Source organism: Salvia splendens, chromosome 3, assembly GCF_004379255.2.
Source record: "Salvia splendens isolate huo1 chromosome 3, SspV2, whole genome shotgun sequence".
In the NCBI taxonomy this organism is placed as follows: Eukaryota; Viridiplantae; Streptophyta; class Magnoliopsida; order Lamiales; family Lamiaceae; genus Salvia; species Salvia splendens.
In genome coordinates this window covers 39,100,540-39,172,041 of record NC_056034.1, presented here as the reverse complement: position 1 = coordinate 39,172,041, position 71,502 = coordinate 39,100,540, and the positions used below count along the sequence as shown (strand labels likewise).

The 71,502-nt window shown below is 39.7% G+C and overlaps 6 protein-coding genes across 6 annotated transcripts; 4 read left to right on the top strand and 2 right to left on the bottom strand.

Annotated features, from left to right (window-relative positions):
* Positions 1–15,194: 15,194 nt before the first annotated feature.
* Positions 15,195–17,294, top strand: LOC121797438 (60S ribosomal protein L13a-4-like). The gene is made up of 4 exons (XM_042196195.1): positions 15,195–15,529; positions 16,447–16,563; positions 16,646–16,733; positions 16,993–17,294. Exons 1-4 carry the CDS (start codon positions 15,258–15,260, stop codon positions 17,134–17,136), a joined length of 621 nt encoding a protein of 206 aa, XP_042052129.1. The 5' UTR covers positions 15,195–15,257; the 3' UTR covers positions 17,137–17,294.
* Positions 17,295–29,110: 11,816 nt separating this feature from the next.
* Positions 29,111–30,627, top strand: LOC121796997 (probable pectinesterase 29). The gene is made up of 5 exons (XM_042195743.1): positions 29,111–29,301; positions 29,406–29,568; positions 29,794–30,006; positions 30,132–30,379; positions 30,462–30,627. Exons 1-5 carry the CDS (start codon positions 29,111–29,113, stop codon positions 30,625–30,627), a joined length of 981 nt encoding a protein of 326 aa, XP_042051677.1.
* A 2,631-nt stretch (positions 30,628–33,258) lies between these two features.
* Positions 33,259–35,221, top strand: LOC121796996 (probable pectinesterase 29). Its single transcript, XM_042195742.1, has 5 exons — positions 33,259–33,449; positions 33,556–33,718; positions 34,166–34,375; positions 34,721–34,968; positions 35,056–35,221. The coding sequence occupies exons 1-5, from the start codon at positions 33,259–33,261 to the stop codon at positions 35,219–35,221; spliced, it is 978 nt and encodes a 325-aa protein (XP_042051676.1).
* A 4,019-nt stretch (positions 35,222–39,240) lies between these two features.
* On the bottom strand, positions 39,241–39,621 carry LOC121796995 (uncharacterized mitochondrial protein AtMg00860-like). Its single transcript, XM_042195741.1, has one exon. It carries the CDS (start codon positions 39,619–39,621, stop codon positions 39,241–39,243), a length of 381 nt encoding a protein of 126 aa, XP_042051675.1.
* A 10,507-nt stretch (positions 39,622–50,128) lies between these two features.
* On the top strand, positions 50,129–53,971 carry LOC121795984 (protein PHR1-LIKE 3-like). Its single transcript, XM_042194668.1, has 6 exons — positions 50,129–50,442; positions 51,764–51,840; positions 51,943–51,997; positions 52,968–53,046; positions 53,138–53,207; positions 53,337–53,971. Exons 1-6 carry the CDS (start codon positions 50,247–50,249, stop codon positions 53,769–53,771), a joined length of 912 nt encoding a protein of 303 aa, XP_042050602.1. The 5' UTR covers positions 50,129–50,246; the 3' UTR covers positions 53,772–53,971.
* A 110-nt stretch (positions 53,972–54,081) lies between these two features.
* LOC121795983 (receptor like protein kinase S.2-like) lies at positions 54,082–57,016 on the bottom strand. Its single transcript, XM_042194666.1, has one exon. The coding sequence runs from the start codon at positions 56,697–56,699 to the stop codon at positions 54,219–54,221; it is 2,481 nt and encodes an 826-aa protein (XP_042050600.1). The 5' UTR covers positions 56,700–57,016; the 3' UTR covers positions 54,082–54,218.
* Between the last annotated feature and the right edge of the window lie 14,486 nt (positions 57,017–71,502).

The window sequence follows — 71,502 nt, the reverse complement described above, 5'->3', positions numbered from 1 at the left end:
GCAACTTAAGTAGCTCTATTAACTTGGATTTCTCTTCATTATTCAACTCAGCCGATACCACAACCGGTAAAGTTTCATCATCACCAAGGAAGGCATATTTCAGATTTTTCGGGAGGGGCTTCAATTCTAGCTTTGGTGGTACTTCAACTGAAGGTTTCACATCTGCCACAAAAGTATCCACCACATATTCATTTTCCAGATTTGGTTGATCGACTTGATAATCTTCAGTTTCATCAAAATTTACTTTGATTGTCGAACCAAAATCTCTCTCCAAACTCCCTTTCTCTATACACTTCCTTCAATTTTTGCTTAGCAACACATCTTGTCGAATATGCATTTATTAAGGACATCAACTCTAAAACACGCATTTGCATCACTAGGGTGCTTCATTGCCTTCTCTACATTAATGGTCACTTGTTCACCATTAATTCTTAATGTGACAGAGTTGTCTTTTGCTCCAAGCAACACATCTCCTGTGGCAAGAAATGGTCTACCAAATAGAATTGGTACCACTTTGTCTTCGGGCATATCCAAGACTATGAAGTCAACATGGATGACGAATTTGTCGACTTTGACCAAGATATCCTCTACTATTCCAGTGGGATTCACTATCGAGTGATCGGCCAATTGTAGAGCAATGTCTATAGGCTCTATCCTATCCTCTAGTCCAATGGCACGTGCAGTTTTCAATGCCATAAGTGAGATCCCCTATCCTTGATCCAATAAGCATTTTGTGAGGATTGTATTGCCGATCTCACAAGGAATCACACAACTTCCAGGTCCCTCTTCTTCATTGGCATCATTCCTGAAATCAATTGTGAGCAATTCATGCTCAAAGCAACTATCCCCTCATCTTGTAGTTTCTCCTTGTTGGCCATCATATCCTTGAAAAACTTGGAGAACTTGGGAAAATTAGTAAAGAGGTCCACTAATGAAACATCCACATTCACTTTTCGGATTACACTCATCATCCACTCAAAACTTTTCTCTTTTGGGACTCTTTTATTCCTCTTGGGTGGATATGGAAGAGGAGGAATATGTTCTGGGAAGTTAAACTTGTCTTAGGATCTTGTGTCGGACTTGTCATCATCTTTCCCTTTGATTCCATCTCTACTATCTTCTTTCCTTTCTCTTCTGCTGAAAACTTTCCACTAGAATCGGATTCTTCACTATGTTCCTTGCTGCCGGATGCAGAATGTTCTTGACCATGTTGGGCCCCATGCACCAACTTGGGACTTCTCTTACATGCCTCGTCCGCCCTTGCGTGCGAGGAATGCAAGCCTAATATCTCATCCGCCCCTGCGTGTAAGTTGCCGGAAGTACCTTGGCCATCCATTAATGGTGTCGAATCCAACTCGCGACCACTTCTCAATGTAACTACCTTGCATTGTTCGTTGAAGGAATTCTTGTATGAGATGGTAGCCGTATCACTCGGGATGGTAAAAGTATCACTCGGGATGGTAGCAGGAATTCTTGTATGAGATGTTGTAGCAAGCTGCCCAATTTGAGTCTCAAGAGTCCTCATTGTAGCCTCGAGCTGTCCAAACTTCTCCACAGTTTTATCTCTTAAATTCTCATTCTCCTTTTGACTCTTAGTCATAAAAGAGAAAATTTGTCCCAATTGATCTTCATGTGATAACTTTTTCTCAAAACCCAGAGGTTGAGTGTTGTTCCTCCATTGAGTACTCGAAGTGTTGCTAGGACCAGCTTGATTCCAAGTTCCTTGTTGAGGCCTCCAATTCTGCTGATTGCTATATTGATTACCTTGGTTGAAACCTTGACGGTTGTTACCATTGTAATTCACATCCTCCACTGGCGGTCCTTGAAAACTTGGACATTGATCAGTATGATGTCCACCTTGGCACAACCCACACTTCAACACAGCCACTGCTTGAGGTTGAGGAGTCAATTGAAGAGATTTGACAGCTTTTGTCATTGAAGACATTTGGGTGCTTATATTCGCCAATTGAGCCTCTATTGCTGTCACTCTCTCCGCATCCTTGGTAGCATGACAAACACAGATTTTGCAGGTTTTTAAGGACTAGATTTAACTTGTTTTAAATGTCAATCATGCAAATTATGTTCTTAAATTGCATATGTTATACATTTGGTATTTTTGACGTGTTTGTTGATAAATGATAGAAAAATATAGAAAAAGGTGAAAAAAGGCCAAAGTGCAGCAACCTCTGTTCAAGCCCATTCTGGAAGCGATTTTCAAGTCCAATAAGTGCCTACTAGATACCAGTCTCTTTGTCTTCGAAAGACCTTCGAGTGGATACCTTAAACATCTAAATCGGAGTTCTGTGGAGAAAGTTATAGTCATTTTACAAACATCGCGCAGTGCAGTCAAAATCTGGCGGAAATTAGGCGGAAATTCACGTAAGAAAAGAAATTATTATATTGTGAAGCCAAATCTCTCCTATTTCTTGTAGGGCACGAAATTTATAAAAAATAAACCTTTTTCCAGCCTATAAATACCTCTGAACCTAATTCATAATCTTTATCTCAGAGCCTCCAATCCTTCTCCATCTCTACACCCCTTTCCATTCCATAATACACACATAATTCATCCATCTTCCATTAGAGCGGAGCTCTGCAGATCCAGGCAAGAGAAGACTGAAGATTGAAGATTCAACCTTGGGTTTTATCAATTTCTTTCATGTCTCGTACTTTAATTGTAGCTTTTACTTGTCTATGAGTAGAACATCTTTTGTAGAATTTTTGGTATAGATATTCGATTGATTTTCCTTGTTAGCTCTTGCAGTTATTTGATATATCTGGTGCTTTCTATGTTCAATTGATTAGCTACCTCTAGAATACATGTTAGAGTTGATTAGAGTACTCGGGAGACGAAATAATTGACTTTGAAAAAGGGATAATTCACACATTAATTCAATAGAACTCGGGAGAGTTGAGGTTTTGAGTGAGGTCTTTGATCTTATATGCTTTTAGGAGTTAGGGGTTTAAGGGTTAGAAGGGGACTTCAATCCTATCACCTAATCTACAGGTTTCTCATCTCGGGAGGAGGTTTAATCTATAATTGTGATCGACTTAATAGCTCTGGAGACCGTAATTCAAGGAAGTCGATTGTGTTTTTGATCCTAAAATTCTACATTCTTAAGCCTGCTTTGTATTATTTCTTTTTATGTTTTCCAATTTTATGTTTATTTCTTTCAGTCTAGTTTAATTAATCAACCCAAAAATCACGTGTCTCTAGATAGTATATGACGCTTAGTATATGGTAGTCAGTTGCAATCTTGTTCTCTGTGTTCGATATCCGGTACTGACCTTTAGCTATACTAGATCTACCCTGTATGCTTGCAGGTATTTTTAGTGCTAATAAATAGTGCATCAAGTTTTTGGGGCCGTTGCCGAGGAATATTATTGCTTTAAGCTGATATTGTAGAACGGTTGATAATACTAATTTAGAGTGTAATATTTTGTATAGTTTTGTTTTAATTGTTTTTATTTTATTTGTTTTGCAAGGAGCACGAAGCACAACAGTGGATTTCTCTGCGCTCCTATGGAAGATGCAATTATCTGCTACAACATTTGATATACTCCGTAGAGTGTGAGTGAGATATAAAATATGCTTGCTCTCTTGTTTTTGTTATTTTTTACCGTTGGTTTTCTCCTCCGTAGAGCTTAAGTTAAATAAAATAAAATAAAAATTCTTTTCTTTAATTTTTTTTTCTTTTCCCGTTTGATTTTTTCCTTTTTTTCTTTTTTTTTACTTCTTATTCTCCGTTTTTTTTCTTAAAGAAAATCTTTTAAAAAGAGAAAAACTAGAACCTCCTTCCCTCTATTTTTATTTTATTTTCTCCACGTAAATCACCCACTCACACTTCAAATTCACATCACTTAAGCAAATTCTTTGTACTCTACCAATTATTCATGTGCTTAGCTATCAATCAACACAAGGTACGTTCTCTTTTAATTTCTGAGCTTTGATCTTGAATTCTTTCATTGAATGACTTTGTTGTTGATATATATATTGGGAGTTTGGATAGGAGTTTGATGAGTGATGATTTAATTTGGATTTATTTTTGGTGAATTTGTGAATTTTGGATATTTGCAAGAAATAGTTGTTGGGTGTGCTTGGGTATGTTTGGTCTTTGGTGGATGAAAACTTGATTGTTGATACACATAGTTCATGTTCATAGCATTGCAAGACTATTTTATCTTGCATGAATTGTGTTTTTAGGAGCTTAAATTGTTTTGCGTGATCTTGGTCTATTGTTGAAAATTTTTGCAATTAATTGGGGGATAGAGAATATTACGGGGGATGAAAAATGATCATGTTAAGGTAGATAATTTGATTTGCATATTTTATGCCTTGATATGATTAAAGTTTAGGGGATTGCCACATGTTATGCATTGTACTCTACTATAATTTTCTTCATTCTATGCTCACATTGCGAAATTGTAGGTACATAAGGCATCCCAAAGAAAATCCCGAGAATGGGGGATATTTTATGAGCCTCAAAGAACGTCAAGCTAAAGACGTTAACCAAACGCTTGTTGGGAGGCAACCCAACATTGGTATTTTTTTATTAAGTTTGATTTGTTTTCTTAGTTTATTCACATCTCCACAGACTTTGCAAACTTATTCTTAACGTAGTTTTGAATAAGTTTGGGGGATGAAGTGGTGGACAGTAAGTTTAGTTGTTTTTGCTTATTTTTGTTAGTTTTTTTAATAATCCCGAGGTGAAACTTGTCATGACCATAACATAGAAAATTTAGAAATACTCATGTTTAGGAACATCAGACTGAGTTGCCTATGATTAAAATTTCGTTTATGTGTTGATTGAGTTGACTTGATGCATTGATTTAAAGGTTTAGTGAAAATGTGCATAAATAATGAATTGCTTGTTTGCCTGGAATCTTGCTTGTACCTTGTGAGACTTGAGCCATGAATTTCTTTCTTGTGTGATTTATCTGTATTAATGTATTTGTTTCTAGAACTTGCTCCTAGTCTGCTTAAGTCTGCAAAGTGTTTAAATGATAAAAGAGGACGTTAGGTCATCCTTCTTAGCTACTTTATATATCCAAATTATTGACCTTACTCAAAATATTTTTCCCTAGCTAGCCATTTTGAGCCTTAAAAGCCTTTTTCTTTGGAAGTTAAATAAAGGGGGAATATTCATACACTCTTGGAGAAAGTTAGTTCATATCTTATGAAAAGAGTTGGAGAGATAAGGTAGAAAGAAAAGTAGTGTGCTTACTTGTGAAAAGTGCATAGACATTTGTGGTTTGAATGAGATAATTGGTTGTGCATAGAAAGAAAAAAAATGCATAAAAGAAAAAAAATGAAAAGAAAAAAAAATCAAAGGAATTTGGGAAGTGAGAAGAAATTTAGACAAAGTCTAGAATTTACTGAGATTCGAATTGTTGGTGCGGTGCTATGTTTGATGTATTAGAAATTGATCAATTTTGCTATGTTTGGGATTAGTCACTTTTTAGCCATATTTCCTCACCTTACCAAAGAGCCTACATCATAACCAAAAACAAAGACCTTTCGGATTTTTGATTTTAATCACATAAAGTAGAGGAGGGATTAGACATCGAGCAAGCCTATGGTAAACTTTGCATGTTGCATGATCTGAGAGCATATATTCTTAACCTTATACACTTTGAGAGTGAGTGATAAACACATTCTAAACACTTGTGAGCGCATGTACTTCAAGGTGATCAACGAGATAGTGATGAAAATGCACTAATAAGCTTTGCTTGATTTGATTTGTATTCTTGTCAAACTCTTCATTTCTTGTTACAATTTTTGAGGCAACTATGAAGTCTAGTTCTTAGCATCCGTGTTTCTTTAGTAGTTTTTCTCTTGTTTTGTTTGAGGACAAACAAATAATTAAGTTTGGCGGAGTTGACAAACACAGATTTTGCATGTTTTTAAGGACTAGATTTGACTTGTTTTAAATGTCAATCATGCAAATTATGTTCTTAAATTGCATATGTTATACATTTGGTATTTTTGACGTGTTTGTTGATAAATGATAGAAAAAGATAGAAAAGGGTGAAAAAAGGCCAAAGTGCAGCAGCCTCTGTTCACGCCTATTCTGGAAGCGATTTTGAAGTCCAATCAGTACCTACTAGATACCAGTCTCTTCGTCTTCGAAATACCTTCGCGTGGATACCTTAAACATCTAAATCGGAGTTCTGTGGAGAAAGTTATGGCCATTTTACAAACATCGCGCAGTGCAGTCAAAATCTGGCGGAAATTAGGCGGAAATTCACAGAAGAAAAGAAATTATTATATTGTGAAGCTAAATCTCTCCTATTTCTTGTAGGGCACGAAATTTATCAAAAAAAACCTTTTTCCAGCCTATAAATACCTTTGAACCTAATTCATAATCTTTATCTCAGAGCCTCCAATCCTTATCCATCTCTATACCCCTTTTCATTCCATAATACACACATAATTCATCCATCTTCCATTGAAGCGGAGCTCTGCAGATCCAGGCAAAAGAAGACTGAAGATTGAAGATTCAACCTTGGGTTTTATCAATTTCTTTCATATCTCGTACTTTAATTGTAGTTTTTACTTGTCTATGAGTAGAACATCTTTTGTAGAATTTTTGGTATAGATATTCGATTGATTTTCCTTGTTAGCTCTTGCAGTTATTTGATTTATCTGGTGCTTTCTATGTTCAATTGATTAGCTACCTCTTGAATACATGTTAGAGTTGATTAGAGTACTCGGGAGATGAAATAATTGACTTGGAAAAAGGGATAATTCACACCTTAATTCAATAGAACTCAGGAGAGTTGAGGTTTTGAGTGAGGTCTTTGATCTTATATGCTTTTAGGAGTTAGGGGTTTAAGGGTTAGAAGGGGACTTCAATCCTATAACCTAATCTACAGGTTTCTCACCTCGGGAGGGGGTTTAATCTATAATTGTGATCGACTTAATAGCTCTGGAGACCGTAATTCAAGGAAGTCGATTGTGTTTTTTGATCCTAAAATTCTACATTCTTAAGCCTACTTTGTATTATTTCTTTTTATGTTTTCCATTTTTATGTTTATTTCTTTAAGTCTAGTTTAATTAATCAACCCAAAAATCACGTGTCTCTAGATAGTATATGTCGCTTAGTATATGGTAGTCAGTTGCAATCTTATTCCCTGTGTTCGATATCCGGTACTGACCTTTAGCTATACTAGATCTACCATGTATGCTTGCAGGTATTTTTAGTGCTAATAAATAGTTCATCATAGCACCAAATGTATCTCCTTCCTTATCAGCCGCCCTTCTTGGATTATGTCAATTCCTTTGATTGTTTGTCAATCTCTGAAATAAGACTCTCACTTCATCATGAGTTAAATCATCTAAGTTTCCACTTGAACCTGCGGTAACTAATCATGTGCTTTCATTATTGAGTCCTTTGTAAAATTTCAAGAGATCATGCCCCGGAGCTAGACCATGACTCGGGCATTTCCTTAGCATTTCTGTGAATCTCTTCCAAGCTTCCGCAAAAGACTTATCATATTTTTGCTGGAATGATGTGATTGTTTCTCTCAACTTTTCGATCTTCATTGGAGAGTTATATTTCAAAGAGAACCTCAACTTCAACTCTTCAAATGTTGCTATGTTGTAGCCTGGTAGTGAGTCATACCATTCTCTTGATTTCTCTCTCAATGAGAAAGGAAATAAGGCCCTCTTGATCCGATGATGCTCTACATTTGGAGGTCTATGAGAGTTTGTCAATTCATAAAAGGCATTCAGATGACTCATCGGATCTTCATCATCACGTCCATGGAAAAGATTTCCTCCATTCACCAAACTAATATAGTGAGGTGGGATGTTGACATTGTCATTTGCATAGGCAAACTCCCCCGGGTGATCAACTCCCGATCTAAGGATGTCGCCAAACCTTCCCACGGGTGGTGGAGCATCATTGTTATTGTTGTCAGCCATAGATTCGGTTTCTGACTCTTGATAATCCTAACTTTCTTCACTTGACCCAAAGAGTGGGTTACTTCTAACGAGACTCGGATAGTCCGGATAAATCTCAATCTATGAACCTCTCGGCCCTCTCTTTCTTTGATAACAGAGTAGTCCAAACGGCGGTGTACCCTGTGATCTTGTGTGCATTCACAAATTTCTATTTTTTTATTACTAAAACCTGCACAACAGAAAAGAAACCAAGCACATACACAAAATATATTTCACTACTATCGAAAGCGAGACCTCTCGACAACTTTGGGGTAAGTTCCTATAAAACGTGTGTGCTTTAGTGTAAACTAAAAAAATCCTAATCACTAAACTAAGAATTAGAAAGATATCACCTAATATAAACACTCCTTCGTCTTCAAGTCCAGATATGGTAGATGGCTTTCACCCCCAAGAACACGAAGTAAGTACCTACAAAATAAAAAGAAAGATCAAATAAAATAAAACACAAATAAATAAACTAGAAGTTAAACAACCTATTGCCTTCCCCGGCAACGGCGCCAAAACTTGATGTGTAATTTTAGGTCTATCAAAACAAAATAATTTTGCACTCAAGTTCAATTAATTAACTCAAATATTACCACTTCTGCAAGATTACAACTTTGTGTGTAGTAATTTAAGGTGTCGATCCACATGGAATGTAAGTTTGTTTAACATCACATAAAATAATAAACATTAGAGATGTAGGTTTTTTATTGGAGAAAGATTTTTAAAACAAAAGAAACAGAGTTAAAATTTCTAATTAACACAAGAGAGATAAAAGTTACTCCAAACAATTGTAGACAACAAGAGGATTTTTCTTATATATTCGATTCTATCTCATAATATTCGGGACAATTAAAAGCAAACTAAGGTATATGCACTAAACATGCTAGACACAAATGGTCAAAGAATAGGTATACACATATTCTTAAAACCAAGTTCCACAATTCCAAAAATCATACGGAAGCGCGAGATTCAAAGAACGGTTTCAAATATGCTCAACATCCATTATCAATTTGTCATCTAAAGGAATCCAATTGATAATCCAATACTACTTTGGTCCATCTTATTTCAAGCTAAAGAGGCATCAAAATAAGAAAGTAAAACTATCACAAAAGATGCACCTAGAGAGATAATTTCATTCAACGTACAAGTAGCAAGGACGAACACGAGATAGAAATGAACATAAGATAAATTCATGAAATTAATTTGTCTACAACATGTTTGGAGCAATACAATATTCTTAGCCTAACATGATCAAACTAAGAACAAAGATAACGGAGATGAAATCCTTGAAACCATGGAGCTTGAAGATGATGATTTGACTTTGGAGAATTCTTCTTTTTCTAACTTCTTCACCAACAAAACACGTAGCACTTCCACTCAAAATTCACACCAATTTGTTTTCTCCCAAAATCATACACCACCGAGCTATCCAAACTTAATCTCCCAATTTGATGTATGGAATTCCCTCCAGATTCGTTCCTCCTTTTTTAATTTGCTGCCCAAATCGTTCATTTTCTCCCAAGCAAAACCGCCTAACTGTCAGGAATGAAACTACCCAAGAAATTGCTAATTTGCAATTACAATTGCTCAACCCGGCCAGGTAGATTTTGAAATTAAAAAATCACCCGGTCGGGTGATAGAAATTCTACACATTCTGGACTCCTTACGCATTCAGTAACTGACCCGGACGGGTGTTCAAACTGTGCTGGATTGACTCGGGCGGGTGTAGAGCGCTGGAATCCCTATGCATTCCGAAACTGACCCGTTCGGGTGGTAATTAGTGCAAAATCTCGCCCGGACGGGTATAATACACTGGAATCTCCACGCCTTGAAGAAGTAGCCCGGGCGAGTGGTTGCTGCTGCTGCTGTGCTGAATTTGGAACTCTTACGCAGTGCACGCCAACTGTTTGGTGAAATGCCACAATGAGAAATCAACACTTGTCTTTTACATAGCACACCAAGTGTTTGATGGAATGTTTAAGCGAGTTCCAGTCAGCTTTTTACATCCTAAACTTCGATGAAAACACGATTTTTTTTTTTTTTTTTTTTTTACTCCTATATAAGGAGGAAGGGTGAAATTGTTTGCGTCTACCAGGGGTCGAACACGCGACCACCTGGGAAAGGGACACGGATATCCAGCGCTGGTTGCCACTAGAGCAACTTGGCTTGGATAAAAGGGGTCGAACACGCGACCAACTTGGCTTGCCACCTGGGAAAGGGGTCGAACAGCGCTGGGAAAGGGGTCGAACACGCGACCAACTTGGCTTGCCACCTGGGAAAGGGACTTCGATGAAAACACGATTTGATGAGTCATAATTTACATAAAAATGTGTAGCCTAAGGGGAAAAATATAGAAAATATGCTTCGCATCAGCGTGCATGAACTGGCTCACCACTCCTACTGCGTATGCAATGTCTGGTCTTGTATGGGATAGGTAGATCAGCTTCACAACAAGTCTCTGGTATCTCTCCCTATGGGCTAGTTCTCCCTCTTCCTTAATCTGTAGTCCATGATTTTGCACCATAGGGGTATCTACTGGCTTGCTCTCAAGCATCCCAATTTCTGCCAATAGATCAAGTATATACTTCCTCTGGTCTATGAATATCCCCTTTTTCGATCTTAGTACTTCAATTCCCAAGAAATACTTGAGGAGGCCTAGATCCTTCATCTCAAATTCCTGGAACAAATTCTTTCTTAGTTCAACTATTTCTTCCTCATCATCTCCTATGATGTTCATGTCGTCCACATAAATAATCAGACATGTCTTGCCCTCTTTCTTGAGAAATAGAGTATGATCTAAATTACTCTGTTTATACTCATACTTCTTCATAACCTCTGTGAATCTCTCAAACCATGCCCTTGGGGACTGCTTTAACCTGTATAGTGTCTTCCTGAGTTGACAAATCTCTCCTGCTTGAAACTCCTCGGTGAACCCAGGTGGAGGTTCCACAAACACGGGTTTTGGTAATTCCCCATGTAGGAACGCATTAGTTACATCGAACTGATGAAGTGACCAGTCTTTATTCGCCGCGATCGAGAATAAAACTCTCACAGTGTTGATCTAGGCTACTGGGGAGAATGTCTCGGCATAGTCCACCCGATACGCCTGAGTGTACCCCTTTGCCACAATTCGTTCTTTATACCTCTCAATTGTACCATCTGGCCTTCTCTTTATCGTGAACACCCATCTGCATCCAATTGTCTTTACTCTATCAATCACTTTGCCTTTCACCCATGTATTCTTCTTCATAAGTGCCTTCATCTCAGTAAGCATGGCTTCCCTCCATTTCTTATGTTTCATAGCTTCTTCGGCTGATTGTGTGATTTCTTCTTATTCATATAGTGCAACCTCAAAAGCTCGTGCCATCTTGGTGAGATTTCCTTGCACAAAATTTGCCACTCCATACCAGTTTTCTTTCCGATCCTCTCAGGGGAGTATCTTTTTGGTGGAACTCCCTTGTACTCTGAGGAGGAAGTATAAACCTCCCGGTGTCTCCATCAATAGTGTATCTTCCTCTAGGAGTTCTGTATCAACAGGGTCAGAAATAACTAGACTTTCAAGTGTCGGTTCAAGGATTACCTCGGATATCGTCGGAGGAGAATCACATGGGTTTGGGTGAGATGGCTCTTGTGGAGAGACCTACTCGGCGGCAGTGACAATTGATTTGGGTGGTTCCTCGATTGGAGAGCTTGGCAATGGCACAACCCAACTTAGGTAGTCATCAGAACTATCTGGAATACTCTCCCCCTGACTACTAAGGTGGGTGTGGTAGAAGAATTCGGTCTTCAAAAAATTGTAGTTCATGGTGGTGGTGATCTTTTTGGTGTGGGGGTCAAAGCATCTATATCCCTTCTTGTTCGCCACATACCCCACAAACACACATTTGGTTGCACAGGATGATAGTTAGTTTCTCTCATATTTTGGGATATGAATGTACACGATACAACCGAACACTTTGGGTAAGAGGTCATGTGTTCGGGAATTTTGGCTTGTTTGGATAGTGTATCGAGGGGAGTTTTCACGTGAAGGATTTTGGTAGGTAGGCGGTTGATGAGGTAAATGGACGTAGCAATAGCTTCCGGCCAGAAAAACTTAGGAGCTTTGGATTCAATTATAAGGGCCCGAGTCATTTCTAAAATGGTCCTATTTTTCCTTTCAGCTACCATATTTTGTTCAGGTGTATAAGCACAAGAGGTTTGATGGATCACACCATTTTCTTTGCATAATTGGTTCATATGGTTGTTAACAGATTCCCTCCCATTATCCGACCTAAGAGTTTTGATAGTGGTATGAAATTGTGTTTGTATCAGTTTAAATAAGGTGGCAAATTTGTCAAAAATTTCAGATTTATGTTTCAGAAAATAGATCCAAGTCATTCTAGTGCAGTCATCGACAAAAATCACAAAATATCGAAAGTCATTCCCCCCCAACAATAGGTGCAGGACCACATACATCAGAATGCACTAAAATAAACATGGATTCCATAAGAGTGTTTGTAGGTTTAAACGACTGTCGGTGGCTCTTGGCCAAAATACAAGTTTCACATGAAAAGTCAGAAGAAATTGAAAGGTTCGAATAAAGCAATTTAGAGTAACCAGGGGAGGGGTGTCCTAGTCTTTGGTGCCACAGTCAAGTTTCCTACTTCGTGGATCCATGAGCCAGCATCGCACTACCATGTTGAACTATCTCGTCCACGTAGTAGAGTCCCTACTTCTCAGTTTCATGCCCAAGAATCCTCATCATCTGAATACCCTGCAATATACAAAATTCGGGATGCATTAGAAGTGTACAATTCAATTCCTTAGTCATATGACTAATAGACATCAGCCTCTGAGATAATGTAGGGACATATAAACAATTTGTAAGACGGAGAGTAGGTGATATCTTAATCGTGCCAGATCCCACAACATTAATCAATTCCCCATTCGCAGTCTTAATATATGATTTCGTAACTTCACTAAAGTCAATAAAATCATTTTTATCTGGAGTCATGGTATCGGTCGCCCCACAGTCAAATATCCAGCCCTTCAAATTTTTATCAGTGATATCATAAACATGAAATGCAGCGAAAAAATCTTGTAGTGGTGTAAACTGATTTATTTACTCAAAGTTGGGGTAAATATCAAATTTCAGGAAAGGTTTAGGTTCAATTTTATTTTTCGGAAAATCAGGGAGGTGAAACTTAATGGGATGGGGTCTCTTTTTGTATTCCATATCTTTCTGGGGTAAAAAAATGCAAATTCCCAAAGTGTAAATTAGGGTTTGGATTGAATCCAAACCCTTTATCTCCTTTAGTCGCGCCGCCTCCGTTCTCCGTCCATTATGCAAAATTCCCGGTGCCTCTCAAGCCTCCGCCAACCGGTGGAGCCTCCTGGCGTATCCCCGCTCTAGTTCCGGTCGGTTCCCCATGGTTACCGGCCTCATTCTGCCGTGGTGCTCCATCTCCATTCACCCCGATCGTCATTTTCGCTTGGGCTTATGATGCCCTTGCTTTTTGTCGTTCCTTCCACCTTTCTAGGTATCCAAGTCGTTTGAAGCAAGTCTCCCAAGTGTGTTTCTGTTTCCCGCAATGGGAGCACCATAATTTTGATGTATAAGGCCTGTTTCCCAGTCGATTGGTGGCAACGGGGCGAAGCCTTATCCGATTCCCCCCTCCCCAAGTGATGAATCTGTGCTTCCACCGTAGGATTCTCCGGTGGGTGGAGACGATATCGGTGCCATAATGCGACGTCGAGCTGCCTCCGTCTTCACCCATCCATATGCTGCCTCTACTAATGGGGTCGGCACCCTCACAAACTCATCTCTTTCTCTTTTTCTTTCATGCTTATCTTCTCATATTTAGCCAACTCAATACTTCGGGCCAAGATATATTTTCTCTTCTCGTGTGTAGCTTCGTGTTTGAGACGAGGATCACATCAAGATTGTAGAAAAATGTACAGATGAGTGGAGAAGAAGCTGTAAATCATGGAATGTTGTATTTATGTTTAGTTAAGGTTTTCTTTTATTTACTCTCTGAAATGAACTTTCTAATTTTGAAAAAGTCAAACAACCTATTACCCCTACACATCATTTTATTTACAACTTATACCATTACTATTAACAACTTATACCACTACAATACTGTGAACCTCACTCTCTACTAACATTATTTCCACTACTTTTTTTTCTCTCTCTCTCTCTCTTACTTTTTCCCTTATTTATTAAAATTCGTGTCGAACCTATTGTTCATACTCTTTGGGGACGGATGGAGTATTTCATTTCTAACTGCTTTTAGGATTGAGCTTAGAGTTTTAATTGTTGCGCTTGACCTTGGAAATATTTTTCATGCACAATTATTGCAAGTAATATATATAGCTCACTTGATTTATTTTGTGTTCTTAAAAGACCGTTACTTTCCTCGGAATCATCTAGATTTATGTAATTTATGCATTTTCCGTTTCCCCCTTTCTCATATGTGACAACATTTTTTTTGGGTGGGGAGGCTTGGTTGCTGAGAACTATTTAATCCATCACATCTCTACGAGATTGGTTGATGACACGATAACTGCAACACAGTTTTGCTTGGTTTATTATTAGTACAAATCTATCACAAAATTTTTACTATTTCCTTATAAAAAAGTTCTCCAAAACTTATAAACTAATATGATATGGTCTTCGTGTATAAACTTTTTTATGTCCTGCATACTTATCCACTCTATATCTATATTTTAATTACTCTTTAGTATTTATGATTATTGTTATGTACTAATTTTTTGATGTGAATGGTATCGAAGGTACAATATAGAATTATGATTGTTGTTTTGTGGCAGAAATAATAAAGTGGTTATCGGAAACTTTGAATAATTTCTAAATAATGCAAATTCCATACATTTATCTTAAATATTGGTTTCTAAAGTTGGTTAATTTTATGTTTTTGGACTGTACATTTAAATTGTTTTTTTACTTCTGTGATTTTTAACTTTTAGATAATATAGTTGCATCTGATTTTAAGCAATTCATTATGAATTTAACGGGTGTAATACTAGTTAAAACTAAAAGCAAAGATTTAAAAAAATAAAGAATGATAATTTGCATCACATTTTTATCACCAAATAGTCCGTATAATATTTAGCTCAAAAAAATAAAGAAGAAAAAAGAGACTGCCGCTCGAGCCAATCTAAATGGGCCGAATTGATAGCCCAAGCCAAACCAACTATTAAAGCCCAACAAACTAAACCAAACAACATAAAAATACCACATTCACCTCCATCCTCAAACCCTAATCTCCGCCAACCCCCATTTCGTCCGCCTCAGAGAGAGAGAAAAATGGTGTCGGGTTCGGGGATCTGCGCGAAGAGAGTGGTGGTGGACGCCAGGAACCACATGCTCGGACGCCTGGCCTCCATTTTGGCCAAGGAGCTTTTGAACGGCCAGAGAGTCGTCGTCGTCCGATGCGAGGAAATCTGCCTCTCCGGCGGCCTCGTTCGCCAGAAAATGAAGTACCTTCGCTTCCTCCGTAAGCGTATGAACACCAAGCCCTCACATGGCCCCATCCACTTCCGTGCTCCTTCGAAAATTCTTTGGAGGACTATTCGTGGGTACGATTTTTCGTTTTCGATTGCAGTCTACATTTTGTTTTATGTTTAAACTGTGTCAATTTTAAATTTAGTTTTCTTTTCATTATTTAGATATGTTTTGGATATCGTGTTAAATGCTATGCACTTGTAACTGTAGTTTGACAATCAAATTTAAGATATGATTTACTGCTTCGTTAATTGAGACATCTGTTGGCTTTGGTTAGTTTATGTATTGATTCTATGAATTCTTGTACTCCCTCAGTCCCAAGTGGCTTCTTTTTTGCCCTCTTTTTTGGAAAAATGATACTAGCGTCCATCCTTGAAAGTTTGTCCCATTTTTCTATTTGCATCCTTCTCTCAAAGTTTGTCTCATTTCACTTTTTACCATTTTTGTTAGTTTACCATTTTTGTTAGTGGACCTCATATTCCACCAACTCATTCCTACTCACATTTTATTATAAAACTAATATATAAAAATAGGATCCACTTTCCAATAACTTTTTCAACCCACTTTCCATTGCATTTCTTAAAACCGTGCCGGGTCAAAGTGGGCCAATATTTGGGGGACGGAACTAGTATAAAATAGTTGAAGTGGAGAAAAAGTAAGAGTAAGAATTATATAGAGAAGACTCTCCTCTACATAATTCTCTCTCTTATTTTACTCTCTCTCTACTCTAACTATTTTATATCATTTTTCCAAAACGAGGACAAAAAAAAGCTAGTCGGTTATCTTGAGACGGAGGGAGTATTTGTTTTTCTGCACTTTTGAAATTGATGACATAAATTTCCAACTCTATGCATAGCAATATCATTCCTTTCTTATAGTATTTATGATGCTGGGCTTAATTGTATTTGCAATGACTTATGTTTTAATGTATTTGGATTCCTTTGGACGATAATATTGAGGTTATGCTCATTTTAGTTATGCATTATCACAGAATGATTCCTCACAAGACTAAGAGAGGGGAGGCTGCTCTTGCTCGTCTTAAGGTTTACGAAGGTGTACCCCCACCATATGATAAGACCAAGAGGATGGTCATTCCAGACGCTCTCAAGTGAGCATTTGATTGATCAAATGGCATTATAATTTGTTTGTCTATTTTTGGTAATTAACCTTGTTACATATTTTGACAACAGGGTTTTGAGGCTTCAAGCTGGACACAAGTATTGCCTGTTGGGTAGACTGTCATCTGAAGTCGGATGGAACCATTATGATACCATCAGGGTAAGTTCATCTATCATTTCTATTATCTGTAGAGTTATCGATTATACTACGTTAATTTTATATCAATACCTCATAAGTCTATTTTGCATAGCCATATGTGTCTAACTCTGGGAGATTACTCTGTTAAAGTTGCACCAATTAGGATACAGTTATTGTCATACTTTTATCCTTGCTGAATTTGCTGTTATTATATAAAATTTAGATTGCTGGTATTATAGTATATGTATCCTCATATTTATATTGTGGCGATGTTTTGTAGGAGTTGGAGAAGAAGAGGAAAGACCGAGCTCAGGTAACATATGAGAGGAGGAAGCAGTTGACAAAATTGAGGGTTAAGGCTGAGAAGATTGCCCAAGAGAAGCTTGGTTCCCAACTCGACGTTATTACTCCGATCAAATATTGAATTAAGTGTTATAGTCCTTTGCTGTGACAATTTTGATGGTTACTGGTTTACGGTTTGGATTTGATTTTATTAGTAATTCATGTCCTCGGAATATCTTATTTTCGCATGTCACATTAAATCACAATTTTCTTTTTCTAAGTTAGTTACATTCAGCAGTCCGTCCCCTCTTCAATACGGAGTAATACTTTTTATTTTGTGTATGAGCCTCGTTCATACCATGTTGTTGAGAATGTTTTCAAATGGAATCTTTGATTTAATTCTCCTAAGTTAGTTTAATGCTCCCTCACGAATAGGAGTTCTGTTTTTTTTTATTTTAATCTGTCTGTGAATAGGAGTCCATGTTCACTTTTACCATAGATGATAATAGGGTCTTACATTCTACTAACTTATTTCATTCGCATTTCATTTAAAACTACCCTCAGTCTGCCAATAGGAGTTCCTAATGTGAATCTTAGGGATTCAAGACACATATGATTCCCCCGGACTTGCTCTTGTAAATATTTCAATAAGAAATGACACAATAAAAATGATGGAAAAGGGAGAAGGTGAATGTGTTATGATTTAGATAGATGCTTGGAACCTATGGACCTTCTACAAAATAATTAAGATAACCCAAGACAATTTTCACCAAAGTAAGAATCTAATGGCTCCACAAAACTAGCAACACAAGAACTAGAATTGCATACCTTAACATTCAATCTAAGCCCGATAATAGTTTAAAATGCAACCACAAGGGATTTTGATAAATCTTCAAAGATGAAGAGGAATGCTCACAATGGATTCTTTGGTAGGTTTACAAAATGTTCAAAGCTTCTAGCAAAAACCCTAGACATGGGTATTTATACTAGAGGATAAAAGTGCTAAACAAAAGAGTCAAAAAGAGTTCAAAACGCAGGTCGCGCAAAAAGCCCGGTCGGGCGTTTGTACTCATACAAAAGGCCCGGTCGGGCGAACTCTGTGGAGTTCGCGACCAAAAACTGTCAGAACGCCAGGTCGGGCGTTTCCCCTTGCAAATCGCCCGGTCAGGCGTTTTCTCTGGAATCCTCCAAAAACACTATCTTCGTCTTCGAAAGAGCTTCGCGTGAGTATCTTGCACGCTCCCATCGGAGTCCGGATGAGAGAGTTATGGCCATTACACGAAAGGCGCGTAGTGAGGAGTAAATGACTCCATAAGAAACGCTTAGACGAACATCGCTTCCGTTCCCTCCTCCAACGAGGCCTTGAGCACCATGCTTAGCTTCTGGTTGTTCCCCACTCGAGCATTATCTTCGGAGGAGCTTAATCCACGGATGAATGTGCTTAAGTTGTCTTGTATCTTCTTTGTCATTCCCCTCGTCATTGGTCGATGGATGTCCTTGGTGGGGTTGATCAAATGATGCGTGACTTGTGGATTCGCATCAGTTCCGTTTTTTCATTTTAGTCCGTCTGTGAATAGGAGTCCGGGTTCACTTTTACCATACATGATAATAGGCTCTAGAGGTCCCCAAACCGAACCGAACTGAACCTGCCCGGAACCGTCGGCGGCGGTTCAAACCGTGACCGGAACCGCCAATTCAGGTTTCATTTTTGGACAAACCGTAACCGGCGGTTCGGCGGTTTCCGACAACTTTTCATGCTATTTCCGACCTACCCCTAGCCTTTTCAGAAACCGGTTCAGAAATCGCCGGTTTTCATCAGAAAACCGTTGACGAAAGCCGGATTTTCAAAATTTTGAAATTTTGAAATTTTTTTTTAATCACAATTTTCCCCTATAAATACCCCTCTCCTCTTCATTTCTACTCACCCCATTCTTGTGTTAATAAGAATTTCTCTTCTCAATCTCTCCATCCTTATTCTCTCAAGTTGTTTACGTTATTTGCACTCATAATTTACTCACGTTGTTCACGTTATCATATTCACACAATCACACTACTCTCTATTCTCCACTTTCAATTTCCATAAATATCATGTCTTCATCTCGTCGTCGTGGTGATCGGGGCAAGGGAATTGCCCAAGATCAAAGTGATACTCGTCGTCGACGTGCCCCTACTAGAGCCCAAGTTGTGGAGGAGGTGGGAAGGCGAGCCACTCTTCGAGCGCAAGTAAGTTCTGATATGTTTATGTTTTTTGTTAATTCATTTTTATTAAATTCATAATTTCATTTTTTAACATCTATATGTCTATGTGTTTTATTTTTGTGTTAGTATTTTTACTTAGTTGTATAATTTTCGTAGGATGAAGAAGATTGAAATGCGGCCTTGTTACTTGCCCTCGCCGACGACGACCAACAAACAAGGGGGGCATTCACATTCGGCTTCGCAATTCGAATACGATGTGAATCTATCATCGGACGAAGGCGATGATGGATCGCATCAATTTCCCCCTTCTAGCGCCGGCCAAGTTGGCGAAAATGATGAGGAGGCCGATGCTCCACCTTCTTCAGGACGACAAAAGAAGAAGATGCCTCCAAAGTTGAAATCCGATATTTTCACCAAACATTACAAGAAGGTCCCGGTGGTAATTTCAAATCCTAATGATCCGACCACTGCCGTGGAGACAAATGAGTTCAAAGCATATTGCAACTATTGTGAGAAAGTCAATCCATTTGGAACCGGTGGGGGATATGGTACTCTCCATCGCCATTTGAAGACAAAACACCCCGTGGAATATGGGCATACTAAGTCCCAAAGCCAAATAAACTTCACTGTCGGCTCATCGTCTCAAACAGGTACGCCTCTATTTAAATATGATCCCAAAAATGTTATCGATGCTATGGTAAGATGGGCGTCAATGAAGCATTTTCCATTTAATTTTTTTAATGACAAAAAATATGAAGTTACTATGCAAACCGCATTTAATGTTGCTACAAAAAGAATTTCCCCCTCAACTACTCAAAGATCTAACAACCGGCAGTTTTTTGACAAAAAAAAAGAGACGTTGGAAAATTTCTATCTAACTTGGGGCACAAAGTTAATATTTGATCTGATGTGTGGACGGATTCTTTCAAAGAAATTCTTACATGGGAATTTCATGTCATTTTATAGAAAATAGTTGGTCTTTAAATAAACTTTTAATTGGTTTTAGACAATTTCCTTCACCACACACCGCACAAGCAATTGCATCTTTAATTATTCAAGTTTTGAATGATTATGATTTATGCAACAAAATATTTTCGGTTGGTTTTGATAACGCAACCGCTAACACTGCAAGTATACCCGATTTAATTGCGGCTTGCTCCCCGGTGATAAGTGGTAAGTATTTTCACCAACGATGTATTTGTCATAATTTAAATTTATGTGTACAAGATGTTTTGTCTTTATGGCAAAGACAAAATCAACCTATTACAACAGTTGTATCCTTGATCCACTGGAAGCCTCAAATTGGCAAGGCGTGGAAGAAGTATTGTCATTCGAAGAAAATAAGGTACACAACTTTTACTTACGTGTCTACTAGATGAAACTCTATATTTGATATGTTGCATTCTACATTAGAGCATATAGAATATTTGGTTGATTTTTATAGAACTTTCCCTGTAGATGATTTATATCTAACATCTTCTTGTTGGGATCAAAACATGAGTTTATTTAAATTATTCAAAGGTTTTAGAAATGCCACCGTTGAGTTATCGGGTGTGTATTATTGCACATCCGTTCGTGTTTTAGAACATTGCATGTACATATCACTGGGTTTTAAAACTGCAATGAAAAATTCCGCAAATAATCTTGAATTAATGTGTGTTTTATATTACATGGTTGAAAAATGGCTCAAGTATTTCAATGAGATCCCAACGGTTTTTTTGCTTGCAAAAGTTTTGGATCCAAAATGGAGACTAGTTGGTACTTTAAAAATTTTAGAATTTTATTACAACAATTTGGCTTCTATTGATCTTCAACCACTCCGAGCTTTGCAATCGAATGACGAGGACGACGACAACTACATAAACCTAGCCCAAACATTCCAAATAAACCTCCCTCACCTCCCAACCCTGCAAAGAAGTTTTGAGTTCGACTTGCGGGCTCTCTTTCACGATTACGAAGCCAAGTACAACAGTACCCACCAAGTGAGACGTAGACCTCCCCGTCAAACACATAACTTTGGCTTCTTCCAAGTTGATGACTCCGACGCCCATTCCCAATTGGCGGACCTATACGGCTACAGCAGCGGAGGAAGGACGGCAAATTCGGCAAGTGAGGTAGATTTATATTTTGACTCACACTTTTCATTCAATGATGAAGAAGGAGGTCTCGTTCCCCAACGAATCGACGTCATAGATTGGTGGGGATCACACGAGAAAGATTTTCCCATCCTTGCATCAATGGCCAAGGAGATCTTTTCGGTTCCGGCTTCCACTGTCGCCGTCGAGTCCGCCTTTAGTGTTGGAGGCAACGTCTTGGACGACAGAAGAAGTAGACTCACGGGGCAAAACATGGAAGCCACCATGTTACTTGATGATTGGTGCTTCGCCAAAATTAGAGACCAAGAACCGGATTGGGACAATCAAGTAGTACAACCCGACCAAGACTACTTCCCCGACGAAGAAGAGTAGGCCAATTCCTCCGATCAAGCCAAATAGGTAAGCAAGGTAAGAGAACTACGTGGACTTTGATTCCAAAATGCAATTGAGCGTTAAGGATACGTAGGCATCTCAACTTAAATTTTAAATTTATGTTGAGCTCAAGTCCTTTTCCTTTATTTCTTTTTTCTCCCCTTTGTTTCGAATATGTAATTTGTAAATTGTAATCAAGACTTTAAGTCTTTTGTAATTTATAATTTTTAAGTTGTAATTTGTAAATTTTAAGTTGTAATTTGTAATTTTAAAGTTGTGATTTGTAATTTTAAAGTTGTAATTTGTAATTTTTGAAGTTGTAATTTGTATCAATAAAATTGCATTTGTACATCGCTTTATTCTAATTTTATTTATGCAAGTATATTTACATTTTTTACTTGAATTACAATGTAAAAAAAAATAACATGAACCGCCGAACCGGCCCGGAACCGGATAGGAACCGGCGGTTCCGGCGGTTTAGATGAACCGCCGGTTCACGGTTCAGGAACTGGAACCGTCGAACCTAGGACGGGCCGGTTCAGGTTCATGCTTTTCTTAAACCGGAACCGGCGGTTCCAAACCGTGAACCGCCGGTTCCCGAACCGTGGTGACGTCTAATAGGGTCTCACATTCTACTAACTTATTTCATTCGCATTTCATTTAAAACTACTCTCTCCGTCCCAGTTTAAGAGTCCTGTTTTGTCATTTTCGTTTGTCCCAGTTTAAGAGTCTCATTTAGAATTTACCATATTTGGACATAAAATTTAACCTCATGTTGATGAAATTTACACTCAAATGCCATTACTTTCATAAAAACAAAACAAAATAAAATCTTAAACATACAAAAAGTCAAAAGGGTCTCACTTTCTATTACCCCACTTCAATTATTACACACTACAACAACCATTACCTCACTTCATTTATTACACACTCTGACAATTTCGTAAAACTCGTGCCCTAACTAAATTGCACTCCTAAACTGGGACGGGGGGAGTAATATATAGAAGTGAGATTCATATTCCATTAAATTTTTTCCACCCACGTATCTTATCATTTCTTAAAACTCGTGCCACCAAAGAATGAAACTCCTAATGGTGGACGGGGGGAATATTATCTGTGTCCCTCAATAAGAGTCATATTTTGTCGTGTCAGGCCGGCTCTGTCCCGCTTTGCCCAGCCCATCTGTGAAATGGAATGGGCTGAGCTCATTGGTTTAAGTGGTTCTATTTGGGCTATTTTATAAACCCAGACCTGGCTCGGGCCTAAGACCATCTGAGGCATGGCCTAGATCCAAGACCAGCCCAGCCTATGAACGGTCCATCAGAGGCCAACCTTATATAATTAATATTTTTTAATATAATTAACTATTATTAATAGTATATTTCTCGATTTATGGATGTCATCATTGATGGGGTTTGGAGCTCCTTGCACAGCGGAAGACTTGTACAAAACAAATAAATTAGACGTAGGATCTATTTGACAGGTTATGGGATTAATCTATTTACATGTTAACACAGAATTGCAAGTTAGAACACAAATCATTTATGCTTAAAGAATATAAATCCTAAAACATGAATTCTACGGTTTAGAGTTACCGATTTGATTCTCCAAAGAATCGTCAATTGCTCGCGCCTTCTCCACGGTGATCTTCAATGCTAAACCACGGATCTTCTGACTGGTTCCCGAACTGTATCTCGATATCAAGGTGGGCTGATCTTATCAAAATACTAAGACTCGAATAAAGAGACAGAACTTTCTCACGGAGGAGGAGCTGAAAAACTCACGGAGGAGAAAATTAGAAAATTTCGTCCTCCTTCAAAAAGAGAAGGGACGAAAATTTCATCTTTAAAAATTGTGTTTTCTGTCTCATTTATTCTCCTATTTATATTAAGTTCATATTGGGCCCAGTCAGGGATCTATAGAAGGTTTTGGATATGGGCTCCCCCAATTAGCTTTTTACTAATTAAATTGAACCCATAATTTAATACAAGCTTATATTGAAATATTACGAGCAGCCACTACAGAAGTAATATTGACCTCCCCATCCAAATCCGAAATTACAAGTAATCCGGGTTTCCATTTTGTTTATTATTTATTCCCGCGCTTAAGATATAAATGTCCATTAATTAATTAAAGTCTGCTATGGACTTAATTAATTAACATCTTATCAATTCCAGGAGTGGACTTAGCAAGAAACATTTATTTATTATTCATGGAATAATTAAATTCCAACTGGCCAGTTTCCGAATGATAAAACATTGTCCAAGCTCCTCTTGAGGACATTATCAAACGAGACTCACCTCGCGCACGATTCAACATAATAGCAATCTTTTGATAAGTCAAAGTAGTGCATAATCACTACCTAATATATCAGGATTATTAGTTGCGAAAAACCCACACCTTTTGATAAGTCAAAGTAGTGAATAATCAATACCGTATGCTCAATGCTAACGTATGTAGATTAAGAAATACTCCCTCCGTCCCTAAAAATTTGTCACTTATTTCCATTTTGGTCCATCCCTAAAAATTTGTCAACTTTCACTTTTACTATTTTTGGTAGTAGACCCCACATTCCACTAACTCATTCTCACTCACATTTTATTATAAAACCAATTTATAAAAGTAGGACCCACATGCCACTAACTTTTTCAACTCACTTTCTATTACATTTCTTAAAACCCGTGACGGGTCAAATGGTGACGAATTATTAGGGACGGAGGGAGTAGTCTTTCAGTAGATAGCATAAAGACACGTCTTGCTATTAGATCCATTAAGTGCTATCCCACACCAACGTCATCTTATTTCAATAAGGCTTAGAAATAATCGGACTGACATTGCAACCTTTCACGATAGGTAGCCAAAGCCTATCTATGTTGTGAAATTCTTCTTTTTCTTTTGCAAAGCATTGCATAGAACCGACAGTAGTTACTTTAAAGTGGACGACGCCCACAACCAGTCTACTAAGCAAAAGACTTAGGCTTTGTTTACTTCTTATGCATTTAAATGTTTATAAAACATCTTATAAATGCACAAACAAACACAATGTAATAATATACTGATTCTAAAGTTTAAAGTTTATTTTTAACAATACTACTCATATTTTGGTATTCAAACCACAGTCTCTAATGAATAATTATGGAATATGATTTTTTAAATTTATTAGTTAGTTCATAAGTTATATGTCATCATCTACTTATAATAGTGGTTCTTCCTTTAGCTATGCACTTCTAGATAGAGTAAAGAACGTGAAAAATATATTAGTACAAAGTCAGCAAATAAACTTTTGGAACATTATATTTTGATTTTATTCACGGGTTGGGGGTCTGCCTAAACCCCCCGCCCACTATGGGTGTTTTTGATAATAAAAAAAAGTCAGCAAATAAACTTAGCCATTATTTCAATTTAAATTTCGGGTAAGTGAGAAATAAATACAAGTAACAAATTATAAGTATGTTTTATTTTTGCATATAATATTTTTGGAATCTCTTTAATCTACATAAACAAAAAAAAATTCAAATAAAGCTCAGCTAGGCCAGGCCCATTTGCCAAGTGGGCCTAGACTGGACCTGGCTTAGCAAAATTAAAAAGTCCAGCCCAGCCCAGCCCGAGTCAGACATGGGCCTGGACTGGACTGGGCACAAATATAGGCGGGCATCGAAGGGCCTGGGCTGGGTCAACCCCGCCCACTTGACAACTATTGTCACATTTTGGTATCACATTTCACTAACTCACTTTACTTACATTTTATTATAAAATATTTTATAAAATCAATAAAAATAGTGAGTCTCATATTCCACTAATTTTTTAAATGTGACTTGTATTGTGGGAGGGAGGTAGTCATGTCTATGCTGAAAATATTTTGGTGCCAGAATGACTTAACATCTAGACGGCGAAAAAGTTTTTTTGTTGGGTTTCTGTATTTTTTTAATTTCTGAGTTTGACATTTTATTTTCTTTTAAATTTCTAAGATTTCTTATCAACTTTAGTGGGTTTCATTGTTTTGAGGTTGGGATTTTGATTTTTCATACTCCTTCTGTCTCCAAAGAGTATGAACTATTTCCTTTTTTGTCCGTTCCTAAAACATATAAACTTTCTAGTTTTGGAAAATTCAAACAACATATTACCTACCCCTACACATTATTTTATTTACTCCCCCCCCCCATCACATGTTACTTGCATTGTTCCATTTCGACTCGTCACAAACTACTTACACTATTTCTAGTTTAAGTTATAATAAATGTATTTAATTAATATGTTAGTTTATGTTAAGAACTCCTTCCTTTATTAAGTGGTATATTTCATTATACTTAAAATTCAAATTTAATTGCACTAAAAAATCAATCCCAAATTTACGGCCTAAAATGAAAGTGCGAGTAATATGGGACGGAGGGAGTACAACTTATATCATTATTCATTAACAACTTATACCATTACAATAATGTTGACCCAATTCTCCACTAAAATTATTTCCACTATCATTTCTCTCTATCTCTCTCTATCTCTCTTACTTTTCTCCTTATTTATTAAAGAGATAACATATTTTTTGGTACATCAACTATCCTAAATGAACAAATTTGGTCCATAACATTTCATAATATCTTTTGAGGTTCGTCAACTATGAGTTAATATCAATTCAACTACTTTTTGGCTATTTTCAATATTTTCATGAACAAAGTACTCTCAAGGCAATGAAGGTCATTTCAATCTATCTACTCTCTCTTTTTTATTAAAATATACTAATATAATTTATTTATCCTTCTTTCTTCATCTCCTTTCTTCTTTCTAATTTTTTTCTTTCCCTTTACCCTAAAAGACCCTAATACCTCAAATATAAAGACTCCAAAATATGTAATTTATTCTCTATTCTTCATTAAAATATGTAATTTTGTACCATTCAAAATTCCAGTCCAAACAAATCGCCGCCTCAGAAATCATAAACCTCATTTCAACGACCCAAAATCTTGAACCAAGATTCCCTAAAAATTCAATCTTTCCATAAGGAATTCCAAAGAGGAGTGAAAGGGCCATGCATGAGGAAGTATGTTTTGTAGAGAGAGAGGGGTGTTGAATATACTGTGGTGTGGTGGAGGAGCATTGTGCATACATTAATATTAGGGTAAAGGGAAAGAAAAGAGAAGAAAGTGGATGAATAAAGAAAGAAAAATAAATTAGTACATACTTTAATGAAAATGAGAGGGTAAATAGATTGAATTTCCCTTCATGGCTTTAAGGGTATTTTCGTCCTAGAAATATTGAAAATAGCCAAAAGAGTAGTTGAATTGATATAAACTTATAGTTGATGGACCTCAAAAGATATTATGAAATATTACGGACCAAATTTGCTCATTTAGGATAGTTGATGTACTAAAAAATATGTTCCCCTTTATTAAAACCTGTGCAGAACCTATTGTTCATATTCTTTGGAGACGGAGAGAGTAATATTTTTCTTTTTAAAGAAACTAGGATTTATCTGATTACAAGTTCAATCAATTTATACACGTTTTTGCATCACACACCTTTTTTGGTCTGAACTATATCGTTGGAATCATAGTTTGGATTCATAAATGCAAGATTATTTAGAGAGAAATATGAAAAAAAATTGATAGATACTCATCCGTCCATCAATAAATGTCATATTTTACTATTTTCGTTCGTCCATTAATAAATGTCACATATCTTTTTTACTACTTTTAGTAATGAACCCCACGTTTCAATTACCTTTATTTCATTTACATTTCAATAATACATTAATATATAAATGTGGGATCCGTTTTCCACTCAATTTCTATTATATTTTTTAAAACTTGTGACTAGTCAAAATTAGCCTTGTATTAGTGAACGGAGGGAGTATTAATGAAGCTGATGAAAAGTGTGGAAAAATGGGGTGGGTTGGAAGTGGGAAGGTGGAACTTGGAAGTGATATTTACAGGAGGAAATTGAATTAATAATTAAAAAATTTAGAAACGACTTTGGATAGTTGGTCAATTTAACAATGAAAATTCACACTTAGTTACTATATTATGCTTGACAAGTTGAAGCCGGAGTACTTCCTCAGCCATTATTTATCAAGTTAAATCGATTATATTCTTGTTTAATGATACTGCTGCTTCAATATTTATTAGTAGTAGTATATTTTAGTTTCGAAAAGATACTGAAATGCGAAATTATGAATTAAATGCTTGTAAGCTACCGACATTTCTATTCAAAGTCAATTTGAATTATTGAAGATAAATGACGACATACATTAATAGGAATTAGCTACAGTTAGAGCAAAAAGACATAGTATTCGCTACGACCGCAAAATGATGTCACTTCCCTATTTTGTTTATGTCACATATCTATTTTATAAAAAAGATAATCCTTTCATCTCTATGAGACATTTTTTTAGGCACATGTTTTTAATAGTGAAAAAAAGAGAAAAAAAATAAAAGAAAGGATAAAGTAAGAGAGATAATGTTAATTTTTTTCTTAATAGAAAATGTTTCACTTGTAGTGGGACGACCTAAAAAGGAATACGCCTCACTTTTAACTGGACGGGGGGAGGAGTAGTTATTAATATATTCAATTTATCTTTTCTTTTTTAGAACAAAGTATATTATTATTAATGAATTAAACTATTTTTTTTCTAGAGTGATATATCTAATTACTCTTTTCTTTTAATTTAATATAGCAAATATCTCCTAAAATTTCATATAATTCATCTAGTATGTCATCTTTTCTGGGACGAAGTGAGTATACTTATTTCATAATCTTCTTTTGTACAATGATTCTAGTATTAGTAAATGAAATCAATGTTCAATTGTTCAAATAAAGCTTTAATTTATGAAAAGAAACGAATATATGAGCGCGTTCTCAGCCATATAGTCCTTAGAAAGCTATCGACCTGGTATATATTCTCTTAGTCCTTTATTAATTGTCCTTTGTTGCCATTTTGTTTGATGTCTACCATTAAATGTCATATTTAATTTTTATTATTTGTAATAAATATATAGGCATTATATTTCACTAACTTATTTCACTAATATTTTATTGAAAAACTAGCGGGACTCACATCCTACCAAAATTTCTTACATATTTGAAAATACTTATTTAGCGATAAAAAGGTGCATGAAACATTTAATCTTGAATAATACAATTACACAATTGGTTTCATCTTATTTTTTGAGTAAACTTTGACCTTGAGCTAAACTAATTAGGAAAAGACATTAAGGGGTGGACAAAATGAAACTGGCAAGTATTAATTAGATTTGACGAAGTAGTATTAACTTCCACCGAATCCAATCTCCTTATCTCTTTCCTGAAAGTATCCACCTCCATAGTTATGAACTTGCAGGATATTCATTTTTGTTTCTTTAATTCATGGTTCAACTCTATATAAATATCTCCTTTTGAGTTTCCAAAGTTATTATCTTTCTCTCTACCATATCCAATTATCCATATTACTTGAAAATGGTTAGGTATCTGCTATGTGCACTGTTCACTAGTGCAATTCTTTTGACATGTAACACATTCACAAATGGCATAGAAGCTATTAAAACAATCTATGTGGGTAAGTCACAAAGTATCCAAGCAGCCATCAATTCTGTTCCTTCAAACAACAAGAACTGGGTTTGCATCTCTGTCTCAGCTGGAGTTTACAAGTACTACTGAATTTCTTAGCCTACTCCATGCAATATTGCATATTTGTGATTTTTTTTTGTTTATATGTGTATAGTAGTAGTATTTGATGTGATTGTAATGGCAGGGAAAAGGTTGTAATTCCAGCAGACAAGCCATTTATTTATTTGAAAGGAGAAGGAAAGGATAAAACTAGTGTTGTATGGAGTGATTCCTTTGGTACAATCTTTGATATGCCAACTTTTAGTTCCATAGCTGACAATATTTTGGTACAAGGCATCACTTTTGTGGTAAGAAATTACTAATGCTTTGGTGTATTCCATTAAATACACCGCCTTTAATATTTTTTGTTAACAATGTACTCACTTTTAAATCTTGGCAAGACATGTAGTTTTTGTGGTTTATTATATGATTAAGAAATTGCAGCTATAATATTAACGATCATAGTTGATTTTTCCTTACAAGTGCAAACCAAGAAGAAACTCTAAAATTAAATCTGTTAATTTTCTTGACAGAACGGTTACAATTATCCGCCAAGCAAGAACATGAATCCGGTGAAGGTGGCGGTGGCAGCGAGGATATCGGGCGACCAATCAGCCTTCTACCAGTGTGGTTTTTCGGGTTATCAAGACACATTGTTGGACGATAAGGGTAAACATTACTTCAAGTTTTGCACCATTGAAGGAGCTGTGGATTTCATCTTTGGAAACGGTCAATCGATTTATGAGGTAAATAAAAATTAAATTGCTTAAAATTTATAATTGACTCCGATTTGTGACTGCATTACTAATATATAATATGGCTACTCATTTATTTAATTATGATTGTATTACTAATAATATATTGGTGACAGAAATGCAACATATTATTGAATGTGGGAATACCAAATCCTGCTTCAACAGGTTACATAACTGCACAAGCAAGAAAGAATAAATATGAAACTGGTGGCTTTGTGTTCAAATTTTGCAATGTTTATGGAAAAGGACATGCCTTCCTCGGTAGAGCATGGTACCCTTATTCAAGAGTCATTTACTATGCTTCCTCTCTCTCAAACATAATCGTTCCCGAAGGATGGCAACTTTGGAGTCGTGACGAGCCTAAGTAACTTACCATATCTCATCACCTTCATAATTTTATTTGATTTTCTCATAAATGTAACTCTTGCTGCTATTTTATGGATTAGGAGCACAATAACTTTCGCCGATGAAAGATGCAAGGGAGCCGGATCGAACAAGTCCAAGCGCGTAGCGTGGGTGAAAACCCTAACGCAGCAAGAATTTAAGTATTTTACAAGCTTATCTTACATCGACAATGTGGGGTGGATTAGTAGGCTGCCTGTTAGAATATAAGAAGAAAATAGCCAAATCCTGGGGATACATGTTATCAAAGAAAAATACAAATATGGAGTCAACTTACCCAAACAAGTATTAGGGCTTTGTGTAATAGTTGTTAGAAAAAACATGTTTCGAATGTTTTTTATATGTAAAACTCCATATTCGTTCTATCCATTTATAATAGTAAGAAATAATTTTGCTACATTTATTTATTTAAATCTTACTTTTATGTATTATAAAGAAATGAGTTGAGGTTTTCTACATTGTATTATAAATAATATAGAAAAGACTCTTTTCTCTACATTATTCTACCACTTCATTAAGTCTTTGAATTTAATTAGACTATCTAAATTAATTAATTCTGATTAATTAATTTTAAGTTATCAAGTCTTCTGATTTAATTGAGGTCCCTTGATAAATTTATTATAAAAATGAACCTTTTAATTAATAAAGAGATATTTTTTGTCTATCCCTGATTAATTTTGATTAAATTTTATAATTCAATAATGTGAGGAAGAGTTTCGGAAGCTCCATAAAAAGACATAAGAGTATGATTTATCTCAAAATTCAAAACAAACCCTCAAGACTATCAAAATCTTTAGGGAAATTATTGAAGCACAATTAGGATGTGAATTTTTTTCAAATAGACGAAATACATTTTAAACATGACTTCGATTATTTTAATTCAAAAATAATTTCAAGTATGTCTGTCCATTTTTATTTTGAGAAATAACTTATTGGTTGGGCAATGGTTTACTTAGTGGTTAGATCAGGCTAGCCACTTGGTAAATTTCACAACTAGCACTAGCACCATGTAACTAATGGTGGCACTTGAGAGAGAGTATACCCCAGGGCGGAGCTCGAAAGAGTATATCCCTAGTGGAGAAGCTCGAACGAAAGTATACCATAGTGTCGTGTAGCTAGCGAGAGAGTCGATATAAATGATTGCTTGTAAGAAAGTAGCCAAGGGTTTCCATGATCTTGGTGGAGGTCCTTGGTCTCCAAGAGATCGTTTGTTCACTCCTCAATTTCTTCCATTTCGATCCCCCATCCATTCTATTTTGTTCTTTATTTTTGTGGGATGGAATCCTTTTTTAGTGTAATGTTTATTTTTATTTTTATTAATTAGTTTAAATTTAAAAGTCTCGCAACGGAGGACTCGAATCTGAGACCTTTGGCCTTAGACATTAACCGATCTCTACCACTAGCTTGGTCAACTCACACAGTGTAATATTTATTTGTGTTTCTATGTAATTAATATTTAGATTGTAATTTTAGTTGTAACTTTTGTTGTGTTTTTACAAGAACCGAGTCTTGGACTAATTTTGAAGATTATTATCGCAAAATCAAATGCCTAACCAATAGAGATTGAAAGTCAATTTGAATTATTAAAGAAAAATGACTGCACGTATGAATAGGCTAATAGGAATCAATGATATTGTTTTTTTGAAAATAAGTCAGTTATCAATTTTTATAAAAAGATAAATAATTATTAGTACATATAATTAATTACAATTCTCTTTTTTAGAACAAAAAGTATATTATTATTAATACATCATTAAAATATTATATTTCCATATTTAATAAAAGGTAAATTAATACTAATACATCCATCTATTTCTTATTTCTATTTATTATTACTTCACATTTTTCTTTTCTACAATAATATACCCGGTTAATTTTTTTTCTCTTTATTTAATACACCAAACATTTCCTAAAATCATGGTTTTCTTTTGTACGATAATCTCACATTAGTAAATAAATTAATTTCTGTTTAGATAAAACTTAACATTGAAACAAATATATGCGTGTTCTCTGTCATATATAGTCCTTAGGAATTAATCAACATGATATATACTGTTTTCATCTGCTATTAACTGTCACATATTGCTACTTTGATATGTCGATTATTGTACTCCCTCCGTCCCGAACTACTCGCACATTTCCTTTTCGGCACGGAGATTAAGGAATGAGTGTATAGCAAAGTCAACAATTGCGGCTGTAGGTGATAATTTTTACTAAAAATGAAAAGAGTGCAAATAACTTGGGACGCCCAGAAAGGAAATAAGTGCAAGTAGTCCGGGCCGGAGGGAGTATATCTTATTTCTTTTTTACTATTTGTTATAAATGGGCATGTTTTTTTCTTTAATTTATTTCACTCGCATTTTATTTTCAAACTAATACATAAAAGTTCACGTTCCATTATTTTTTATACCCATTTTTCTTCACATTTTAAAACCATTTCCAATTCAAAGGGAGACATTTAATAATGAATAATATAATTACACAATTCATTTCATCGAATTAAACTTTGACCTTGAGCTAATTAAATTGCCTATAGAATTTGTAGGTGCTATGGTAAGTATTACCTTTCCTCAAAACAAACATAAGAAAGTAAAAAAGTGAAATTAAAGTAGAAACGTGCATAAAAATAAAATGAAAGTTACTTTAATTAGAATTAACAAAGTAGTATTAACTTCCACCGAATTCAATCTCTATATCTCTTTCCTGAAAGCATCAACCGCCATAAAAATGAACTAGCAATATATTTCTTTTTGTTTCTTTCCAGGTAGAACTCTTTATAAATACCTCCTTTGATTTCCCTAAGTTATATCTTTCTCTCTAACACATCCATATTACTTGAAAATGGCTAGGTTTCTGCTCTGTGCATTATTCATTAGTGCAATTCTTTTGACATGTAACACATTCACAAATGGCATAAAAGCTATTACAACAATTTATGTGGGTAAGTCACAAAGTATCCAAGCAGCCATCAATTCTGTTCCTTCAAACAACAAGGATTGGGTTTGCATCTCAGTCTCAGCTGGAGTTTACAAGTACTACTTTTTCTTAGCCACCTCCATGCAATATTATTTTGTTTCAACTTTTTATTCTTTTTTTAATTTTTAGTATATTTCTTATGAACTGTGTTTGTAATGGCAGGGAAAAGGTTGTAATTCCAGCAGACAAGCCATTTATTTATTTGAAAGGAGAAGGAAAGGATAAAACTAGTGTTGTATGGAGTGATTCCTCTGGTACAATCTTTGAAATGCCAACTTTTAGTTCCATAGCTGACAATATTTTGGTCTCAGGCATCACTTTTGTGGTAAGAAATAGTATAATGTTTTGGTTTATTTCGTTAAATACACCGCCTTTAATCATTTTTGGTTAACAATGTACCCACTTTTAAATATTGGCAAGAAATGCTTTTCTTTATGGTTTATGATGCCGATCGAAATTAAAGGTGCATGAACGTGATAGTCGGAAATGTATATGTGAACTAGCCGGCTGGTTATCACAAATAAATCTCATGTGTACTTTTCCGACATCCATATACATCTCATGTTAAAAAACTCAAAATCTTAATATGTAAGTAACTTTTTGTGCAAAAAGATAAAAAGGACCATGTAAACCAAAAAAGGAGTGAAATGTTTATTATATATGTGATGATAAAACTGTAGCTATATTATTAACGATCATAGTAGTAGATTTTACCTTATAAGTATAAACCAATTAAGAAGAAACCCTAAAATTAAAATATTTTTCTTGACAGAATGGTTACAATTATCCGCCAAAAAAGGGCATGAACATTAAGGTGGCGGTGGCAGCGAGGATCTCGGGCGACCAATCAGCCTTCTACGAGTGTCGTTTCTCGGGGTATCAGGACACATTGTTGGACGATAAGGGTAGACATTACTTCAAGCTTTGCACCATTGAAGGAGCTGTGGATTTCATCTTCGGAAATGGTCAATCGATTTACGAGGTAAATCAAATTGAAATTGCTTAAAATTTATATATTGACTTTGATTTATGACATGTTGTAAAAGCACAGACATGTAAGATTAAGTCTTTTAATTTTATCTAAAGTAAAACAGAGAAGTAGGTTGATGTTGATTGCAAGATTTCCCAATTTCACAAAATCTGCATTTATTATAAGTTGCTCGTCAAACGTTGACTCATAGTTACGCCAACGGGTTTAGGTTAAGGATGAAACATTATTGCTCAAAAAAAATTAAGTGCATTGTAACAATTGCAATTTATTCCCAAAATAGTAATAACCTCTTCATTAATTGAGAAAGCCATACGTCTAACAATTCATTGGTGGCAGAAATGCGACATATCAGTGAATATTGGAGAAGTAAACCCTGCTGGAACTGGTTACATAGTTGCACAAGCAAGAAAGAACAAAGATGAAACTAGTGGGTTTGTGTTAAAAGAGTGCAATGTTTATGGAAAAGGACATGCCTTCCTCGGTAGACCATGGTACCCTTATTCAAGAGTCATCTACTACGCTTCCTCTCTCTCAAACATAATCGTTCCCCAAGGATGGCAACTTTGGACTGCTGACGAGCCTATGTAACTTACCATTTCATTTCTCACCACCTTCATATTTTTACATGATTTTGTCATAAATATAACCCTTTCTGCTATTGTTTTGATTAGGAGCGATATAGCTGTTTCCGAGGAAAAATGCACAGGACCAGGATCGGACAAGTCCAAGCGCGTAGCGTGGGAGAAAACCCTAACACAGCAAGAAGTGGAGTATTTTACTAGCATGTCTTACATCGACAATGTGGGGTGGATTGGTAGGCTGCCTATTAAAATATAAGTTTTGGGCTTATGTAATAGTTTGTGTAAGAAAATAAGATAATATGCATTCCTATATAGGATAGAACTAGACATAGTTTGTTCTATAAGAAAGACATGTAATCCTTCTTTGAAATAATTAGAATACATGACAAATACAAAAGCTCAATTTTAGCCTGCTATGTAATCCTTCTTTGTGTGTCTCCTTTATTGTTCTTGTTTTTTTTTAAAGTTGAAAGGTCGATAATTGGCTTTTGAATTTGATTGGATCTTCATACCATCACATCTTCGGAGCCGCTTGAGATATGAAAATGGATTGAGAAGAAGGTCATTCCCAACTCAACTCGGAGAATTCGTGATTTTGTTATAAAGAAAAACGGATTACATGGAAATCTTAAACTCAATTAAGATAATTAATCTGTTTATAGTTCAACTGTCCCGATCATTTTATTTAAAACGGCCCAAATACTAAGAACCCATCAAATACTAAATATAATCTAAGTCCCAAACTTAAGATATAATCAAGTTCATATTTTAAATTTCGCATAAAATCAAATTTTAGGTGTACAAATAAATTCAAATAATTAAATTTCAATACGCAAAGTATTAGAGTACATAAATATAAATTTCTAGTAAAACTATAGTGAAATTGTATGTTTCAAATCTTTTCCGGACGAGAATGACTTCATTAGTATTACACGACAAATTTAGATAATTTATTGTTAATCTATGCTTACACACAGTATACCCTTTACATACTCCAATTAAATGTAAGAGAAACATCTTCCAATTTGAGTTGTCCATCTTTTATAAATCAACTATTTAAGTCTAAAATAGTCACGAGAGAGAGAAAGCTTATGGTATAGCATACGAATGATAACATAATTAAACAATACTCCTACAAACTTAATAAAAAAATGCATGATTAACTCAAATTCATTACAGGCACACATGAATAAGCACATGTATCATGTATGTCTTTGTGATGTTTATTTATGGTTGGCCGGTTGGGATTTCGTCATTTCTTTATTGTGGAGATGTCCCCAGTTGACTTCAATGATTGAACCTCTCAATAATGCAATGTTATTTTTATGAAATATTTTTTATTTATAAAATGTAGACCATACAACTTGCTTCATATATTCTTAGAAAGTTGGTTTGGAAGACCTCATGGACAAGGACTTGACAAGACCAAACTATTTTTCTATATTGGGAACTCTCATTTATTAGTAAATTCATATGTCAACATACATCGAATGTTTCAGATTCTTCATTTTATTAATCATCTATTATATCGTTTTTATGTTAGAGACATTATATATTAGCTTTATATTATTCATTCATAGGATCTCATTTGATAAGGGTGCAACGAAACCATTAACAGCATAACAACTATGACCTACATCCCCATTTATTTTATCTTAATTAAGATAATCTTTAATTGATAATTGGCTAAATCTTTGAAAAATGAGTAGGATACATTTAATACTACGGAATTGGGGTTTGAATCATTAGAGTTTTGAATGAATTTGAAATTAGAGTCTTTGATTCAAAATTCACTGTTTAATATCAAAAATAAATTTGGATTTATAATTAAATTATGATTCTAAATATTCTAATTATACAAGTTGACTAATCTAGGCAAAATACATGTTTAGAATTCTAGATAGTTATAAATTATGTTACATCCAAACACTAAACACAACGCACATTCAGTACACACACAGAAAACACAAACAAGCACACACAATATTCGACACAGATACGACACACAACATGATACGAGGGTACCCGTATCGGTTCCGGCAGCGCGAAGTCGTCGGAGAAGGGTTAGGTTCGTGTTAAGGGCTTTCCCCCTCAACCAGCCGGCAACTGCAGTTGATGGCAGAAAAGTAATATCCGCGCCCGTGATCGGGTCGGCGGCTTGAGGTGATCGACTGTGCGCGGGAATTCGTTCCCGTCGGGCAGTTCGTCGCCTAGGTTTTCAATTGTCAACGATATGTTGGGCAAATAATATTTTTATTCATGATAGGTTATGAACAAAATAGCCCTATTTATATTCTATTGACACTAGGTTTGGTTCGACCTAATCCTAACATCGGGAAAGAACCAACAAGAAAACCCGACGGAGCTTATAATTATGCTCGACTCAATTGCAAAAATAAATAATAACAAGCCAATATTCTAGAAATAAAAATAACGAATAAAAATAACAAAAAGAAAAAACACGACTCCAAGACTCTTATTTGGGAACAAATTCACCAAGTCTCTCCGGCGGCCTTCTGTTCCTCGCAGGCTTCGTCGTTGCGATGGACTAAGGCGGTTGCTGCTCCTCTTGCGCTCTTCCACCTGAATCTAACTCCGGCGACTCATCCTCTGCCGGCTCAGGGTCAGTTCGTTCGTCCTCTGCCGGCTCAGGGTCAGTTCGTTGTAGGACCGTATCAACTCCCTCCCCCATAGCAACCTCCTTGTCCTCAAGGAGAACATTCGGAAACCGCCTCTGCACTAACTCCACCGGCTCCCAAGTCGGGGAGTCTGTCCCATCGGACCAACGTACCAAAACATGATCAATCGGCCGACCGGCGTGCCACAACACCCTACGATCAAGCACCCGCACTGGATATACCACAGGCCTATCGCCAAAAAACTCAGAAGGCAGCGTCATTCCATCCACCGCCGAATCCCCTTCCACAAACGCTCGAAGAAGACCCACGTGAAACACGTTATGTATTCGACTTCTCTCTGGCAAACGCAACTTGTACGCCACTGGGCCTTTGCGCTCCAAAACTTCAAATGGACCTTAGTAGCGTCTTGCTAACTTTGCCGACCGTGGTGGGGCTACCGAATGTTGCCTGTATGATTGAAGCTTCAAGAGAACCATGTCCCCCACCTCATACTCCATGAGGGGTGGTCCGCCGTGAATGCATGTAGATACTGCTCCAACCCCTTATTGCGGACCTCTGTCTGTCCATCCGACTAAGGGTGATACGCGGTCGAAAAATTCAACTTTGTCCCACTCAAACGCATCAAATCCTCCCCTACTTGATTCAAAAAGACCGCATCCCTGTCTGACACCAACGTAGCGGGGAACCCATGATGACGGACCACCGTATTAACAAAAAGGTGAGCCACGCGTAGAGCATCAAAGCGGGTTGGTAGCGGAGCAAAGTGGGCATACTTGGACAAGCGGTCCACCACCACCATAATCGCAGTATAACCCCGAGATTGCGGCAAACCCGTAATAAAATCCATCGATACATCCTCCCACACCTGCGTGGGCACCGGCAGCGGCTGCAGAAGACCCGCAGGCTTTTGTGTGGAATATTTCGTCGTCTGACACACGACGCAGGCTTCCACAAACTTCTTTACTTCATCCTTCATCCGAGGCCAGTAAAATTCCGCCCCTACTCTCCTCAAAGTGCGCTCAAACCCCGGATGCCCAGCCGACGGTGAGCTATGATATTCCGCCAGGATAGGCGCTCGAGCCGACGAACGGGATCCCACAAAAATGCGCCGTTTATAATACACTAGGCCATCCACCAATGTCAAATGTGGGGCAGCCGTCCCGTTCCTAATATCTGCCGAAATTTCTCTCATCTCTAGAGATGAAGCCGTCTCGCGGCGAAGTAGCTCGAGCAGCTGGGGGATCGGCTGTGTCGCGGCAATCAGCTCCTGGCATCTCTGACTGGCGTCCTCGGCAGCCTCTTCAGCTCAACCCGCGGCGTCGGCTGAAGCCTGGGATTCCTCCCGACGTGATAACGCATCCGCTGCTCTGTTAGTACTCCCCTTCTTATATTCAATCCTAAACTTATACCCCATAAGCTTCCTAATGTACAGCTGTTGATCAGGGGTTTGCACCACCTGTTGAAGTAACTCCTTCAAACTTTTCTGATCACTTCAAATCACGAACTCGCGCCCCAATAGATATTGGCGCCACTTTTGAACCGCCTCAACGATAGCATATAATTCCTTGTGATATGTCGAGGCCACCCGACGACGCGGCCCCAGCTTCTTACTGTAGAAAGAGATGGGGTGGTTATCCTATAATAAAACGAACCCAATGCCCGAATCAGATGCATTTGTCTCCACACAAAAAGGTCGCTCAAAATCGGGCAACCTAAGCACTGGCACCTTAGTCATCGCCAGTTTCAAGGCGAGGAAGCTCTCCTCCGCGGCGGGCGACCAGCAAAATGCCTCCTTTTTTAGGAGGTCAGTGAGCGGGGCGGCAATTAAGGCATACTGAGCAATGAATCTCCTATAGTATCCTGTCAGACCCAAAAAGCCTCTCAACTGCTTTACGGTCCTGGGCACGGGCCATGCCGTCATCGCCTCAATTTTAGTAGGATCCGCCTTCAATAAACCGTCAGCAATAAGGTGACCCAAATATTCCACCGTGGAATTACAAAAAGAGCACTTGGACATTTTCCCACTCAACCAGCCGACAACTGTAGTTGACGGCAGAAAAGTAATATCCGACGCCCGTGATCGGGTCGGCGGCTTGAGGTGATCGACTGTGCGCGGGAATTCGTTCCCGTCGGGCAGTTTGTCGCCTAGGTTTTCAATTGTCAACGATATGTTGGGCAAATAATATTTTTATTCATGATATGTTATGAACAAAATAGCCCTATATATATTCTATGGTCCCTAGGTTTGGTTCGACCTAATCCTAACATCGGGAAAGAACCAACAAGAAAATTCGACGGAGCTTATAATTACGCTCGACTCAATTGCAAAAATAAATAATAACAAGCCAATATTCTAGAAATAAAAATAACGAATAAAAATAACAAAAAGAAAAAACACGACTCCAAGACTCTTATTTGGGAACAGATTCGCCAAGTCTCTCCGGCGGCCTTCTGTTCCTCGCAGGCTTCATCGCTGCGATGGACTGAGGCGGCGGCTGCTCCTCTTGCGCTCTTCCACCCGAATCTAACTCCGACGACTCGTCCTCTGCCGGCTCAGGGTCAGTTCGTTCGTCCTCTGCCGGCTCAAGGTCAGTTCGTTGTAGGACCGTATCAGTTCGTTCGCGGGATCCTCCCGTCGAGCAGCCTAGTTCTCGGTCAATTAGGGTTTGACGAGATGAACTTGCGGAAAATAAAGTACAATAAAAGATGAAGTAAAGATAAAGGATAAACTGAATTAATATTTCTTGAATGAATAATATTAAGGTCTCCTACACATATTTATAATATATGGGGATACAATAATATCCTACCAAAATCTAGTAAATCAAATATAATAATATCCTAAGCAAAAGATATGGACAATCAATAACTAACTATGGAAAAGATAAGATAAATCAACGCTAAATGAATAATAAGATATGGAGATAATTTAGGAATATGCTCGTATCAACTCCCCCACGGTTAAAATTCACCTTGTCCTCAAGGTGGAAACCACGACAAAACGAAGAGTGTCGCGACCAGAAGCTTTGGCGAGGTATCTCCTCTCGGATCAAACGCACACCGAACAGTAGAGCATCTCCCTTCATCACCTCCATCAAGAATCATCAAAGGATGACCATTGTAGTTGCCAAAATTCATCGTTAAAATGGGAAGCTTGTCCACACGTCCCAGAATGCTCAAACACGACGTGTCCTTGCGCGGAGAAATCCACCGTGTAACACCGTCAAGCGATGTTGGTCGATGATTCGTTCTTGCAACATCACCATCAATTGGATTCGCGTCATCATTAAAACCTATATCATCCAAATTGTGAAATGTCTGTGGAACTCTACTCTTGCCGAGAGAACAACTAATACAGTCGTGTTTCACACCCTTTGAAATCCTCAATTTTATAGAACCGGGGAAAACAAGAAGTACAAAATGAGTGACCGATGTTGGAATAGTATTGGAGTCGCTCGACTAAGAGATCACGACTAGTGGGAGTGGGTCATCGTTGTCGCCCCCATCTCCATTGATATTGGGGCTGTACGGAGGAGCTAGCGGGGAGTTTTGCGTTGGTGGTTGTTGCAGGCTGCTTGTGATGTCGGAGTTGATGTGAGGTTGCACGGTGTAGGGTACAGCTGAGTAGTGCGACGCTGAACGGAGGGGTTGGTGGACGCTGAACGCTGGGTCTGGTGGAGGACGCATTGCAGCGTGTGAATCGCTCAAGCGACGTTTGTTTGCATCCATCCGAGAAACCAATTGCTCGACAGTTGCAGTCAAGTGCTCAAGCTGTGAAACCAAGGCAGCCCACTGTAGGTTCGGTTCCAAATTCGACGTCACCGGATCACGTGCCACGCCGAGAGGCTCCATATGGCTGACACTGTTGTGAGGCGGTTGGTAGAGAGGCGATGGTGGCTGGAGGGGCTGGTAAGGCGACTGTGCAACGGTGTATAGCAGAGGCCCGTCTGGTGGGTAAGGTTCGGGTTGCGGGTAGGACACCGAAGAGGGCCTTGGCACACTATTGGGAGGCGCTGGAATCGGGCGCGCCGGGTCTGGATAGGAGTATCCAAATTGCACGTTCTGGCTCTGGAGGTACCAACACGATGTGGGGCTCGGCATGGGCAGTGGCGAAAGGAACGGTCTATTGAACTAGCGATGGACATAGTCAGTGTAGGTGTATGACATGATGGCGGAAATACGGAGGATGAGATCACAATGAAAGCACCAGATGATACGAGGGTACTCGTATCGGTTCCGACAGCGCGAAGTCGCCGGAGAAGGGTTAGGTTCGTTCACGGGATCCTCCCGTCGAGCAGCCTAGGGTTCTCGGTCAATTAGGGTTTGACGAGATGAACTTGCGGAAAATAAAGTACAATAAAAGATAAAGTAATGACAAATGATAAAATGAATTGATATTTCTTGAATGAATAATATGAATGTCTCCTACACATATTTATAATATGTGGGGATACAATAATATTCTACCAAAATCTAGTAAATCAAATATAATAATATCCTAGGCAAAAGATAAGGAGAATCAATAACTAACTATTGAAAAGATAAGATAAATCAATGCTAAATGAATAATAAGATATGGAGATAATTTAGGAATATGCTCGTATCACAACACTCATCATACTATACATATAAATAATGTATAGCTATACAAATAAAAATTAAAATGTATATAATCAGTTAAATATTAATACTATCAAATTTGGGTTATTTTTTTTATTTACCAACAATAAATTTGGAATTACACTATCATTTTGTATCAATTATTTAATTTTATTAAACAACTTATTTAAAATTGAATTAGAATATTAGAAGTAACTTTGAATCAAATTCCATAAAATTATAATTACAACATAATTCCAAATTCTATTTTACCAAAGAAACTCAAAGAATTTTATAAAATACATAGATGTTGGAGTTGGTTTTATATAGGTATAAAAGCCAACAAGAATAAAAAAAAAGGTCGATATTAATCGTAAATCTAGTCTATATTAATGGTTTACATTAGTTTATTCGTATTCCCATTTCCGTTATATTTGGTTAATAAGGAAAACTTTGTTGCAGATATATTTTCTTATTTAATGAACGCATTTTTCCTTGCACTGTCTTCAAATCCAGTAAGGAGCAAAACTTAACTTTAATTGATTTTATACATTGTTGTATTACAATGTTCACACAAAATGCAGTACTATATTGATCCAACAAGATTTTTTCCCTTAACGAGTGATTTTTACGATAGCTAAGACTGAAATTATTGCCGTTAACGAGATTCATACCCTTGTGATAAAATAGTTGAAAATAATTCTCATTTCTCACCAATATAGGAGTACTATTCTCATTTAATCATTTTCCTATAGTGAAATTAACAATATTAAAAAAATAAAATATTGTCATTTATGTGATTTAAACCATGGGTGTTACACTCAACTAGCAAGGAGATACATCAACAAAAAATCATTGTGCTCAACGAGCTGCAAATTGGTAAAAATAGAGAAATTTGGGACGGCGCAAAAATCAATACATAATTGATAAAGTAAAGAGATGATGAGAAGATTAGTTAAATAGTGGGACTCACGTTATAATTAGTGTTTAATGGTGAGCCATAGTAATAGTAAATTATAAATAAATTGATGTATATAGGTAATAAGTTGAGGAGAAATTTTCATGAATGGAAATGAATTATTTTTATGTGACGAACGAAAAGGAAAATGTCTCTATTTTTATGGAATTGAAGGAGTACTACAATAACGAATTCAAGGGCGGTTGGGGTTGGTTGAAGCACTATCAACCACATATTTTTGTTATATATTTTAAATTCTTTTATATATATCCAGTAAAAATTGTAGTACGGAGTACTACATAAATAACTTTAAATTTGAGAATGGGGCTTAAATGCTGTTAAGTGTTTGGTTGGACAATCGTGATCTTGGCAAGAGTTGAAGCAAAGGGAAGTGAGTACTGAGCTGGAGCATGAGTTTTAAATATTTTAAACTTTTTTTAATTTTTAAAATTTAGTCAAGTTTAGTGTAAGTTATAGTGTAAAAGCCCCTACAAATTATTTAAATTACTCAAAAATATACATCAAAATAAAATTTCGAAATCTCAGCCCCTATCGATGTTTATTTCTGCGTCCACCTAAGAGAGCTATATAGTTGATGGTGAACACGGCTGTACTTGCATAGTAATCTCTTGTTCTTGGTTTTTCTTTTGTGATGGACATTGTAATCTTGTTTGATCGAGTTTAGTAAAGAAGTTCCTTTGTTTGCCCTTGGATGTAGGCTTAAGCCGAACCACGCAGATCATTGTCTTGCTCTTGTTATTTTCATTACGTCGCGAAGTTCACAAATGTGAATTACACATGCATAATCACTAAAAAATTTCGTACGTAGGAGTTTCGTAAATAATTTGCCACTAATTAATGCGTGTGCATTCAAATATGCTAACTAAGAATCCATATTTTATCTGCACGACTTTAAAATTTTCTGACTTTGAGCATTTGTTGTTTCATAGAGGTGAAAAAAAAGCTACAACAATAATAGTTATTCTGACAAACATGGATATCGCATGTTTTTAAGGGCCAGATTTGACTTGTTTGAAATGTCAATCATGCAAATTATGTTCTTAAATTGCATATGTTATACATTTGGTATTTTTGATGTGTTTGTTGATAAATGATAGAAAAAGATAGAAAAAAGGTGCAAAAAGGCCAAGGTGCAGCAGCCTCTGTTCGAGCCCATTCTGCCAGCGAGTTTGAAGCCCAATCGGTGCTTAATATATGCCATTCTCTTCGTCTTCGAAAGAGCTTCGTGTGGATATGTTGAACGTCTCAATTGGAGTTCTGTAGAGAAAGTTATGACCATTCTACGAACATTGCGCAGTGCAGTCAAAGCTGACGGAAATATAGGCCGAAAAATAAAATAAATTGTGCCCAAATCTCTCGCATTTATTGTAGGTCACGAAAATTATCAAAGCTAAACCTTTTTCTACCCTATAAATACCTCTTAACCTAATTCAAATTCACAGTCTTCATCAGCCTCCAATCCTTCCCCCCTCTACACATTCCTTCATTCCATCTTCCACAAATAATTCATCCTATCTTCCATTAGAGCGGAGCTCTGCCGATCCAGGCAAGAGAAGACTGAAGATTGAAGAGTCAACCTTGGTTTTATCAATTTCTTTCATGTCTCGTACTATTATTGTTTTTACTACTTTTGTCTATGAGTAGTTAAACATCATTTGTAGTTTTTTATGGTGAAGACTATTATGAATATGTTTTGATTTATTGAATTGAACTTTTTCCTAGCTCTTGTGATTGTTTTGCTTGTTCTTGTGCTTTTATTTTTCTTTCGTTTGGCCAACTTTAGAACTATGTCCGTCTAACTAGATTAATCGAGAGATAGCTAGTTTTACGTGGTAAAAGGAACGAGTACAACACATAGGTTTATCTGCACTCGAGAGAGGGGACCCTTTGTGAGGAATTGAGTCTTAGGAACTTAAGGAGTTAGAATCTAATCTATTGGAAGGAGACTTTGATGGTTAGAGTCTAATCTACTAGATAGGTGCACTCGAGAGAGGGCTTATCCTAGAATCGCAACTTTCCTAATAATCCTAGAGACGCATAAAGATAAATGTTCTGTGAGATTAATCATCACTAGGTTGTAGTAGTTGGATCCTAAAACTCTACACTCTTTAGTCTGCTTTGTATTATTTTGTTTTTATACTTTCTTTTATTTGTTCATATTTTTGTCTAGTTTAATTAATCAAACTCAAAATTCCGTGTCTCTAAATAGTATATGACGCTTAGTATATGATAGCCAGTTGCAATCTTATTTCCTATGTTCGATATCCCGGTAACCTTTAGTTATACTAGATCTACCCTGTAAACTTGCAGGTATTTTTAGCACTAATAAATAGTGCCTATATTCAAAAATGAAATTATTATATAGAATAATTAGCTCCGAAACATTATTCCTTATAAATAACCACAGACGTAAAAATGATAATGTACCAAGGCAAACTAACAATATTAAACTTATTTTGAAATCCACATCCAAATTTAAAAGACTTTTTCTTCAATTAAAAAAAGGTAAAACTGCTAAAAAAAACAATGAATAAGTATTTTGGTAAATTTTAGTCCATCTCACAAATTTAAAAAGAGGAATAGTTGAAAATCATGAAGTTGGGTAATTATTCCACACGTATACTATTGAAAATTTTCAACCAAATGATTTTATATGATGGACGACATTGTTAAACTCAACCGTTGTTATGTCCACTTAGGTCATCCACAACGCTGTTCCTATACCGTTCCTATCTCGTTCCTTAAACCACTATTTGAGCGCCCCACTGTACTTTTTTACTCCATTCCTTAACTAAGGAACGGAACCTGCAACCCTCCGTTTCTTATCCGTTCCTTAACCGTTCCTTAAATTACTATTCATTCAATTTCATTTTTTATTTTTATTTCCAATCCAATTCAATTAAAATAAACACACTTCATTAAAATTAAAATAACATTACAACATAAAATATAAATACAACTTAAAATTCAAAAAAATAAAAAAAGACATAATTAAAATCCTAAAAAAAATGACATAATTTAAAATACAATTTTATAGAGACATCCTTAAATATTTTATGTTTCACTTTCGATATGGGACAAAATCATTCAAGGATGTCTCTATAAAAGAGAAACAACCAAGGATGATTTTATCCCACATCGAAAGTGGAACATAAAACATTCAAGGTTGTCTCTATAAAAGAGAAATAACCAAGAATGAGTTTGTCCCACATCGAAAGAGAAACATAAAACATTCAAGGATGTCTCTATAAAAGAGAAACAACCAAAAATGATTTTATCCCACATCGAAAGTGGAACATAAAACATTCAAGTTTGTATCTATAAAAGAGAAACAACCAAGAATGAGTTTGTCCCACATCGAAAGTGAAACTTAAAAACATTCAAGGTTGTATCTATAAAAGAGAAACCACCAAGAATGATTTTATCTCACATCGAAAGTGGAACATAAAACATTCAAGGTTGTATCTATAAAAGAGAAACAACCAACAATGAGTTTGTCCCACATCGAAAGTGAAACATAAAATATTCAAGGATGTCTCTATAAAAGAGAAACAACCAAGAATGATTTTATCCCACATCAAAAGTGGAACATAAAACATTCAAGGTTGTATCTATAAAAGAGAAACAACCAAGAATGAGTTGTCCCACATCGAAAGTGAAACATAAAAACATTCAAGGTTGTATCTATAAAAGAGAAACAACCAAGAATGAGTTTGTCCCACATCGAAAGTGAAACATAAAACATTCAAGGATGTCTCTATAAAAGAGAAACAACCAAGAATGAGTTTGTCCCACATCGAAAGTGGAACATAAAACATTCAAGGTTGTATCTATAAAAGAGAAACAACCAAGAATGAGTTTGTCCCACATCGAAAGTGGAACATAAAACATTCAAGGTTGTATCTATAAAAGAGAAACAACCAAGAATGAGTTTGTCCCACATCGAAAGTGGAACATAAAACATTCAAGGTTGTCTCTATAAAAGAGAAACAACCAAGAATGGTTTCATAAATTCGCAAGTCCATCAAATATATATGGGATATTACGAATTTCTTGTATTCATTTATTTGTAAAAATTGTTTTTAATTATAAAAACAATTTTTATAAATAAAAGTATTTTTTTTAAATTTGATTTTTTTTAAAAAAAATCGAATTATTGCGTCATCGTGACGACGCCCACTCTCGGGGTAGCGAGTGGGCGTCACGCACATCGCGGAGAGAGCCACGTCGCCGAAGCGCGTGGCGGCACAGACCGTGCTGCGTCTCGTGCCGACGGCACCCGGGACGGCATGGGCACGGAACCGTGACGAAACGTAGCGCCGCAACGCGTTCCGCTACGGTTTCGTTCCGGAGGAACGAAACGCGGAACGCCCACGGCCCGCGTTGCGGGTGCTCTTATGATTTCAATGTTGTTATATCAGAACTAATTTTATCAAAAAACCAACATAAAATAATTAAAATAAAAAAAATACTATTAGTTCAAATAATTTATAAAGCTATATCAAAATTAATTAATAATGGAGTACTAGTATTTTTATGGCAATATGCCTATTTGAAAAAAAGATGGCTAGCCTCAGAGCATCCACTACGCGTCCCGCGCGCGGCTCGCGTTCCGTCCCGGAGGGACGGTTCCGCCGCGGGACGCGTTGCAACCCTCGTCCCGTCCCGTAGCCCGTCCCCAGCCCGTCCTGTAGCCCGCATCCGCGAGACAAGGGACGCGCCAGCCCGTCACGCGCCCGGGCGACGTGGCGCGCCCCCGATGCATGCGTGACGCCCACTCGCTGGCCCGCGAGTGGGCGTCGTCACGGATGACACAATAATTCATTTTTTTAAAAAAAAATTGATTTTTTTAAAAAAATCTAATTTTAATAAAAAAAAATTTCAAACGGTAATGTTACCGTTAATTTTTTATTTTTTTTTAATTTTATTTATTTATTTACTCTATAAATAATCATATTTCATACTCATTTCACACACAAACACACATCTATTCCTCTCAAATCCTCTCTATCACTCCAATTTCCAACTTAAATCAACTCAAACAAATGGATCATTTTGAGCAAATGCGTCAATTAATGGAACAATCACTTGAAGAAGATCGACGACGAGAGGCGGAGGAAGCCGCGCCACCCCCACGACGCTCCCGGAAGTACATCAATCGGAACCGGGAGGAAGCCGCCGCACGGTTAGTGCGCGACTACTTCTGCGATAACCCGATTTGGGGAGATCCCTACTTCCGTCGCCGTTTCCGCATGAGTAAACCGCTATTTCTCCACATAGCGAATACTTTGGCGGCCCGGGAAGAGTTCTTCCGAGAAGGGTTCGACGCGGTCGGCCGTCCCAGCCACACGACGCTGCAGAAATGTACTGCAGCCATCCGTCAGCTTGCGACTGGACAAACGGCCGACATATTCGACGAATACCTCCACATCGGAGACACCACTGGGCGCATGTACTTGCTCAACTTCTGCAGAGGCGTCCGGGCAGCCTTCAGTGACGAATTTCTTCGGAGGCCAAGCACGGACGATTGTCAGTTCCTCCTCAACCTGCACGAACAAGTGCACGGATTCCCCGGGATGCTTGGCAGTGTCGATTGCATGCACTGGCAATGGAAGAATTGCCCGGTGGCTTGGAGGGGGTCCTACACGAGCGGCCACAAAGGCACCCACCCAACCGTTGTACTCGAGGCCGTTGCTGACAATCGGCTTTGGATCTGGCACGCGTACTTCGTGGTCCCTGGCTTGAACAACGACGTAAACGTGCTCCATCAGTCCGATCTCTTTACCGAAGTTTTGGATGGTAAAGCGTCGGCCATCAACTTCGTCGCCAACAACCGGCTGTATAAAATGGGGTACTATCTCGCCGACGGCATCTACCCGAAGTGGCCGACCTTCGTGAAGACGTGTGGCAGGCCTGTGAACCCAAAGCAGGCTCTTTTTGCGCAGAAGCAGGAGGCTGCGCGCAAGGATGTGGAGAGGGCGTTCGGGGTTCTCCAAGCGCGCTTCAACATCATCAAAGCCCCGGCTCGTTCCTGGTTCATGGAGAGCATGGTCGACATCATGTATACATGCATAATCTTGCACAACATGATTGTCCGAGACGAAGGACCCGATGCGGGAAATTGGTTCGACCCCGAATCTCCCGGAAGCTCAACCGCAAGTAGTCCGCCGCGAAGTGGAGTGCATCCGTCTATACAAGAATGGTTGGTTATTCGGGCAAGGACACGCGACTCTAGCGCCCACACCCAACTCCAAGAGGATCTAATTGAGCACATTTGGGAAAACTTTGGTGGAGAAGATTAAATTATGTCATTTTTTATTTTTTTAGAATTTTAATTATGTCTTTTTTTCTTTTTTTTAAGTTTAAGTTGTAATGTTGTTTTAATTTTAATGAATTGTGTTTGTTTAAATTTAATTGGGTTGTAAAAAAAATAAAAAATGAAATTGAATGAATAGTAATTAAGAGACGGAATAAGGGACAGTTAAGGGACGGAGCGTTGCAGGTTCGGTCCCTTAGTTAAGGGATGGAGGAATAAAGGACAGTGGGGCCCTTAAATAATAGTCAAATAGTAGTTAAGGGATGGCATAGAAACAGCGTAGTGGATGGCATTATATTTTCACAGTCCCATTCTATGTCCTATCCCATTGTTGCACATTTCCAAAACTTTAGAATAGCAAAATAAAGAAGAGAAATTGTATAGAGAGTAGTACCATATTGGTACTAATACTGCCCTCCATTAAAAAAGCAGTCCATAGAAAACATCGAAAATGGCACTGCCAGTCCATGCTGCATGTTACCCTTCCCTTTCTCTCTCACACACTACACACTCTCCCCCACACCTACATATAGTACCGCCGTGCCTTAGATATATATAATGACAAATACAGGCCAAAATAACAGACAAAGACAGTACATAACAAGACATCGCTGTCTTGTTACCTCCCACCCCCACCCCACCTTTTCCAACTTCAAAAACAAACCATCGCTCCTCTAAAACCACACAAAACTGGATTTTATTTCCCCTTCAATCTTGCTGACATATTTTCTTCATACAAAGAGAGAGAATGTATTCGGCTTTGCCGATACACAGTTTAGCCATCGAGGCTGGAGCCGGTGATTATCCTGGCCCTTTGGACGGCACCAACTTGCCCGGAGATGCATGTCTCGTCCTCTCCACCGATCCCCGGCCGCGCCTCAGGTGGACTGCCGACCTCCACGAGAGATTCGTCGACGCCGTCGCGCAGCTCGGTGGCGCTGACAGTGAGTCCCTATTTCGTTTTTTTTTTATAATTTGGAGTTTGTTCATCGTCTTCAACGAAATTTTGTTGGAGGGCGTGTTAAAGATTTGATTTTTGTTGTGAAAATATTCGTGTATAGTGTAATTTGTTGGAGATGAAGAAGTTGAGTCAATTTAGAAAGAACTGGGGTTTGAAATGCAGCAAAACAAATGCTTTTTGGATTCAAGTTTTGTTGAAAAACAAAAAAGTATGATCACATATTCCTATAAATGTGAATTTTTCAAATTTTGTTTTTTTTAACCTTCAATATCCTGGATGGAGGATATCCAGTTGGGCCTCCTGTCTTCTGCAAATGACTTTTTTCCTTTTCTCTTTTTTTTTCTGATCATGTTTTTCCATAAAGCACCACTTTTCTGGTGAGGAGGGACACATATTCGTTCAGTTGTTCTGTGCTATGTGCCCTGTCTCTTGCAAAGCTAAATTTCTTTAAAAAAATCGAATAAAAAAATAAGCAGAAGGAAAAAAGGATCAAGATCACCATATATGCTGTAGTGTGTTATCTTTAATGATATATTTAATGTCAATTTAGATACTTTTATCTCTTCATTGGTGTCTGATTGAGAGGGATGAGGATGGCGGTATGTGTTACAACCCCAGAAATCTTGATGGAGCTTAATTCCTTTTCTTGCATTTGACTCTTTGTGATAAGCTATGGGTTGGTCAGGGGGATGCTCTTGGTACTTTTTTGGTGTTTTTTCATTGTGTTGTTAGAGTCCAACTTTGTTCTGTTTGACACAAAGTTGGAGAGCTGGTGGAATATATAAGAGCTATGGTTTCATTTGACTAATTAAAGTCAAGGTATCATTCTTGTTGATTCATAAGCATCCGTATTAGCCGGTCTTCCTTGTAATTTAGCTTGTCTTACAAGAGCTTTCCAGGGTTGTCCTTGGCCCGTAGCAAAAAAATGATTTACTCTGGCTTTTGGTAATTTTGAAATATTGCAACCATAATCTTATAATCAGATAAATGACTAAGGCTAAAATTGAAGAATCAATGGAACCATATGTGAGATTGCAATAATCGACCTTTGTATTTTGAAGGCAAGCTTGTAGTTTTAATGGCAGGTGATGCTTTAGATATTTAGGTGGGTTTCATTCACTCCACCGTCGAATTCTTGAGAAAGTTTTAATGGATTGTAAGGCTGTCTATGGTTATCTTGATTGCACTGGAACACATTTTTGAAAATTTAATGAACAAAGCTCGTGGCCATCTCTATCCATAGCATTACATTAGTAACTCATTCTGACTTTGGCAAATCACCGGTAGATTGCATTGTATTGCAGAAGCAACACCAAAATCAATTATGAGAACGATGGGAGTAAAAGGCTTGACTTTGTACCATTTGAAGTCTCATCTTCAGGTATGCTAACAACATACCTCCGGCCTGAATCAGAATACCTTTCCTCAATATGTGGCATATTTTATTCACAAACATGTAGTATTGAGTAATCTGATGTTGCAGAAATACCGGATGGGGAAACAAGCGAACAAGGAATTAACTGAAGTCTCAAAAGATGGTAATCGTTCGTGCTTATTCCTAGTCACTTTTCAACTTACCATATACTTAGTTATTGCATTGGCACCTTTTAGCATGTTTAAGTAAATACTAATCTTAGAATGCTGGTGAAGAGATGACTGAAAATCACATCGACACTACAGTGCTACCCATCTGAATAATTATCACAATGCATATAGTAGATACGGGTTACAAACGTTGGAGTTATTGAACAATAGTGTAGGAGATAAATTGTAACATACTATAACGAGATTATCGTGAAGAAATGACATAAGAATGGAAGTAACCATGTTTATTCCTAATATGATGATTGATTACAATTTAAATTTCCCATTCACAATAAGGATGGTTTAACCATTCCTTCCTTCTCCATTGTGTTAGCTACTCTTTCCAAATAGAAATGAGTTTAAATTTTTATTTTTTAACTTAAGTAAGAATTAAAATACTAATTTTAGTTAATTTAATATTATACTACTACATAAGATTGTGATCATTATTGCTATTTGGTATTATGATTTTCTATAAGAAACTGTTGATTTTTCTATGAAAATAGTGTATATACTAGAAGAAAAAAAAACTTTGGTTGTGCTAGATTTTGATTAAGTTTTTTTATTTGTTAAAAAATATGGGTTGTAAATGAGTTCCAAACATAATATAGATATATACTATATTAAATCATGATGAAATCAATGACTGTTCCTTTTTAATTTGTTGCAGTCTTGAACATACCTAGAGTTGGAAACTTAGAATAATCGTGTTTGTAATATTCTTTTTCCATCTTCATTTCTTTCACTCATACTAATCTCTTCCTACAAGAATGAATACTATGCCCAAGTGGTTTATGCGTCTTGGTGACTGTCTTGATATAGCATTCTTAGTAAAAAAAATAAAAATTATTTCACGACATTTCTGAATTTGGATAAGAGATGGCTCATGAACTAATCACTGTTTCGTTATTATACCTATCGCAGTATCTTGTATCGCAGAGAGTCAGGATACTGGTTCGTCTACATCAACTTCATCGAAAATGATGGCCCAAGATATAAACGAGTACTTTATCTTTGTCTTCAAAGCATTGTATTTCACTAATATTATTCCTGTTTATATAGATATATAGTTATGTTCTTCTCATTTTTAACAGTGGTTACCGGGTAACTGAGGCTCTGCGTGTGCAAATGGAAGTTCAACAAAGATTGCACGAGCAGCTAGAGGTTCGATTTCTTGATATATCTGCATACTAGTTGAATAATTTGAACTTATATGGCTATCTTATCTTTTATATGCTCACTCTATTTCAAAGTTAGAGCCTACTAAAGTATTTATTGTGATATCCGAACCAGGTTCAACGGCGCCTGCAGATCCGGATAGAAGCACAGAGCAAGTACCTACAGTCGATACTCGACAAAGCCTGTAAAGCACTTGATGACCAGGCAGTGGCCTCGGCAGGGCTGGAGACTGCTCAGAAGGAGCTCTCCGATCTAGCGATCAAGGTTGCAGACGACTGTAATGGTGTGTTGTCCATACCTCCCGTCTCCCGTAACGGCTCGGAGATGGATAGGCACAGCATCCCCCTCCTGCCTGCCCGACTCGGTGACTGCTCCATGGACAGCGGCGTGATGTCATCAAATGGAAGCCCGATTTCTCCCTCGACTCTTGAGTCGCAGGAAGCTGCCGCGCTCAAGAAAAGACCGCGCCCTCTGTTCGGCGTCGGGGAGTCGATGCCTCTCGACAGCGGCATGAGGCCGGTGGAGTGGATGATGTCAAATTTTGGATGAAGCATTCAAATTTAAGAATGGAGAAGGGTTGGGTTGACTGGTTTGCCTAATTCTTCCTATGCTTTTGGAGTACATCAGTTGTTTATACATTTCCTCGAAAGTGATGATAGGAAGCTGTTTTCATGTGAAATTGATCCTTCTGTGTAATCATTGGGACAATGACTCGTATATTATAGTGAAAGTGCAGAATTCTTTGGGTATCTCAATGCACAAATTATGGTCATCTTCATTTTGTTTAATTGTTAAAATAGGTCCATTTTGTGTAAGTGAAAAAAACAACAAAACCGTAGAGAGTGTTGTAGATTGTATATTAGTACATCGGAAACATTTCTCACTAACTAAAAGTGTGGTTTTTCTTTTAATGTACAAAACCTGGCACACTCTGAAAAACAAAAAAAAAACATAATCTCAAACACAAATGAAAGAAGAAACATATATATAAATAGATCATTGCACTCCAAGAGCTTGAATTCTTCGAATCAGACACACCGAAGGGGCGTTTCTCTGTCTCCATTCTTCCTTCCCTTCCTTCCTCGGGCATGTCTGCACCAGCCACTGATCATGACCATCAAGTATACTCACTATCTGCCTCATGCTCGGCCGCCTCTCCGGATCCGACCGTGTGCACGCCAGCCCTAATTTCACCAACCTCACCAATTCCCTATCCTCATATTCTCCATCCAGCCTCCAATCAACCAAGTCCTTGTATGGCCTTTTCTGTGCCTCAAACTCATGTACTCGTTTAACTAACAACACATCACGCTGACTGAAATCGACCGCCATACGTCCTGTCACGACCTCCAGCAGCACCACCCCGAAGCTGTACACATCAGCCATCGTCGTTGCCTCGCCCGAATCCACATATTCCGGTGACAAGTAACCGAAAATGCCTCTAACCGACTTTTTCTTATCGATGACTACATGATGTCCGTGCTCGTTTCTCGTCAAGAACTCGGCCAGAGCGAACGACCCGAGCCTCGGGTTCATGTCTTGGTCCAGGATTATAGCAGAGGAAGTGATGTTCCTGTGGATCACCTGCTCATCCCATTCCTCATGGAGGTAGCAAACAGCGGAAGCAAGCGATTTGATCACATTGTATCTCTGTCTCCATCGCAGCTTCGACTGCCAGTTGTTGTGATCATCGTGGTGGAAGAGGACGTGGCTGAGGAGGCGGCTGGCTGAGTAGTCGTAGACGACGAGCATCTCGCCTTGCTCGGTGCACCAGCCGCGGAGCTGGATGAGGTTGCGGTGGCGGAGCCTTCCCATGTTCTTGAACTCGTTAGCGAACCTCATCCGCAATGCAGGGCACGTCTTCATCCCCAGCCTCTTCACTATGACGTGGCACCGCCCCTCCAGGAATCCGTGGTACGCGGTCCCGAAGTCGACCTCCGCCACTCTCCTCGTGTCTGAGAAGTTGTTAGTGGCGGAGACGATCTCCTCGTAGGTGAAGACTCTCGGAGTCTCCACCAGAGGGAAACATTTACCACTTCCGTTTCCGCCACCACAGGCCTTGACCGAGCTCCTGTCAGACTCCGCTGTCATGTATATGGTCTCTGCATTAGCTGTCACGAAGTCTGATGAGTAGAAGGCCGTTGTGGTGGCGCTGCTCGTCCTAGACCCCGTGTTGCTCATGCTCGTGTTACTCGTGTTGCTCGAAGAGGTTAGGCTGATGTAGAGCGGATGAGTCTGAAACGACGGAAGATCGGGAAGCTTGCCGTATATGTTGCCGGAGAGGACTTCCACCACCCATTTCATACTTGGCCTTGACTGCGGGTCGTGGAGAGTGCACATAAGGCCGAGGCGTAGCAAGAGCTCCATTTCAGAGAGTTTCGATGATCTATCGCGGAGGCGGCTGTCTCCGGCTTGCACGAGCTTCTCCTCATCGGAGAGGCGTCTGATCCAGTCGAGGAGGATGATCTGATCGTCGGGGTAGGTTAGATCAACGGCTCGCCTCCCCGAGACGAGCTCAAGCACGACGATACCGAAGCTGAACACATCAGCCTTTGCTGTGGCTGTGTTTCTCTTCTGGAAGCTCTCTGGAGGGAGGTAGCCTATTGTGCCACCAATTCTTGTGGATTCAACTAGACGAAATTGGCGATTCTTGACAATTGGCGGCGTCTTGGGATTGTAGGAGAGGTCGTGCTCGAGCCAACGGGCGAGGCCGAAGTCGCCTAGGCGGGCGTTGAAGTTGGAATCGAGCATGACATTGCTGGCCTTGACGTCTCTGTGGATGATCTGCGTCTCCAGCTTCTCGTGAAGGTAATACAGAGCAGCTGCTAACCCGCTGACGATCTTCTTCCTTGTTTCCCAACTGAGGGGAGCGGAGTCTCCGTTTTTTTCAGGCTTCTTGAAGAGTACTCTGTCGAGGCTGCGGTTGGGCATGTAGTCGTAGACGAGGAGCAGCTGCTCGTCGTGGATGCACCAGCCGCGGAGGCGCACGAGGTTGCGGTGGCGGAGGTGCGCCACGGCCACCAGCTCGGCCATGAAGGTCTTCTCGAACCGCTCCCCTCGCTCGGTCAGGCACTTGACCGCCACCACGCTGCCGTCGCTGGGCAGCGTGGCGCGGTAGACGCGGCCGAAGCCTCCACTGCCGAGGACCTCGGCCACGTCGAACCCGTTGCTGCCCACGTAGAGCTCGGAGTAGCTGAATATCCGGGGGTTCTCGCCCCCGACCTTCTCCTGAATCTGGACGCCCTCCGCGTCCACGAACAGCGACGCGGCGGCGAAGGGGTTGGGCCTCTTCGCCTCCGCGTAGTCGTGGTGGTGGCAGGGGGGCATCCACTTAGAGTGGAGGAACCGCTGCAGCGAGCGGCGGAGGTGGGCGAGAGCGAGGCCGCCGCAGCCGCGAGTGGGAGGCCCGCTCGCGGCTGCTTTTTCGGGCTCGTCAAACTCCGTAGGTAAAACGAAACAGAGGCTCTTTAGATGCATGGTGAGGAAGGATTGATCAAAACTTTTTTTTAATGAGCATCGGTGAAAATGGGAAAGCAGTGAACTGATTTGATATGTATATAGAATTTGTTGGCTATGATTCAAACAGGATTAGGTTGAGAGGGTTGAAATTAATGGAAGCGGCCAAGTCACAACTAAAACCTACCGGCTTTTGTCATTGAATGCGGAAAAATTAAAGCGGAATAAAGACAAAGAAAAGAAGGTCCTTGGTTCTATTACGTTCACACACTGCAAAAGGTTTTGTTTGGTTGTGATTTCTAGCAAGTTTGCTGATGGATCCGCGAATTTTTGATGTTAGCAAATGCTGGTAGAAAATGAAAATGCAGACACAAAGAATTTACGTGGTTCGATTTACTGAAGTAAATCTACGTCCACGGGAAAAAGGGAGGGCAAGATTGTATTGCTTGATCTGGGATTACAGCTTACAAATACAAACTTGCTATATGATTTTATCTCTAGAGAGCTTAACCCTCTTCTATCTGATCTAAGTTCTATTTATATCTTGAACTAAGATCGTGGCTTGCATCACCACCCTAAGTCGTGGATGTCGTGTAGGTCATGGCCTAAGATCGTGGATGTAGCGTAGGTCATGGCCTACGATCGTGGCCTGAGTTGACACCACGTGGTAGTGGGTGTGTTGGACATCCTGTATGGGTCCACTAACTCCTTGTTCGGTCGAATACTGAGACCGAACTGCTTCGGTTGCCGATCTGAGAGTAGAGCTTGATGCCGACCTGAGAGCAGAGCTTGATAGGTTGGCTTTTACCGAGCTGTAGGCTGAGGCCGAACTCTTTGGTAATGCCGAACTCATACTCCTGCTTGGGCTTTGGGCTGATGGGCCGTCGTTGCTGTTGGGCTTGTTTAGTACGCACCCCATCACTACCCCCCCCCGAAAAGCGAAGTGAATCACTTCGGCGAAGCGAGTCACTTCGGCATTCTGGAAAAGGGTACGGGGGAGGCTGAAGTCAGGGGACGTGCCCTGCGCGTGACTGCATTAAATGCGGCATTAAATGCGACAGTAAAATCCGGCCGTCGAATCCTGAAAAGGTGGGATATGAAACGGTGCGATGATTTGAAATCTTTTCCAAATCTGATAAATACCGCCTTTCTTCATCATTTGAACACCTTTGCTATTGGCTTCTTCTGCACTCTCTATCTTTTGCGTGAAAAATTTCCTTCCGCTTTCAAAAATTTCCTCAGGATTTCTTCAAACTTTCAAAGAGTAAGAACCATGTCTGCTTCCTCTTCGTCTGAGTCTGGTAGCGGTAGAAAAGGGGGTAAGGGGTCTTCTAGCCGGAAAGAATCCGGGGAGAAGACCGTAGAGTATTTTCACAGTATCTTGAGCAAGGATACTGTGATATCCCTTTACGAAAAATACTCTTTTCCTGGGGGGAAGGCGGTGGTTCCCGACGATGATCATAGGGCTAACGACCCGCCGGAGGGTTATGCCACCGTTTACGAAGCCTGCTTAGAATGCGGGCTTCGTTTCCCTCTTCCCCCACCTTTTGTAGAGCTTCTTGATTTTTTTCAACTCCCTTTAGGTCAGGTGACTCCGAATTCTTGGAGGCACTTGTCGGCTTTTGCTGCCGAACTCCGTAGGTTAGATAAGGATCTGTCTCTGCGGGCAATCCTTAATTTTTTCCAATTTAAAAGGAAGGGATCTTGGTTTTACTTGATCCCCTTACAGCCTTTTAGGGCATTCTGCAAAACCAAGTGGCCGAAATGGCAAAACCGCTTCTTTTTTTATAATAGGACAGCGGCTCCGGGCTTCCCCTGGAGAGGGCCGAAGTCCGTGATTCCTCACCCTCGGTTAGAACCATTGGCCGAGCTCGATGACGAGCTCAACAAGATTCCCATAGTTAGGAAACAATACACGGAGTCTGAGCTCGTCAAGGGCGACGTCGTGTTCGACATCTCGTCTTCGGACGAAGAGGCCGAGGGTGAGGATTTCTCTTTACCTTTATGTTCTACTGCTTTAACGAAGAAAACTAACCTTGCTTTCTTGCTTTTTGGCAGTGTTCATGCTGAACAAGGCTACCCGAAAATCTTCGGAGTCCAAGGAGCCGGAGAGGCCGAAAACCACCAGCTCGGCGTCTGATGCCGAGAGGACTCCGAAAAGGCAAAAAACCTCTTCGGATCCGAAGAAGCCGGAGTCAACTTCGGCAAAGGGGAGGGGGAAGGCCCAGAAGCCCCCGAGAGCGCCAGAGAAAGACGTGGTCTTGGCGCCTCCTTCGGAACATATCTGTGAGCCGTTTTTATGGCCCACGGACTTCGCCGAGGTGAATTCTCTTCTTGATTTTCTGGCCTTGCTTTTTTTCTGTATTTTTTGTGGTCCCTTTGTTGACTTTTTTCTTTATTCATTTTCAGAGGAACGATATGCTCTCCAAGCTCGTCGCCGTCGAACTTTCCAAAGCGTCCAATGACTATGCCGAGATGCAGAGGAAGTTGGCGGCTGCTTGTCATCGGGCCGAACAGGCTGAGGCTAACTTTGAGAAGGCCAGAGCTGCTAGGATTTCGGCCCAGGATGAAGCTCGGTTTGCCAAAAACCAGCTCGTCATCCAGCGAGAGCAGACGAAGCGGAGCGATGCTGCTGCCGTGGTTGCCCAAGGGGAGGCTCTCCGTGTTTACACGGAGAAACTCTTTTTGAGCAGCCAGTTCTCGGCCTTTGTCGGTAGTCTGGTAAGGCTAATTACCGATAAGGGCGAGCAGGGGGCCGACGTCGTGCTGCCTCTGTACAGCCGAGAGATAGCAGCTCGGCTTCAGAATCTGCCGCTCCTTGAGGAGCTCGCTTCATCCTCGGTCCTGCTTTCTGCAGACCGAGTCCGGAGTTGTCGAGCTGATCGGGACGAGAACCTGGAGGCTATCTTTGCCTCCGTGGGACCCGTTTCACCCGCTTCGACTTACAACGGAGAGGGTGAGGCCGAGCCGCTGGAGCTGGAGGCCGAAGTCGAGCGGGCCGGGCATCCGGAGAAGGAGGCCGATCAGGAGGCGGAGGCGAGGCCGGCAGGAGGCGAGGCCGAGGCTGAGGTAGCCCAGGAGAAGGAAGCTGTACCAGACCGAGGAGCCGGAGACGAAGCTGGCGGAGTATGATTTCGTCTCCCTTCTCTTAGTCTAGTTTCTTCCTTGTAAAATGGCCTTGAAGCCTTAGTGTAAAAAATTTTCCTTGTGAATGAAAAATTCTCTACATTTGTCTTCGTATAGCTTTTCGTACTCGCCTTTATTCCTGTTGTATTTTACTATCTGCTCGGTACAGCTGCCGAACTAATATAGCTGCTTTGTACCCAAGGAGATGGAGATACTTCACTGGAAACGGCTGTACTCTTCGGCTTTGGACGAAGCTGAGAGAAGAGCTATAGCCGATCAGACGAAGAATGACGAGCTTCTGGCTCGTTTAGTAAAGCTGGAGGCCGATATCAAGGACTTAGAGTCCGATAAGAAAGATCTGGATGCCGAGCTGAATACGGCCATTGCTGAGAGGACTGCGTATGAGGATTACATCCGTGTGCGCGGGGGAATGACCGTATCAGAAGTTCAGGAACGAGTTGACGAACTGTGGGAGGAGTATAATGTACTCCGGAGGAACAATGCGCTGGAGAGCTCGGCTTGCCAACAAGTCGTGAAATCATTGCGGCGCTGGGCTTCTCGGTACGACATTGTTCTTGCCCGGCGTCCCTCAATTGAGAGATTCCTCCGGCATATCGCGCCAACAGATGCTCGCACTCCAGATCAAACCTCTGGTTCCCTTGTTCAAAATCCTACTCCCAGCCAACAACGAACTCCGGAACAGCCGGAAACGTCAAGACGAGAACGGGCTCAGGAGCAACCGGAATCGTCAAGACGGGGACGGACTGAAATTCGCCGAGGAGTTGTGACTATGAGCGAGCAAGATCAGCAGATGCTTATTGCAGAGACTCTTCATCGCCGAGGTGTTAGGACTTCTCGGGCTCGGGGAAGAGGCGTTGGGTCGAGGATAGCATCTCGTCGACCTGCTTATTCTTCATCTGCTCGGAACAACCGAACTCGGCTTCCAGAGGATTTTGCAGATAGGTGGCTTAACTTCAGCAACCCTGGACAGTAGAATAGTCCTTTGTAATAGCGTAACGCCATTTTGTAGGGTAGCGGAGTTGTATGCCGAACAAGATTTGATAAATGAAATTTTGTTTTCGCTTCTAACACTGTATTTACAGCTTAGCGAAAAAATTTCATCGTACTTGTCCTCGGTCTTATGAAGTAAACTTCTTTGACCGGACTTGGTCCTTGGTCTGATGAAATAAACATCTTTGACCGGACTCGTCTTTGGTCTGATGAAATAAACATCTTCGACCGGACTCGTCTTTGGTCTGATGAAATAAACATCTTAGACCGGACTCGTCTTTGGTCTGATGAAATAAACATCTTTGACCGGACTCGTCTTTGGTCTGATGAAATAAACATCTTCGACCGGACTCGTCTTTGGTCTGATGAAATAAACATCTTTGACCGGACTTGGTTTGTGTTCTAATTTGGCGATTTTTGTCGCCGGGATCGAACTTTCCCTTGTCCTAATTCGGCGAGTTTTATCGCGTGGATCGGACTTTCCCAGTTAACCGAAGTGGTCTTATGCAGTAAACCTCTTTGACTAGACATGGTCGTCCCTGGTCTTATGAGGTAAACTTCTTTGACCGAACTTGGTCGTCCTAATTCGGCGAGGTTTATCGCGTGGATCGGACTTTCCCTTTGCAGTTCGCTTCAGACGAAGTGCTTATTAAGCTGAATTGCGGTCTTGTATCCTCCTTGGAAGCTTGGACTCACAATCGTTGGCTTATTGCAGTTCGTTTCAGACGGACTGCTTGTTAAGCTGAATTGTGGTCTTATATCCTCCTTAGAAGCTTGGACTCACAATAGTCTTTAATAATCGATCTAAAAAGGGGATCAGTCTTTAAAGAACGATATACCTTGGTACCATTTGTAAGAGACGACAAGCACATAGAGACAAAACACATAGAGAAAAAATGAAAAAGACGAAAGAAAAAGACTTTAATCCTTTTAAAAAACGACAAGTAAAAGGTACAAGTAAAAAACAAACAAATAAAAACACATACCCCTATGACCGAACTAGACACGAGACGGACTGACCGGACTTGTCTCTTACAAGTGGAACTTCTTGAGGTTGGAGACGTGCCATGTTCGGGGTACTTGTTCTCCTGACATGTGAGTCAATTTATAAGACCCTTTGCCGAGGACTTCTGACACCCGATATGGACCCTCCCATGTGGGTTCGAGTTTGCCCAGCTTTTCTGCTCGGCTTACTTCGTTGTTTCTCAAGACGAGATCTCCCACTTGAAATTGAAGCTTTTTCACCCTTTGGTTATAATACCGGGCTACTTGCTCCTTATACTTGGCTGCTTTTATGCACGCCAATTCTCTTCTTTCTTCGGCGAGATCTAGTTCGGCTCTCAGTCCGTCGTCATTCATTTCTGAGGAGAAATTTAGAGTTCGGGGACTGGGTACGCCGATCTCCACCGGAATTACGGCTTCAGTGCCGTACACCAGGCTATACGGAGTTTCACCGTTGGAGGTTTTGGGTGTAGTTCGGTAGGACCATAAGACTTGAGGGAGATTTTCTACCCATTGTCCTTTGGCTTGTTCTAACCGAGCTTTTAACCCTTTCACCAGAATCCGGTTCGTTACTTCCGTTTGTCCGTTTGCTTGGGGATGGGAGACCGAAGTGAACCGCTGTTGAATGTTCAGCTCTTGGCACCAATTCTTGAACGTCTTGTCGGTGAACTGAGTCCCATTATCCGAGATGAGGATGTGGGGTATGCCAAATCGGCACACTATGTTCTTCCAGACGAAGTCCAATGCCTTTGAGCTCGTTATCGTAGCTAATGGTTCAGCCTCCACCCACTTCGTGAAGTAGTCCACGGCAACGATAAGGAATTTCATTTGCCGAGGAGCTTGAGGAAGTGGTCCCACTATGTCTATGCCCCATTGCATGAAAGGCCAAGGGCTTTGCATAGTGTGTAGATCGGTCTGCGGCATCCTTGGGACATTTGCATGAATTTGGCACTTCGTACACTTCTTGACGAGCTGCACTGCCTCTTGTACCATGGTTGGCCAATAATATCCCCATCTCAGAACTTTTTTAGCTAAAGCTCTGGCTCCGATGTGGCTACCGCACGATCCTTCATGAACTTCTCTGAGGATGTAGTCCGTCTCTTCTGGTCCTACGCACCGCAATAACGGCTGGAGGTAAGACTTTCTAAAGAGGACTCCTTCATGAAGTTCGTACCGAAGTGCTCGGCACGTGATCTTCCGAGCTTCTCTCTTATCCTCGGGCAATTGTCCTTGATCCAGATACTGCAAGATCGGCGTCATCCAGTTCGGCGAGCTGGATACTGAATGTACCTCGGCTTCATCAATGCTTCGATGCATTAATTCTTCCGCCTTTGAGCTCGGATCTGAGGCCAACTTACTTAAGGTATCTGCTCGGCTATTTTCCGCTCTAGGAATGCGGATTATCCGAAAATAGGAGAAACTCCGGCTGATGCTTCGCGCTTTGTCCAAATACTTCTTCATTCTCTCGTCACGAGCTTCACTTGTACCCAACATGTGATTTACTATGACTTGTGAATCACAATGGACTTTGAGAGATTTGACGAGCAGACTTTGCGCTAACTGGAGTCCGGCCAGGAGGGCTTCGTACTCGGCTTCATTATTAGTAGTGGGGAATAGGAAACGAAGTGAGTAGGTTACCTCGTGTCCGTCGGGAGCGACAAGTAAAATACCAGCTCCACTTCCCATCTTGTTTGAAGCTCCATCTACGAATCCGCTCCAGCAGTCCGGCGGCTCTACTTCGGATTCCAAGGGCTGTGCTAGTTCGGCATTGGCAGAATTCTTCTGTTCGGCAATAACAGGAATTGCTTGATCGAACTTCGCTTCTGCAAGAAAATCTGCCAAGGCTTGTCCCTTGATGGCTTTCCGAGGTAGATATTCAATTGTGTGCTCTCCCAACTCTATAGCCCACTTGGCGATTCTGCCTGATGCTTCTGGCTTGGTCAAAACTTGCCGAAGAGGTAGATCGGTTAAGACGCATACCTTGTGAGCATAGAAGTATGGCCGCAGTCTCCTTGCTGCATTTACTAACGCCAGAGCAATTTTTTCCAGAGGTTGATACCTTGTTTCTGGACCTCTTAATGCTCGGCTTGTAAAGTAGATGGGAAACTGCTTTAGGCCTTCTTCTCGTACAAGCACCGCGCTGATGGTTTGATCCGATGCCGCTAAGTATAAGAATAGTACTTCGGCTTCGGCTGGAGCAGAGAGAATAGGAAGCTCGGCTAGATAACTTTTGAGCTCGTCAAAGGCCTTTTTCTGCTCGGCTCCCCACTCGAACTTTGGTGCCTTTTTCAACACCTTGAAGAACGGCAGTTGCTTTTCGGCTGCTTGGGAAAGGAATCGACTCAGTGCGGCTAGACATCCGGTTAGCCTTTGCACGTCATGTATGGACTTCGGCATTGCCATGTTCTGAACGACTTGAACTTTTGAGGGGTTTGCCTTGAGTCCGTCTTTTGAAACCCAACAACCCAGAAACTTTCCCGAATCTACCAAAAAGGTACACTTTTGGGGATTAAGTTTGAGGTTGGCTTTCTTGAGCACGTTGAGAGTGGACTTGAGGTTGTGCTCGTACTCCGAGGTGCTTTTGCTCTTGACGACTATATCGTCAACATACACTTCGACCTCCTTTCCAATCAGGTGCCGAAAAAGCTTGTCTACCATCCTTTGATAAGTGGCTCCGGCATTCTTTAAACCGAATGGCATCTTTTTATAAGCGAAAATGCCGAAATCAGTAATGAAGGCTGTCTTTGAAGCGTCAATCTCATCCATTAAAACCTGATGGTATCCTTTGTATAGATCAAGAAAACAAAAAATTTCAAAGCCTATCAGAGCTTCTACTTTTTTATCTATGTTCGGAAGGGGATAGCAATCTTTGGGACAGTGCTTATTTAGATCGGTGAAATCTATGCACATCCGCCATCCTCCTTCCTTTTTCTTGATCATGACAGGATTGGCCACCCACGAAGGGTACTTCACTTCGAATAACACATCCGCCTTCAATAATTGACGGACTTCGTCATGGATGACTTGACTTCGTTCTGCCGCAAAGAGTCTTTGCTTCTGTTTTATCGGCCGGACCGAAGGATCAATATTTAAACGATGAGTGATTACCTCGGGGGGCACTCCGGTCATGTCCAACGGAGACCATGCAAAGACGTCTTTGTACTCCTTGAGGAGCTGGATGGTTTTTTCCCGAAGTAGAGGCGTTCCCGCGAAGCCGATCTTAACCGTTCTGGATGGATCGTCTTCGTACAGCTGAACTGTCATCGAGTTCGGCTCATGTATGACTTCGGTCATCGCCTCTGACTCCGGCTGCTGTGATTGCTATGCTTGGTGGTGCCGATCTGACTGCTCGGCACTTCTAAGCGCAATTTGCAGACATTCCTTTGCTCTCTTTTGGTCACCTCGGATGACCGCTATCCCTCCTTTAGTAGGGATCTTGATGGTGAGGTGATAAGTGGAGCAAATGGCCCGAACTGTGTTGAGCCAGTCTCTTCCCAGGATGACGTTGTACGGGGACCGAGCTTTCACCACGAAAAACTCAATCATCGTACTGGAGCTAGTAGGCGCTTTCCCCACCGTGATCGGAAGGCTGATAATACCTTCAGGGCGGGTGTCCTCCTGGGCGAAGCTCTTCAGGGGAAGCGGAGCCGGGCTGAGCCGAGCTGGGTCCACTTCTAGTTTGTCGAAGCACTCTTTAAAAAGAATGCTGACTGACGCTCCTGTATCCACAAACACCCTGTGGATCAGTTTGTTTGCCACTCCGGCTTGGATGACAATGGCGTCTTGGTGAGGAGAGATGGCCGGGACGGGATCAGCATCCGAGAACGTAATCACTTCGTCCTGCTTCAGCCTTTTATGCGTTGGCTCCTCTCGATTGGAGCCCCTGCGCTCTGACTTCAGGGACGACTTGGTCTTCCCGGCTGGGAGAGCGTCAATAGTCAGGATTACTCCATCATATTGCGGCTCGTCATCGTCTTCGGGATCCGGCTGCCTTTTCGGATCCTGAGGAGCGCAGTTCGCACCTCTCTGCTTCTTGTTCTTCTTTGACTGCTTGCTTTGGTATTTTTTCAATGTCCCTGCCCTCACAAGAACATCGATACCTGCAGCCAAGTTTCTGCACTCCTCGGTATCGTGACCGTGGTCTTGATGGTAGGAGCAGTAGTTATCCTGGGGTCGGCGCGCGGCCGATTTCGTCATCCGCTTTGGCTTTTCGAACAGGTCAGAGTGTAGTTCGAAAATTTCCGCTCTCGGCTTGTTCAGCGGTACGAACTGAGCGGGCGGCTTCTCGGGATTGAGACGGGGGTCCCAATCTGTCTTGCACCGGAGTCCTTTGAATCCTTTCAAAAGGAGTTCGGCGAGGATGTCCCTGATCGCCAAAAGGAGTTCGGCGGGGATGTCCCTGATCGCTATGATCGGGCTTCCTCCTGTCTCCTCGGGACGATGAGCTGTCTAACGACCGTTTGCGACGGTCTGCCTCATCGGCCCGGGAGTACTGGTCCGCAATGTCCCACATTTCCTGAGCTGTCTGCGGACCGCACTCAACGAGCTTCCTGTAGAGAGCTCCGGGCAGGATTCCATTTTGGAATGCCGAGATGACAAGCAGATCGTTGAGATCGTCTACTTGCAGGCATTCCTTGTGGAATCTTGTCATAAAGTCGCTGATTTTTTCGTCGCGACCTTGACGAATGGAAAGCAGCTGAGCCGAAGTGATTCGGGCTTCCGCTTTCTGAAAGAACCTCCTGTGGAAAGCATCCATTAGATCTCGGTAAGATCTGATGCTGCCCTGGGGGAGGCTATCGAACCACCTTCTCGCGTTCCCGATGAGCAGCTCGGGAAACAGCTTGCACATGTGGACCTCGTTGAGACCCTGGTTCGCCATGTTATACTGATAGCGCCCCAAGAAATCGTGAGGGTCCACGAGCCCGTCGTAAGTCATCGACGGAGTTCGGTAGTTCTGTGGTAGGGGAGTTCGGGTGATGTCGTCCGAGAACGGAGTCTTCAGTGCTCCGTACACGGCGAATCCGATATCTCGTCGGTATGGAGGAGATTGAGTTCTCCTGTGATTCCGGTACCGAGGAAGAACAGGAATATGTCGGGGTTGAGGATTCTTCTTCCTGGAAGACACGGCACTACTGCGGTAGTGACTTTCATGTCTGGATGAGGAAGGAGAATCCTCCGCTTTCGTCTTCGGCTCTTGGCTCTTTTGCAGGAAGGCTAAGAACTCATCCTGCTTCTCAGCCAAGAACAGCTTGACAGCCTCATTCAAATCAGGCTGCTGGGAAGACTCAGTGGGACGATTTTTGGAGCGGCCTGTTCCTTCGCCATGAGAACTGGTGGTGGATTTATCCCTAGGCTGTTTTCCAGACCTATGGGATGGATTGGCTTCCTCCTGGTTCTCACGAGCAGGAATACGGGTACTCTGCGATCTGGTATGCATTTTTTGGGTGGAAAAAATGGATCAAAAATTCGCTTTATCACAAATTTTGTTCTTCGGTTCCCACAGACGGCGCCAGTGATGGATCCGCGAATTTTTGATGTTAGCAAATGCTGGTAGAAAATGAAAATGCAGACACAAAGAATTTACGTGGTTCGATTTACTGAAGTAAATCTACGTCCACGGGAAAAAGGGAGGGCAAGATTGTATTGCTTGATCTGGGATTACAGCTTACAAATACAAACTTGCTATATGATTTTATCTCTAGAGAGCTTAACCCTCTTCTATCTGATCTAAGTTCTATTTATATCTTGAACTAAGATCGTGGCTTGCATCACCACCCTAAGTCGTGGATGTCGTGTAGGTCATGGCCTAAGATCGTGGATGTAGCGTAGGTCATGGCCTACGATCGTGGCCTGAGTTGACACCACGTGGTAGTGGGTGTGTTGGACATCCTGTATGGGTCCACTAACTCCTTGTTCGGTCGAATACTGAGACCGAACTGCTTCGGTTGCCGATCTGAGAGTAGAGCTTGATGCCGACCTGAGAGCAGAGCTTGATTGGTTGGCTTTTACCGAGCTGTAGGCTGAGGCCGAACTCTTTGGTAATGCCGAACTCATACTCCTGCTTTGGTTGCCGATCTGAGAGTAGAGCTTGATGCCGACCTGAGAGCAGAGCTTGATAGGTTGGCTTTTACCGAGCTGTAGGCTGAGGCCGAACTCTTTGGTAATGCCGAACTCATACTCCTGCTTGGGCTTTGGGCTGATGGGCCGTCGTTGCTGTTGGGCTTGTTTAGTACGCACCCCATCATTTGCAGAGGTGGATTTGGTGAGGGTGGTGATGATGATAAAATGTACAAACAACTTTTTTTGGGTTTATGAAAGGGAAAAAAGGAACAAGTGTCAAAGAAGTACAGCTTGTAAGAAACGCGCGAGGAAGGCGACTGTTGACCATATGTATCCATGTCAATGACGAGTAGCTAATCTTATTAGGCAGTCTACGTGGAATTTTTGTTTCTTTTCAATCAAGAATAAATTTTAGATTGGGTACTCGAACTATTATATTTTAGGTATAGTTGTTATTTTAATTTTGAATACTTGTGATATGTTATGATTTCCTAATAAAGTTTTCTCTATTTATTGTACATCATGGACATGGTATTTAAGAAAATGATATTTATTGAGTTAAGTAGAAAAAGTACATATATGAGAAATGAAAAAACAAGAGATATAAAAAGATAATAAAGTAAGAGAGATAAAGGCGTTAATTTTTCCTAAAAAATAATCTTATATAATGGGTCAATTCAAAATAGAAAATTAATTGGGGCGAAGTGAGTAATGGAAAAGAAGAGATGTGAAAAACGTTTGAGTTAGTGGATGAATATTACCAATGCGTCAAAAGTGTGAAGCATGGATGATGGATGAATATTAGTGGATGAATTAGAGTTAGACGTCACCACGGTTCGGGAACTGGCGATTCACGGTTCGGAAAGAGAGCCCGCAATATTAAATGCGATTTCACGATTACGAAGCCAAGTACAACAGTACCCACCAAGTGAGACCTACTTCTCTTTTTTTTATCAAAAAACTGCCGGTTGTTAGATCTTTGAGCAGTTGAGGGGGGAATTCTTTTTGTAGCAACATTAAATGCGGTTTGCATAGTAACTTCATATTTTTTGTCATTAAAAAAATTAAACGGCAATTGTTTCATTGCCGCCCATCTTACCATAGCATCGGTAACATTTTTTGGATCATATTTAAATAGAGGCGTACCTGTTTGAGACGATGAGCCGGCAGGGAAGTTTATTTGGCTTTGGGACTTAGTATGCCCATATTCCACGGGATGTTTTACCTTCAAATGGCGATGGAGAGTACCATATCCTCCCCCGGTTCCAAATGGATAGACTTTCTCGCAATAGTTACAATATGCTTTGAACTCACTTATCTCTATGGTAGTCGTCGGGTCATTAGGATTTGAAATTACCACCGGGACCTTCTTGTAATGTTTGGTGAAAATATCGGATTTCAACTTTAGAGGCATCTTCTTCTTTTGTCGTCCTGAAGGAGGAGGAGCATCGGCCTCCTCATCATTTTGGCCAACTTGGTCGGCGCTAGAATGGGGGAATTGATGCGATACATCATCGCCTTCGTCCGATGATAGATTTACATCGTATTCGAAATGTGAAGCCGAATGTGAATGCCCCCCTTCTTGGTCGGTGTCGGCGAGGGCAAGTAACAAGACCGCATTTCGATCTTCTTCCTCCTACGAAAATTATAGAATTAAGTAAAAATACTAACAAAAATAAAACACAGAGACTCATAAAGGTTAAAAAATGAAATTATGAATTTAATAAAAATGAATTAAAAATACAAAAACATATTAGAACTTACTTGCGCTCGAAGAGCGGCTCGCCTTCCCACCTCCTCCGCAACTTGTGCTCTAGTAGGGGCACGTCGACGACGAGTATCACTTTGATCTTGGGCAATTCTCTTGCCCCGATCACCACCACGACGAGATGAAGACATGATATTTATGGAAATTGAAAGTGGAGAATAGAGACTAAAGAGTAGTGTGATTGTGTGGATATGATAACGTAAACAACGTGAGTAAATTATGAGCGCAAATAACGTAAACAACTTGAGCAATTAGAGAGAATGGTGGCTTGAGAATAGAGAAATTGAGATTGAGAAGAGAAAAACTTGTTAACACAAGAATGGGGTGAGTAGAAATGAAGAGGAAGGGGGTGTTTATAGGGGGGAAATGCGATTAAATTAAATAAATAAAATTTTAAATTTTTTAAAATCCAGCGGAACCGTCGGTTTACCACCGGAACCGGCGGTTTTTGGGTCGGAACCGCCGGTTTCGTCAACGGTTTCTGATGAAAATCGACTGTTTCTGAACCGATTTCTGAAAAGGCTAGGGTGTAGGTCGGAAATAGGCCTGAAAAGTTGTCGGGAACCGCCAAACAGCCGGTTCGGAACCGGCGGTTATGGTTTGCATGAAATTGAAACCTGAACCGGCCCGGGGGAACCGGCGGTTCCGGTCACGGTTCGAACCGTCGCCGACAGTTCCGGTTCCGGTTCGGAACTGCTGGTGACGGTTCCGGGCCGGTTCGGCCGGTTCGATTCGGTTTGGGGACCTCTAGTCATATGCCTCAATAAACTAAATGCATACTATATTTTAATTTATAATTGACCTTCACACATAAAACTATAAATGTAAGTATGAAACACGTATGATTTAGAAACACAGATCCAATGGAAAACAACGATAATCACTCCAACTCAGATAGGATCTAAATCTAGAATAAATTCAATTTGGTAGTATTAAACTGATTGGCAAACAATTCAACGTATTTCTTTTTTCCTTTTGATAATATCGTCCAGAAACTTGTTAACACCATTTAAGCACAGTATGAAAAATCAATTCTGTAGTCATTATAATTGAAATATAATGAATCAATTATGTAGTCATTATGAAAAATCAAAATAATTGAAGCTTAACAGACAAGACAACGAGACTATTTTAATTGTCGATATAAAACAATATATTTGTGGCGGAAAACATAGTGAGTTGGATGCCAAATTACAGGCTGTCGTGATAAAATAAATTATGTTGAAAAGTTTGAGGTCTAAATTATTATGAAAACTAGGAAAAAAAATGAATTAATTGGCTCGTGTGGAGTTTTGAATTGTTTTTTATTCATTTATTTTTAAAACTAGTTACAACTTACAAGCCCCACTTTTATTCTTTTTTTGTCATTTTATTTATTTAAACAGACTTACATTGAATTGTTATTGTCTCTTGCTGTCTACCCAGATAGCCTTCCGACTTCTACGGTCTACGCAGTTCACAACTTTGAATGCAATTCTTATTCTTTTGACCTGAGGATTAATTATTCATCTATATCTCCTACGACTATTAAAATAGAAGAACTCCACTGATTATAGCTTTTACATCGTGAAAATTGGATATCACTTTAAACTGATATCGACTCAATCCAATAAAATCTAATAAGAAACCGGCCTATCAAGAAAACTCTCAACGGTTATATGGTTAATATAATGCTCATATTTTATTACAGTGCTACTTTTATATAAAGATTTTATTATTATATTATGTTTTATATAATGTTTATATTTTTCAATTATATGATGTCGCTATTTTTATGAATATGTAATATTGTTTTAACTCATAAGCGGTGACGTCCACGTATGATTTTTCAACTTTCATTCAGATGAAATTTCACCC

Excerpts from the sequence above, each read along its gene's own strand:
- LOC121797438 (XM_042196195.1), top strand. The coding sequence starts at position 15,258 with ATGGTGTCGGGTTCGGGGATCTGCGCGAAGAGAGTGGTGGTGGACGCC. Across the intron at positions 15,530-16,446 it reads CTTTGGAGGACTATTCGTGG|AATGATTCCTCACAAGACTA; the intron begins GTACGATTTTTC and ends GCATTATCACAG. Across the intron at positions 16,734-16,992 it reads ACCATTATGATACCATCAGG|GAGTTGGAGAAGAAGAGGAA; the intron begins GTAAGTTCATCT and ends GATGTTTTGTAG.
- LOC121796997 (XM_042195743.1), top strand. The coding sequence starts at position 29,111 with ATGGTTAGGTATCTGCTATGTGCACTGTTCACTAGTGCAATTCTTTTG. Across the intron at positions 30,007-30,131 it reads ACGGTCAATCGATTTATGAG|AAATGCAACATATTATTGAA; the intron begins GTAAATAAAAAT and ends TATTGGTGACAG. Across the intron at positions 30,380-30,461 it reads TGGAGTCGTGACGAGCCTAA|GAGCACAATAACTTTCGCCG; the intron begins GTAACTTACCAT and ends TTTATGGATTAG.
- LOC121796996 (XM_042195742.1), top strand. The coding sequence starts at position 33,259 with ATGGCTAGGTTTCTGCTCTGTGCATTATTCATTAGTGCAATTCTTTTG. Across the intron at positions 33,719-34,165 it reads TCTCAGGCATCACTTTTGTG|AATGGTTACAATTATCCGCC; the intron begins GTAAGAAATAGT and ends TTTTCTTGACAG. Across the intron at positions 34,969-35,055 it reads TGGACTGCTGACGAGCCTAT|GAGCGATATAGCTGTTTCCG; the intron begins GTAACTTACCAT and ends TGTTTTGATTAG.
- LOC121796995 (XM_042195741.1), bottom strand. The coding sequence starts at position 39,621 with ATGTCCAAGTGCTCTTTTTGTAATTCCACGGTGGAATATTTGGGTCAC.
- LOC121795984 (XM_042194668.1), top strand. The coding sequence starts at position 50,247 with ATGTATTCGGCTTTGCCGATACACAGTTTAGCCATCGAGGCTGGAGCC. Across the intron at positions 51,841-51,942 it reads ATTTGAAGTCTCATCTTCAG|AAATACCGGATGGGGAAACA; the intron begins GTATGCTAACAA and ends CTGATGTTGCAG. Across the intron at positions 53,208-53,336 it reads GATTGCACGAGCAGCTAGAG|GTTCAACGGCGCCTGCAGAT; the intron begins GTTCGATTTCTT and ends TATCCGAACCAG.
- LOC121795983 (XM_042194666.1), bottom strand. The coding sequence starts at position 56,699 with ATGCATCTAAAGAGCCTCTGTTTCGTTTTACCTACGGAGTTTGACGAG.